Source organism: Malania oleifera, chromosome 8 (genome assembly GCF_029873635.1).
Source record: "Malania oleifera isolate guangnan ecotype guangnan chromosome 8, ASM2987363v1, whole genome shotgun sequence".
In the NCBI taxonomy this organism is placed as follows: Eukaryota; Viridiplantae; Streptophyta; class Magnoliopsida; order Santalales; family Ximeniaceae; genus Malania; species Malania oleifera.
In genome coordinates, this window is record NC_080424.1 from 1,739,615 (window position 1) to 1,800,562 (window position 60,948).

At 35.4% G+C, this 60,948-nt stretch overlaps 1 protein-coding gene across 2 annotated transcripts; it reads right to left on the reverse strand.

Moving 5' to 3' along the window:
- Positions 1–17,134: 17,134 nt before the first annotated feature.
- On the reverse strand, positions 17,135–60,658 carry LOC131162251 (uncharacterized). Of its 2 annotated transcripts, XM_058118549.1 has the most exons (10): positions 60,461–60,658; positions 60,158–60,280; positions 59,442–59,562; positions 44,223–44,351; positions 33,185–33,294; positions 32,906–33,089; positions 30,542–30,742; positions 24,751–24,984; positions 23,935–24,136; positions 17,135–17,486 (listed from the first exon to the last, which is right to left on the reverse strand). In XM_058118549.1, exons 1-10 carry the CDS (start codon positions 60,481–60,483, stop codon positions 17,392–17,394), a joined length of 1,422 nt encoding a protein of 473 aa, XP_057974532.1. In that variant the 5' UTR covers positions 60,484–60,658; the 3' UTR covers positions 17,135–17,391. The 2 variants fall into 2 exon arrangements, with proteins under 2 accessions (XP_057974532.1, XP_057974533.1); XM_058118550.1 differs by lacking the exon at positions 44,223–44,351.
- Positions 60,659–60,948: the final 290 nt, after the last annotated feature.

Genomic DNA, 60,948 nt, shown 5'->3' on the forward strand with positions numbered 1-60,948 from the left:
AGTTTGACGGAAAGAATTATGTTCAATGGTCTAAGGCTGTGAGGGTTTATTTAGCAGGATTAATAAAATTTGACCACTTGCTCTAATATGATTCTTATGATGAGAAGATAAAAGAAATGTGGATTCAGGAAGATGCCTTGATTGTTTCTCTCTTGTGTAATTTGATAGAGCCTCATATTACACTGTTGTGCTTGCATCTAGATACATGCAAAGAGATTTGGGATTATACCAAACTTCTGTACTCTAGTAATATTATATACATGTATGATTTGTTTTGGGAATACTTTCAAATACAATAGGGAGACATGAGCATTGTAGATTATTTTGGAGAGATGAAGCATATTCATGAGGAGCTTAACATCATGCGAACTATAATTATTGATGTTCATGAGATGCAAAAGTAGAGGGAGCATATGGCAGTTCTTTGGATTTTTGCAGGCTTAAAACTTGAGTTTGAGGTAGCTCGGTCCTAAATATTTAGTTGTGTAGAGTTGCCATCATTTGCTGATATTTGTTTTCATGTCTTTTGTGCTTCCTTTAGCACACGTTGTCCTGCTTTGAGAGGACAACCTTTGTCACACATGGTGATTCTAGTTCTCTACTAAACAATTGTAGAAGTTATTGAGTTGGTTCCAACAATCGTGGTGGTAGAGATGGACGAGGTAGAAGCACTCCTTGCAAGTGCACTTATTATGGATGAGGTAATCATATTATTGAGCAGTGTTAGGATATCCATGGTAGACCTTCACATGTTGCTAATGTAGCCACCACCAACTCCACCCCTTTTAGGGGCAGCCAATACAACCACCATCAACTCCACACCTTTGGGACCAAGTGAAGAGCAACATATTGTGTCTATGTTAGAGGAAGATTATTGCAAGTTCTAGCAGTATCAAACGTTATAACAAGCTTGTCTTCCTATTGCATCTCTTGCCCAAATAGGTAATCCCACATCATGTATTTCATCTAGTACTTTTCATCCTAGTCCTTGGGTTATAGACACCACTAATATTGATTATATCACATATATACCTAATTTCTTCTCTGTTCTTCAGTATCTTACAAATTTACCTTTTGTTACTCTTGTTGATGGATCCACCATTATTGTTGATGGAATTAGGATTGTAAAGTCCACTTCTTCTATTTCTCTTCCTTCAGTTTTGTATATTCCTAAGTTTCCTTTCATTCTTATGTTTGTTAGCAAGATTACCAAATTCATGAATTGTCCAATAACATTCTTCCTTGATTCTATGGTTATTTAGGATTTGAAGAAGAGGAAGATGATTGGCGGAGGGCGTGACGTTGGTGAACTTTATCACTTTGAGTTGCTATCTCCTTCTATTGCCTATGTTTACTGCCACACCTCTCCAAATTTATTGTCGCCTTGGTCATCATTCATTAGAAAAGTTGAAATGTCTGGTTCTCAATTTGATTTTTGTGTTTGATCTTGATTGTGGGCCTTGTCAATTAGAAAACATCATCATGTCCCCTTTGCTTCTCGAGTTAAAAAACATGTTGCAAGCCCTTTCATGTTAGTTCATTTATGTTTGGAGTCCTAGTAGAATTGTGTCCAAGTTGGTTTTTCGATACTTTTTAATCTTTGTGGATGATTATTCAAGGATCACTTGACTATATTTAATAAATGATTGTTCTTAGTTATTTCATGTATTTTGTGTCTTTGTTTTAAAATAAAGACTTAATTTTGTTAGCCAGTTCAAATACTTCAAAGTGATAATGCTAAAGAGTATTTCAATACTTAATTCACTACTTATATGACTTAGTTTGGTATTGTTCATCAATCATTCTATGCCCACACTCCTTAACAAAATGGTGTTGTAGAGAGGAAAAATAGACATATCCTTGAAATTACTCACACCTAACTTTATCAGATGCATATGTACCAGAAGTGTTTTGGAGTGGTATTATACTTCTTGCTTTCTATCTTATCAACAAGATGTCATCCTCTGCTCTTAGTGATAAAATTTCCTACTCCATTCTCTTTCCTAATTCACATTTATTATTTTTACCTCCTTGTATAATTGGGTGTGTCTTTTATTCATTAACTAATTTCTGGGGTGGATAAGTTGGATCCTTGTGCTATAAAATGTGTGTTTCTAGGCTACTCATATACTTAAAAGGGATATTATTGTTATATTCCTACAATATATCACTCCTTTATTTTTGCAAATGTTACCTTCTTTGAGTTTATACCTCACTGCACTCAATATGAGTGCTTCTATTCTCATTGAGTCTCTTCCTCTATCTAATCTTCCAAATTCTAGTTTGTTGTCCTTACCAATTGATTGGCGTGCATCTAGTAGGAATTGACCCTACGAATTCGCCAATTATGATAATTGGGCGCTTTAACCATTCAGCCATAGACCACTTGTGTCTCCATATAGATTGAGTCCTTCTTATCATCTCTATTGTCCTAATTTGCAAATGTATTCACAACGGTGACTCCAAGGAAGAGAGTCCCCTTTAGCTTCTACTACCACACCTTTAATTTCCTCGTATCATAATCATATTTCCCACGATGTTGATCCTTCTATTGCTGTCCAGAAAGGAAAGTGCACATGTACATAACATTCCATATCTAAATATGTTCGCTATGACTTCTTATCACCCTGCTATTATTTTTTTGTTATTGCTCTATCATTTGTCACCCTTCCTAAATTCGTTTCAGAAGCCTTAGCCCACTCTAGGTGGAGGAATGCAATCATTGAAGAGATGAATGCTTTACAAGACAATGATATTTTGTACTTGGTATCTCTTCTTCCTAACAACTCTGTGGTTGGTTAATGAATGCTTTACAAGACAATGATATTTTGAACTTGGTATCTCTTCGATCTTCCTAACAAGTTTGTGGTTGGTTGTTGTTGGGTATATATAGTGAAAGTCAACTGTGATGGTTTTATGGCTCGTCTAAAAGCATGTATTTTACGAAGGGGTATGTAATGACCTCCTTATATACTCATATAAGAAAAATAAAATAAAAAAAAATAGTCAACCCGAACCCGTGATACTGTATTCATATACAATCCCAAAAATACAAAACACCCCTAGGATCTTACATCAAAATCCCCTGATCCTAGTCCAAACTTACCCTCCTAGCAGGGTAGTACAATCAATTCAACGACAGTCACGCTCTGCCGGTCTTTCTGGGTTTCCTGAAAATCATTTAATGTTCAGGGGTGAGACACTTCTCAGTAAGGGAAAATAAACTAAATACACCTGTGTGGCAACATGAACATTTAATGCAATTATACATATACAGTAAATTTCATATATCTAAAACATTCATCATAACCTACTAAATAATTATATACTTTCGTATTTTCTAATAAATTCTATAATTCATAAAATGTCTATTATAGCTGATAATACTGAAAACATACCCAAGATGAATAGCTAGCTGGTGTCATGTATTACCCCCCATGACGGGTTGTGCAGCCGAAGGCGGGACCTGACAATGGCTGGCCAACCACTGCCGAGTTAAAAATGTCTGTAAGTACGATGGGCCCGCCACACCCTGGTCCGGACTGCCAGGTGGACCTACAACTCTACAAGGAAAGCTACATCGACTATCTATCTCCCACCCCCCTCGTGGGGTGGTTAGCACTAATCTGAACATAGATATCTGATCTATATAGCTATGGTACCGTGCTCCTAAACTGAACTAAACTAACATCTGCATTCTGATAACATATAGTACATGATAATATGCATTTAACATAAATGGATTGATAGCATTTCTATACTTTCATAAATACGGCCTTGCACCGAACATTTCATAAATACGGCCTCACGCTAAAATCATAAGTAAAACATGGCCTTGCGCTGGCTATCAATCACGGCCTTACGCCGAAAATCTCATACATATAATTCTGAACAAATAATTCATTTATCATGTACTTTAAAATCATAATGTACTGCATTCTTTCATAACTTCTGAAAATAGGCTTTATTCATAAAAATTGTCATATCATAATACTTCCCACGTAAAGTAATATTCATGCCACACATTTTTGTATAAAACCATTCATTATATTCTAAAATCATAATTTCTGGCATCTCATACATATATATGCATTTCAACATAATAGTAGTATTTTCCCAAATATACATTTCCTCCGTAATATACAAATATAATACATGCTTTCCTGAAAATTAATTTGCTGATAAATAATAATAATATTTTGTATGGAAAATAACTGCTTTAGTTTATTCCCTTACCTGGTACTGAAAAGAAACCCTCCAAAAATTCCACTCATACTGCACTCACAGGGTTTCCCATTCAACACCCTAAATTCAACAACTCTCAAAACTAAAATTTAGTATTTTCACGTGAATATCATTTCCTATAACTATGAAAAAACCAAATTTGGCATAAAAAGTCTTACCTTAACTCAGGGGTGAACTTCAACTCAAACCCACCAATGATTCGCTCTGGTTGATATGCAAAGAACTTCTTCAGGAGTGTCGTGGTGGCTTCAGATCACCAAACCGGCATAAATCCAGCCCGATATCGTAGAAAGAAGGTAGGAGGGACATAGAGGAGAGAGAGAGTGTAAGAATTTCTGAGTTTTGTGTGTTTAAACTAAGTTTTAGGCTATTTATACTAGGGGCCTCATCGACGAGGTTAGGAGAAAATTCGTCGACGAACATCCCCCTTCGTCGAAGAAATTCAGAGTTGCCCAAAACAACCTCTCAGTATCTTCTCGTCGACGAGGCACACCTTCGTCGACGAAGGCTGCTGCCTCCTTCTTGTTCGATTCCCATTTTACCTTTTTCTTTATTATTTAAAATACCATTATTCCTCGAGTCATTATAGGGTACATAAGTACATTTGTTCATCTCCTTGGCTATCAGTTATTACTAGCCTCTCCATTAGTTAGATGTGAAAAATTTCTTCTTGCATAGCGAACTTGAGGAGGAGGTCTACGAGCAACCACCTAAGCTTGTTGCTTAAGGGGAGTCAAGCTTAGTATGTCGGCTCAAGAAGACACTAAATGGTTTAAAACACTCTTTTAGAGCGTGGTTTGGTCAATTAAATGTTATGCTTGAGTTTGGTCTTCAACAGTGTGTAGTGGATCACAGTGTTTTATCATCATACTTCACTAGGTAAGATCCTTCTTATTGTGTATATGGATGATATTGTTATTACAGATGATGATATAAATGTATTCAAAGTCTTGCAACAAGTTTTGTGAGTCAATTTATGGATTCTCCGAGGATAAGTCACTAGACGCAGTAACTTGCATCTTGAGATGTCTCAAAGGTGCACCTGAGAGAGGTATTTTGTATCAAGATCAGGGCCAACCTTATATTTAGGGATATATGGTTGCATATTGGGCCAAGTTGTTTTTTGATTGAAGATCCACAACTGAGAATTGTATCTTGATGGTAATTTGGTTTCTTGGAAGAGTAAGAAATAAATTACGGTGGCCAAGTCAAGTGTTGAATCATATAGAGCAATTGCTCAAACTACTTATAAACTTATTTGGTTGAAAATCACGTTGAAAGAATTGGGTTTTCCACATTCTCATTCTATGGAGTTGATGTGTCATAATCAAGATTCTTTTCGTACTGCCTTCAACCTGGTCTTTTATGAGCGAATGGAACACATTGAAGTTGATTCCCATTTGTTCAAAAGAAACTAGTGCAGAAGCTCATTACTACCACTAATGTGAAATCTAATATATAGTTTGCTAATTTTTTTTCTAAAGCTTTTGGGGGGAGTTTCTTGTTAAATTTATTTGTAACAAGATAGGAGCATATGATATTTATGCTCCAACTTGAGGGGGAGTATTAAAGGTTATTTTAGTCTTTTAGAATTATTATTAAATGTTTTAATATGTAGTAAGAGTACTATAATCATTAGAATTTATTTGGTTTGTATTATAAATAAAGTGAAAGGCCTATCTTTAAGTCAGGTTATTCATCTAATCAAAATCTCAACAGTCTTGAAATTCGAAAAATGAGAAGTCAAAAGCATATGTTAAGCCTACAAATAAAAAACACAAAATCTACTCTACTAACTAGCAATTAGAAAAAATTAAGAAAAAACATTAAAAGTTAAAAAAATAATCAAGAGAGGGTGGATTCATTATCTTTTAAAATTTATCCATCAATTTCCAGTGTTAAATGGTGTTTAAGAAAGAGAATAACAACTAGCACTTGCATATACCAAAGGTCCAAAGTCACCTATTCAAGGTGAAGTCAAGGTGCAACATTTTTGGGGGTTGAGTGAAGCTTAGCAAGTAGCTTTGAAGATAGATTTAAGGCTATCTAGACTTGGAGCAAAGAAATGTGTTAGTCTTTACCCTTTTTGCAAAGGCAATACTGCTAATACTGATGTATCTACTTCTAAGTCAAACACAACTAATTAGAGGCTCTACTAAAGAAGGAAACAAGTTAGCTCATATAACCCATGTTGGAGTTTGTAATAATCATTGACCCTCAAGTGCAAGAAGGTTGCCCACTTCTCCAAAGTGATAGTTGAACTTATTGAAGAAGACCATGAGAACTTCTATGATGACTCTAATCAATCAACCTCCATTTTATAGGGAAGAAGATTTGAAACATAAAGAGATTAAAGTGAGAGCTTGTTCATTTAAAGAGCCCATTCTAATCTAAACATCAAGTTTGGGGAAGGTTGGCCAGCTTCGCTACAGCATAAAACACTCCCTACAAATCTCCTAACAAGTATTGCAAATGTTTACAATAGTCATTGATGGTGGGGGTTGTGCAAACATAATTTCTCAAAAGATGATATACAAGTTCAAATTAAAGATTGGACTCCATCTAAGTCCTTATTGAATTACTTGGTTCAAGAAATTTAATTAGGTGATGGCTTCCTAGAGATGTTATGTTTCATTTTCTACCTATAAAATTATAAAGATGAAGTTTGATGTGATACGATGATCTTCACAATATGTTGAACATATTGTTCATCATGATAGTCATAAGAACACCAATGCCTTAAACGAAAGGGTGATGTGGAAATTGTACTCTTGCCAAGTAAGGAGAGATTGCTCCAAAATCTTCCAAAGAGAAAATAATAACTTTCTCACTTTTACCTCAATTCACTAAAGTGAAGAAAATGAAATTGTGTATTTGTTGGTGGCTAAAAAAAAGGATGAAACCTTTGTAATTCCTATATAATAGGGTTGGAAGACTTTTTGGAGGAGTTTCAAGATGTTATGTTTGAAGATCTACCAGGCTACCTCCTTTAAGAGATTGATCTTATTCCAAGTGACACTATTCCTAAAAAAGGTCCCCATCAAATGACTCCTAAATAGCATGAAGAGCTAAACAGATTAGCGATGGACTTTTTGAAGAAAATCTATCTTAGAGAAAGCAAGAGTCCATGTTCATTTCTAACCTTATTAATTCCCAAAAAGGATGAAACATGGTTGGTGTGTGTGTAGATAATTGTGTATTTGTATTGACGTTACGTAGTATCATTAAACATGCAGGGTTGGAAGTTTTTGTTGGAGTTTCGGGATGTTATGTCTAAAGGTTTACATGCTAGCTCTTTTAAGAGATCGATCTATTTCAAGTGATGCTCTTCCTAACAAAGTTCACTATTAAATGACTCTAGAGGAGCATTACGAGTTAAACTAGAAAGTGATGAACTCTTTGAAGAAAGTTGTATCAGTTAAAGTATGAGTCCTTATTCAAATATAACCTTATTAACTCCCAAAAAAAAAGATGAAACGTGGAAGGTGTGTGAGGTCAATCGTGTAAAGACTTGGAGAATTTATGGTAATTAAATAATAAAAGAAAGGAGTAAGTAAAGGAAAATTCTAAGAAGGTCAGGAGGGTCTCGTCGACGAACGGGGAGCGTTCATCGACGAACAGGCTGTTGGGATCGTCGACGTGGACACGTTTCTCATTGGCGAAAATATACTTAGAGGACGATTTTTAAGACCCAAATTTCGTCAATGAGTAGTAGGGTTCGTCGAGGAAACTCCTATAGGACTCGTTGACGAGGTGACATGGCTCGTCGATGAGGCCACATGTCAAGACACCTATAAATATGCAAAAATGGGTTTCAGCGAAGGAAATGTTTCTCTCTCTCTCTCTCTCTCTCTCTAAAAACGGGATTCTCTCACTTTTCTCTAAGTTTTCGGCTCCGTCTCTCCTCGGTTCGATGATTAGAAGCTACCATGGTGATCTTGGGGAGATTCTCTACAATATAACCGGAGTGAAATGTCGATTTGAAAAGTTTGGGAACCATCCCAAAACCAGGGTGAGTGAATTATTTGAGCATTTTCAGTATTACCTAGTTCATTTGAAGTTAGATTTAGTATTATCTGCGAATATACTAGAGTTTTTTTGAATAAAATTTGAGTATTATATTTTCAGAAATAGGGCCCTGCAGATATGGATGGGGAACCCTAGTGAGTATTTTTAGAAGCCCAAGTAAATTATATTTCAGAAATTTACGAGTTTGTAGGTTCGGGATAATATAGTTGATTTACTAGAAATATGCATATGGGTATTATTTTAAGATTTTAGGGAGAATACGCCGTGTGCGTGAGGATTAAGCTGGAGGCGAGCCTTCCAGCCAGTTAGGTAAGGGAAATATGCTATGCTAGGAATTTTAGCAAGTTTACGAAAAAATTATGTATATATATACCAATCTACTGTTTAGTTTTTCCAGAATATGAGTTGTACTATTTGTGTGGCCTGAGTAGATATTTGCCTGATACAGAAACTACATAGTTTTTCAGAATATCATGATTAATAGTATATATATATATAGACAAATATTTACCAGACATATATTTTACAGACCAGTATTTTACAGTAATTACAGAATGCCATGTTTTCCAAAACCATAACACACACACTTTACAGATTATTCAGTCAAATATTACAGTCAGACATATAGTTAGTTTATTCAGATATTACAGTATTTATAGATCAGGTTTATAATGTTATGGTTATTTTGGTAACATGATGAAAACAGTAGGGTAATTATAGTAATAGTATATACAACATCAGATCCCTGATGAATTACTTTAGACAGATTCAGTCAGCAGAGTACGGTACCGTTGCTATTTTCAGACCAGAGTGCAACCACATATCTTAGATAGTATGTGGATTTCGTCAACTGTGGCTTAGAGAGTTTGTAGTCTCCCCAGTACTCTGGGTTGAAGGGACCCAGTTTGACGAGGTAGTTTTCCAGTTCCATGCTTAGGAGAGGACGCAGTTTGGCCAAACTGAGGATTTGTAGAGTTTAGTTGACTTACTTGGTAGGCCAACCAGGACTAAGTCCCACCTTCGGGCCACACAACCCTATCATGAGGGGTTAAATCATGACATACAATTTTCTAGGGAAAAATCTCAGTTATGTATATGTATATAGATTTACAGAATTTTCAGCAAATATAGTATGATATTAGAAGTATGAAAAGTAGAAAACTCAGATGATACATTTATGTTTTAAACTATGATAAATGTAAGTTTTACATTATATTGATTTTCCAGTTTATACAATTTCAGATATTGTCATTATAGTATTTATGCAACTCGGTTGCCACACACTAGTAATAGCATATTTCAACTTATTGAGTGTCGTCTCATCCCAGCAATTTAACATTTTTCAGTCAAACCAGTTAGGTGAGCAAATTAGGCTCGCAGATAGAGAGATCTTTTCTTTTGCCCTGCTTAAAGGGTAAGTGTATTTAGGGAATTATGTTTTTGAGCAAATGGTACTGGGGTGATGTGTAAATATGTATATATGGTTTGGGAACACTAAATTATGGTATTGTAAATATGAGGGTATGACTTTATGTTTTCCGCTGCATAGGTGTGTCCATTTGTGTACAGAGATATCTCAATGCCCATTTGAGGTCTGAGATGTTATAGCAGGTATAACAGGGGTATGAGAGGAATTTATATTTTATAAAAAGAAAATTTTGGTATAATTTTTGGGTCGTTACAAATCGTATACTAGTTGTATAACCATTAAGGATCAATTCCCCATTCCAAAGGTGATATTATGTTTAATATGCTTTTTGATGCTCAAATGTTCTTCAAGATTGATCTTAGAAGCAGGTACCATCAAATTTGGGTCTAAGACCAATGCTAAATGAAACATTGTAGTTGAAAGTAGGAAAAACTCTTATAAATATCTTATTATGTCATTTTGCTTCATGAATGCCTTAAAGTTATTTTATGAGGGTAGTTAATCATGTCCTCCATCCTTCCATTGGCAATTTTGTTGTGTATTTTAATGATATCTTTGCTTATAGTCATGGTAAAAGTGAACATGTGAATTATTTGAGCCTCCAATAATTCACTTGTTGAATTAAGATATCTTGTGGGTTGTTCTAAGTTCTTTTAACTATGAGTGGTGAAAAATTTTATCAAAATTTCAAAAGTGCTATTTCATGACTTTTAGCCTAGTCTTCTTGGACTTTCTCTCGACTCCTATAAGATTGGAGTGGTAAGAAGATTAAAGATCAAAGAATAGTCAACACCAACCACTATATACAAGTTGTGAAGCTTAATTGGCCTCACTCCACTATTGATCATAAGGAATTTTAGTATCATTGCATAAAAAATGACAACTTTAAGGGTTGAAATATTCTACTTGTTTTACATATTTGTCAAAAAATTTCATGAATTTGTGATGACAAAGAAAACATTTTGTAACATTGAATAAATATAGGTTTGAAATTACCCACACACACACATATTATTGATGGTTTAGAAATATATTTCAATGGACATAATAGTTTGGGAAATGGGCCCACCCTTATTGTTCTACAACTAGCTTCTAAGGTGCGTAATTAATAGTTCTATTAATCCATAATTAATAAAGTTAAAAAGTTCATCTTGTAATATTAATTTTTGAACTAAAATTTCTTTATGTATGTCTATGCATACAATAGTAAAGACTAATTAAAAGTACTTACGAAATATGATGAAGTTCACGATGAAATGTAATGAATTGGGAGTAGAATTAATGGAAAATTTATATGATGAATATGTAAAATATTAAAGGCCAATTTCATTCTATTTTGTTATTCTCTTGTTCTACAATTAAAAGAAAATTTGAATCACAACAATTTTTTGTGAGGCAAATTGAATCATAGTTGTCCCATGTGAATTTTTCTTCATTTTTGACTTTAGTTGAAATCTCTCTCTCTCTCTCTCTCTCTCTCTCTCTCTCTCTCTCTCTCTCTCTCTCTCACACACACACACACACACACACACACATTCTCATGTGTTTTTCTTTTATGATTTTCTTTATATTTTAAATCTTTAATGTAACGCCCTGACCCTCTAAGTGGGCCCAGAGTGCTACTAATCCATTCATTTACTTACTAACCGACATTCTAATATCATTTATGCATGGGAAAACATAAATGTAATCTTCCACTAATACCAGAGTTTTCTACATCTAACTACATTCAAAACAAACCATACTTCCACTTGTATCCAGATATACATATATCTCCAAAAACATAATCTACAACTTCCAATATTCACAACCATCCATTTTTCAGAAAATTTAAAATATAAAACATAAAATATATAATATACACATCCCAAAATATTATCAAAATTATACCATTTTCCTCAAAAATGTTATTGTTAATTAAGGTGTAATCCCAAGAGGGGAGGGGGGTGAATTGAGTAATTTTAAAACCTTTAAAGTTAATTACCCTTTAATCCCAATTTCTATGTTTAACAAATTAAATGCAGGAGTTTGAGGCTGATTTAAATTTATTTTATCAATGAATTCTTTTTACCCAATTAAGTGCGTGTGGAGTTATTCAACATACACATGCAAGATAGAAATTGAAATGCGGTGCGAAAATAAAAAGATAAGGGAAGAGAGAAGGCAAACATAGATTTTACAAGGTTCAACCAACCCGTCCTACGTCCTCGCCTTGAGCAACCCACTCAAGGATTCCACTAATTCCCTACTCCTTTAACCGGGACGGAGCTTCCTTTACATCTACTACTTACAAGAGGTACAACTTCCTCCTCACCCTATTCACAACCCGAACCATGATTACAATATAATATCAAATCTGCAAAATAACTCAAGATTCGCTTATAACAAAGCTAGTGAGTACAATCGAAACCTATCATGTATACATATGATGAAACTTGAAGCTCAGTATGTATGAAAACGATACAATCGTTATATGAATGAAATGCTTCAACCAATTTCCCTTTTATCAAATCTCTCAAGTAATGATATAAGTAAAAGTTTTGGAGAAAATTAGGGTTCTAGTTCACTTTGCAAAAATGCACAAATATCAAATGTGAACTTATCAAAAGCTTTGCCTTGAATATTATATCGATAAAAATAAAAAAGCTTTCTTTCAAATATTCAACCACAATATGATTTTTGTAATATGCAAATATATATATATATGATTTCCAAAGATCAAAAACCTAATATAAAGTATTTCAGAAAATATCCCTCAATAATATAAATAGTTATGAACACTAAGGATATTTACTCAAGTGGTTTTGTGATATAAAAAACATAGAGCCTTTAATTGAATACACACTTAAATAAAAAACGTTTAACCAATGGCGAAAACCTTTCTTAAGTAGTGATCTTATCTAAATGATTTATAAGTAAACACACTCAAGATCAATTACTCAGCTTATATTCAATAATAGATTTTGAGATGAAAAACTCTTTGAAATCTAAATATCAACAAACCAATTAGTTTATATGAAGAATTCTATGAGAATAAATATTAACAAGTATATTGGTTTTCCAAACCTCAATATCAAAATGATTGCAAAATAATTACAAGAAAACCTTTTGAGGATCAAAATCGCTTTAGCTTAGATTTGTAGTATAAGATTTGGAATCCCAATCACAACCTCAGTAGTGTGATCTCCCAAGCTATGCTAATATGCTCAATCATATGCCAAAAGTCCGATTTTCTTCTTCTTGTGGTTGTTTCTTATCGTTCTTCTTGTTCTTGTTGATCTTTGTTTAGGCATTAGGGTTTTGATGTTCATTATATAGGTACCTTACCCTTAGAATGAATCTTAACCATTGGATTAAAAAAATAATTCGCAAGTTCTCTCAATAAAAATTAAATTTTTAAACTTTCCCTCAAGTTTAGACAACTGAGGGTTAAGGTTTAGACGACTGAAATTCCGTAGAGTTTCAAAAATTTAACTTGGACACAGGGTCAGGCGACTGAAGTTGGGGTTTAGTCTTTTGAAGTGTCGAATTCAGATGACTGAAGTCTGAGTTCAGTCTTTTGATGTGCTTCTTCCAGGTTCTGTGTTTCACCATAAATTCTTCAGACGACTGAACTTAATCTTCGGTCTTTTGAAGAAATTCTTCAGACGACTGAACTTAACTTCGGTCTTTTGAAGTTACATCTTTAGATGATTGAACGTTGAGTTTGGTTTTCTACACTAACCAATTTCTAAATTTTCCATTTTAATTTGAAAAATTTTCTTTTGCACTTTCTTTTTGCTCTTTTGTAAAATATTTTTCAAGGTTTTAAAAATATCTCTAAATCCATAAATATCCCCTAAAGATGTTCATGAGATGCATGAGTCCTAAAGTCAGTTTAGGGTATATTTTGAGTTTCAAATTAAATCATATGAAATATGTGAATACATTAGTTCTAAATACTCATTTCCATGATGATCTTGAACTTGCCACTTGCATCTTCATTCTTCAACTCTTTTAATTCTATGGATTGTGCCAACATGTATATTCTTTAATCTTCATGGCTTTCATGACTTGCTAGCCTTCCATGTATGCTAAATATTGTTCATGTTCACAATCTCAATGCACAGATCAAATACCAAGTGATTTGTCATTATCAAAACAGGATTAGACTCATAGAGTTAACAATTATAATAGTTCGAGTTCTCTAAGCTCGATCTCGTGGAGGTCCTGAAAAAGATAAGTTCATATACGAGTGAGACACATCTCAGTAAGGGAAGAAATAATATATTAAAACAGTGTGTGGCCAACATGAGGTTTGTATATAACATATTATTCATCATTTGTAAATCATTAACATAATTTCTGAAATTATTTTCTAATCCTTTTCAGACACATGTAAGATATTTTACTCACGAGATTACCTAAGGATATAGGTGATTACCCGCCCATACAAGTAGCACCCCTCTGCTCTGATACGTAGCACTTCTCCACATGGTGCTTTCTTTTCTTCCTTTTGCCAAAACCTTTGAAAGAAGGAAAGCATATACCTTCCTAAAAAACAAGACAAGTTCATTGCTTTCCAAAAACGACAAACAAATTATTTCAAACTTCAATTGAAAATGTACAGTGCAAGAATAAAGATGTGTGACAAGTTGTGACTTTCTAATTTACTAAAAAAGTATGTTTTAAATGGAATTAACATATCAATAAATTAATACAATAAGTTCACAATTCTACTTTTGAAAAACGTCGTAGGAGCTTTTTAAGATTCTTGTCTACGGTCAAGTAATAAAGAATTCTTTGTTAATGAAAATGCTAAAACCTTTATGCTTAACAATGATACTAATATTTGACATACATTAAGCCATTAATAAGCAGGGTCATTGATTGGCATCAAAAGTTCTTTATAAGTCTACTCAAGAAGCATGTTGAGTGACTTGCTAAAATATCGGAAGAATAATATTAAACAATTAGTTGAATAATTTGTAAGTTGTTGTTCAAAGTATAGTAGTGGTGTATTAGTCATATACATGCCCTACTTAATCCCTAAAAATGTGAATAACAATTGCTAGTCTTGGCATTTGAATGTTAGACCTTGAGGATTATGATATTAATCTAGTGACATATTGAAGAAAGACTAACCCTAATGACTTTTATTTTTATATTTTATCTTAAGGATTAAAATTGATGAGTGTCAAAAAGATGAAATAAACACTTTACTCTCGACCCTATATTTAAAATCATAAATCTGAAAAACTTTAGATAGGAATTCATACACTTATAATATAAAAAGAAAGATGAAAGAAATTCTTAATAAGGAATAAGGAAAAAAGAAAGGAAAAGAAAAAAGGTACAAGTTGAGTGGAAGAGAATGAAAGGGGTGCATGTATGGACATGAGGGGTTGGGAATGTTACATCAGGAATTACTCAAAGAGATGAACAAGTGGGTGGCAGTGGAGATGAAGACAATAAAATGGGATATTTCAGGGAATATCCAATTAATTAGTTAGGGCTCCCATCACACACCCTCTGCCCATCCAAGCCCCCTCCTTTCTTTATCTTTTTTTTTTTTTTTTTTTTTTAAGGATATATTGGTTTCCTGGGTTTGCGCGCCAGACTAATCTCACGCTTACGCCAACTATGCCCTCAGCCAACACGTAGGAGGTAAATCGTGGATGTGCCCTACAGGTGGTAGGGTATTCTTACAGCCACTAAATTAAGCTTCAAGCCACATCTTAATTTTTTTTTTATAAAAAAAGAAAAATGAATATGTAAGTTTAATCTCTTAATTATTTAATTAAATAAATTTACATTGTTTGAAATCATGATCTATCTCATCATAAGAATTACTTTTACAACTAAATTAACCCTTGTCTAGTTTAGAATTTGGAATGAATACGAGTGAAATTGAAAATTCTAATTTAGTCACTTTATTTCCCGAAAATAGAAATGGTTCATTGTCATTCGGGTTTGGATTTTTTTAAATAGGTAGCAAAATTATTAGAATGCATACAGTATTTTATAATGAATTCGGTATTTTTATTTTCATTATTTTTGTTATTATCATAAAAGACGATAATGTCATTTTAAGATTAAAAACTTATTTCTCTTCTTAAAATTGACATTCTTTGTCACATTCCCTTAAAACTTTTCATAAGTAACAATATGAGTTTAGTAGTAAAGTTCACTATGAATGATTCTCAATACACAGATACAAGATGTTAATTTGTTCTTGTGCATTTTCGTTTTTCCATTGACACTTCTGCAGTCTCAAAATATCTAGCACTATTAACCTGATGTTTGGATTATCAGATAGGAGGAACAAGTACTTTTTTTTTGTTGTACATGCTTTACGAATTAACTAATTAATGTTTTTCCTCATCCAAAATCCTAGCCATCCTACCGCTAACACGTACACAACTAGAGGTCAAATAGGATCTCATATTTTGTTTATGCCACATTTAATAATTAACCTGAAAAATGCCATATATATAAGTAGAGGTTTAAAGCAATTAATTCTCTCTCGACACAAAATTCCTATGTATGCATATTAGATCTTTGACTCTTAGTAATAATTAAAATTATTATACATTTCATAATTTCACTATTTTTCAAAGTTAGTTCCCTTTTGAATTCCATATTTCACGAAAACAAATATCTGAAATTATAGAAAAAAATACTCTTATGTGATAAGGGGCACAATATCCTCATGACACAAGTCTTTCTTGAAACTAAGATCTTGAAATTTATAGTTAAAAATTATCTTCCATCAAATGAAAGTCTTCTACATGTATATCTAAATGATTACATGTCTACCAAAATAACCAAATTGTCAGCAATAACTGCTCTATTAGTAATGTAAAAATGTAGTTTATCAATCTAAATAAAAATAATATAATTTATTGCTTTTTTGACATCCTACAATAGACACTTGTGATACATAATGAAGCTTCTCTTTTTAAAAAGAAAAGGTCTGTTTTAGGCGTTATCACTGTTCAAGAGACTAGCTGTTTTAATAATGAAGAATTTTAAGCTTCAAACACGGGGGGCTAACATTTTGTATTGATTTTTTTTTTTTCCTTTTAATCTTTGAATGATTTTTTATAAATATGACAAGGTTGATTGCTCAAACATTTATGTATATTTAATTATGTACTGGCATCATTTTAGGACATCTTGACAACCATTAGCACAAAAACCAAAGATAAGTCCTCTGCAATGGGCGTTTATTTTTTGGGCAGTCATCCTGCAACTTTCACAATTTAAATTAATCTCTTTTGAATAGCTTTTGGGTGTTTCATCAACTCCTTTTGTTCAGTCGATTAAGGACCAAACATTCACAACTCTTAAACTCTTTCTAAATCAGAAAATCTTACTTTTCTATTGGACATTGATTTTACCCACAACTAGCACAATTTGTTGACTTCAAAATGAAATAGCTACAAATCATTGAATTCAAAACAATTCTTATTCCAACACTTAACTATTGGTACAGAGAAATAGCTCATCACACTGGGGATGAAGATGAACAGATATTTTAGAAACCTGTTGGAGGCACTAGGGCTTTAAGTGGTACACCTGGGATAACAAGAAACAAGATCTCGAGAAGCAATCTGCTCCCATCGTTGCTCATAAAAATCTTCCAGATAAAAAATAAAACACCCACTAATCCCTTTCTACAGAAAAATGAGAGAAAGAAACAGGACTCAACCCTCCTCCCAGTCAATATCGTCATCCTCGTCTTCTGAAGCATCAGCTGCAGCATTCAAGTCATTAACCTTGTAACTTGCACCTGCATTGCCTGCAATAGTATAGAAAAAAACAGGGTCAATGCCTGATGAACCAATTAAGAAATTGACAATCCAGTGAATCCATAGAACCATCACAGAAAATTTATGGGAAGCACACAAAATATCATGCTATTTTACACCAATATCTCAGGTTTTTTTTTTTGGGCCAGTAGATTACTCTTTTCCAACAAAGACTTAAAACTTCCTATACACCAAAATCAAGTTGTTCAAAGCCTTCAAGCCTAATTGCTTGGGAGCAGGAAATACAAATCCTTTATGTCATGTTTGTTTTGCAGAATGGAATGGGATAGTAATAGAATGGATTGAAAGTTTGAATGGAGAGCATGAAGTTTGGTACATAGGAATGGAATGGAATGAAATTTGAATGCTTTATTTTGATAAATTTTGCGAACAGAGAACTTTACAAGAACAGTATTTTATTGTAAATCCATATCAATAAATTCTTAATATGTGTCATATTGCCAAGAAATGTCTACTTGATTACTAATAAATTAATAATATTGCCAATAGGCTTCATGGGAAGGTGTAATTTATCACATGTGCAGTGGCTAATGCTGAGTCTACCAACTCAGTACCTAAAATACAAGCAAGGCCATCAACAAGCATCACCAAAGCATTGTGAGATAAATGCTATTTAAGTGGAAGTGTTTCCACTTGCCATAAATGAAAAGTGCCATCATCAAATTTTAAACTAATCTACCATTTTCCTAGTGAGGGGATCTGTGACGATGAGATTAACTTTTGAAAGGAATTTTTCATAATATTTGATTTTATATCTCTCTGTGCGTGTCACATTTCCCTTCTATGCTAGATTAGTCTATTCTATTAAAGTGGAAAAGCTAGCTGTTCTGTCTGCTAGGAGCTCTAGTTGTGTGGAGTCCTCAAAATGTTACCATGATATCCTGGACCTCAACCAATTACAATTGGATACCTAAATTAAGCAATGCAACAGAAGATGTGGTGAAAACAGAAAGAAACAATCTTCATATTCTAAAGACAATGCCATTGTCACGTATAATTTTGTAGGTTAGTGATTTGTTAGTTTTATTATGCTGTTTGGGTTGTTCTGAAGATTTCTTTTCCTTTTGGGATAATCCTTCATATTTTACCCCTAGATAGTTCTACTTAAACTTGAAATGGAATAACTAATAGAAGTGAGCATTTATCTAACCCAACCCCACTCCCCCCCAAACCCCAACCTAACTAATTGAATCATATCTCTTCTTACCTAACGATATAATGATCATTCCTCGCCTATTTCTCTTTCAATCCTAATTTGTTGAACCAAGTTGGATCTGGTATTGGATTTTTATTCAAATAGAGTGTTTCGCACCCAAATATTAGAAAATTTGGTATGAAATTCCTATCTGCTAATCCACTAAATATAAAAATCAAAATATTGAACTATTCCAATAGTAACCCAATCCAATTTTAATATTACATAGATAATAATATATAACAATTACACTCCGTTGAATAATTGGGTCAAATGGAAGACCTAACTCCAATGATAGGTCTCTCCCTCTATTTATAATATATGTCTAAGTACTATACCAATAACCATAATACCCTTACTAACTCAGACTTACATAAACACATAATAATAATAATGCTAAATGACTAAATAATCATTAACACTCCCCCCTCAAGCTGGAGCATATATGTCATATGCTCCTAGCTTATTACAAATGAATTTCACAAGAGCACCCCCCCTCAAGCTGGAGCATATATGTCATATGCTCCTAGCTTATTACAAATGAATTTCACAAGAGCACCGCCCAAGGCTTTAGTGAACAAATCAGCAAGCTAAAACTCATACTTCACATGAGTGGTTGTAATGAGTTTCTATACAAGTTTCTCCTGAATAAAGTGGTAATCAACTTCAATGTGCTTTGTCCACTCATGGAAGACCGGGTTGGAGGTAATATGAATAGTAACTCGATTATTCCACATCAACTCCATAGGTTGAGAATGTGGAAAACCTAGTTATTTGAACATGTTCTTCACCAAACAAGTTCACATGTAGAGAGTGTCATATTTTCTATACTTTTACTCAGACCTAACCTACCCACCAGAGTTTGTTTCTTACTTTTCCAAGACAGCAAATTACCACCGACAAAGATACAATACTCAGTACTGGATCTTCAGTCAGAATCCGACCTAGCCTAATCTGCATATGTATATTCCTGAATATGAGTATGACCCTAATCCTAATATACGAGATCTCTCCCTAGTGCACCTATGAGATAATTCAATATGCGAATAATTGCATCCTACTGACTTGTTCTTGGGGAATCGAGAAACTGACTTGCAACACTTGTTGCAAAGGATATGTTTGGTCAAGTGATTGTAAGATAATTCAACTTTCCAAAACGTCTTCAATACCACCCTAGGTTAGGCAACAAAAAACCCATATCTGGCACTTACTATTGGGATCCATGGGCATATCAACAAGTTGGGAACCCAACAGCCCTGTCAAAAAACATACTTCTTCTGTAACAAGACATTTCTTATACGAGATCTCGATACTTTTATACCCAAGAAGTACTTCAATGGTCCCAAGTATTTGGTCTAAAATTTACTTTGTAGGAAAAACTTTAGGTCTTGGATACCTCAACATCGTCACCAGTGATCACATTGTCATCCACATACACAATAAGAAAAATCCTCCCAGATGGAGTATGACGATAAAATACAGAAGTACTATAGCACTAAATCAGCCAAACCATGCTCTGGGGGATTGTTTTAATCCATATAATGATTTCTTAAGCTGACACATTGAACCAAACTCTCCCTGAGCAACAAACCAAAGTGGTTGTTCCATATACCTTCTCATGAAAATCACCATGTAGGAAATAATTCTTCACATCCAATTGATGTAGAGGCCAATGACAAGTAGTGCCTAAAGAGATGAATAAATGTACTTCGAAAAATTTAGCAACTAAAGAGAATGCGTGTGAATAATCCAAACCATACACTTGAGTATATCCCTTAGCAACAAGGTGGGCTATCAAACGAGCCACAGAACCATCAAGATTATGACTTTCACATTGTACACCCAACAACAAACAACCACATACTTATTAGAAGAAAAAGGTACCAAATCCCAAGTATCATTATCATGTAGTGCACACATCTCTTCAACCATTGCAGTTCTCCACCTAAAATGGGATAAGGGTTCAAAAATAGATTTTGGAAGTGCATTTTCCTTTCCGAACAACTATAGGAGGATCGCCAGCATAGGAAATAAGATCATCTGACGAGGGAACTAGAGGCACAGTTGTAGAAGTTGGAGAAGGCTCTCCTCCCTTGAGTTGCCATGTGTATAGTTGCAAATTGGGATGATCCAAGCAACAAGAAGGACTCGAATTGGAAGAAGATGTAGGAGGATTGGCACAGTTGCACGGATATTAGGTTGTGATTTGGAAGGCAAGGCAGAGGAAGGGACTCATCAAGGTCAAGAGAACTAAAGGAATCAGAGTAGTATGGTGTAAACTCAAAAAAGGTGACATTAGCAGAGAAAGAATCGATATAAAGTAAGGCTATAACATTGATATCCCTTTTGAGTTTGGTTTGTAAGAGTAAGCACCAAACTAATCAAAGATACCAAGAAAAATGATATGTTAATAAGAAAATTTTGGATAAATACATTGCAAGACATCAAAGGATGACTGAAAATAGAGACGAAAATCATTATGATTTGCTTGTTTCTGAAAATATTTTATCGCCCAGACTTTGTAGAGAATTGAGAATTCTAATTTGTTTCATAGGAATAGCCCAAAACATAAAACAAGGATCCAACTTATCCTTTCCTAGAGTTAACTGATGGACAAAGGACATACACCCAAATATACAAGGAGGAAGGGAGAACAAAGGGCCTTGAGAAAGATAATTGAATATGGGATTTTACCACCAAGGATAGAGGATGGCATTTTTTTGATTAGGGAGCAAACTATGAGCACAACATCACTCCAAGAAAAATTCAGGGACATTCATTTGATATGATAGGATACGAGTAATTTCAAGAATATGTCTGTTTTTCTGCTTTGCAACTCCATTTTGTTGTGGAATGTGGCACAAGAGGACTTATGGATCATACCATAATTAGTCATATAGGTAGTGAATTGGGTACTGAAATACTCCTTAGCATTATCTCTACGAAGTATCTTGATTGGCATATATAATTAAGTCTTTATTTGAGAACAAAAGGCATAAAAGATATTAAACAATTCAAAACGATCCTTGATTAACTATAATCCAAGTCATCCTGGCATAGTCATCAACAAATGTAACAAAGTATCAAAACCCCAACTTCAACATGACATCACCAAGACCCCAAATAGCGGCATGGACTAGCATGAAAGGACTAAACACCCATTTGTCGACCCAGGAAGCAAAGGGAACACAATGATGTTTTCCCAATTGACAAGATTCACACTCAAGATAAGACATAGAACTCAATGTAGGAACTAGCTATTTCAAGTTGTCCAAGGAGGGATAACCAAGGCGACGATGGATTTGAAGTGATGTAGCTGCAGCTGTGCAGGCCATGGGAGGAGAAAGCGACTCAATGTAGCAAAGCCCGAGTCTCACGTCTTGTGTCAATTGTCTTCCTCGTCTTCAAATTCTGAATAACTATGGAATTAGGAAAGAAAGTGATGGAAAAATTTAGTGACTTTGTAAGTTTACTAATTGACATGAGATTGAAAGGGATTTAGGAATGTATAAACAGAAGAAAGAGATATGAAAGGAGTAGGATTTATTGCTCCTATCCCCTTAACCGCAATAGTGGACTCATCAACAAGAGTAACTTGAGGTAGATACTAGATGACATATAGATTATAGGGTTACCTTTTTGGACAAAAGATGCAATGTGATAAGATGCTTGTTGAGACAATTGATACTGTAGAAACCTTGAATACTCCTCTGATATTGTCACAGTACACGAGTCACTCAAACATGTGACTAACGAGGGAACCATACTTTTGGGATTTGCAAACTCCATCCCAAGACTCAAACTTAGACCAATGATAACAAGATTAATTGCAGGAACAATTGGGACCGCCATGAACAAGGTAGCCCACCATGAACGAATCACAAATAAATCAGTACAAGACTGCCACAGCACCAAGAAACTCAGATACAGCCCCAAGAAACCAACACACAGCACTAGAACATTTGGAGAGGTGAACCACCGAAACTACCACAGACAAATCACCAACAAACTTATATAACACTGCCGCAGCCTCACAAAAACAGCTTATAAACACTACCACTGATCCAAGAGACTCACCGATGACCTTTATTAATGCTGAACAACAACTAACAGATTACCATGAGTGCACAGTCAAAACAAAGATTGGATCTTTGCGCAAAACACATGCCCAACAGCTTGATATTTTGGTGCATGGAAGGAATTAGAACATTGAATAAAAAACACGGCATATCCCACTGTTTCAGACCCTATAAACTCAATAATCATCGACAAACAGCTTCACATAGCCTCAAAAAACCATTCCTTGGATGCAGCACATGAGCAATTAAAAAGGTGAGATCTTTGGACAAAAAACCTCACAAAAAACTCCATTAATATGTTTATAGAGGGCCTCTAGCACTTCTGGATAAACTCTGGCCAAAAAGTGGCTTCACGCGCCAGCATGTGGGGTCAGCCAGGGCAGCCTTTGACCGGTGCGTGAGGGAGCATGGGGCACTGCCTGGAGATGGAATTTCAGAAGGGGGGCAAATCGGCAGTGTCTGTGGGTGGCTATGGTGTTGTTTTTGCAAAATCTACAGTAGATTTTGTGTTCCTGAGCTGGCAGCGTCACGCACAAAATTTCTAGCGACTGGTCTGACTACCAGATAATGCTGGAACATTCTAGGGCCATGGTGTTGCTGGAAATTCTTCTATGATGGTAGACATGCAGCGGATTTAGGGTTTTAGGCTTCAGTTTTGATGGTGGTTGTAACAATTAGGGTTTAGGTCTCACCATCATGTTCTGATACTATGTTGAATAATTGGGTAAAATGGAAGACCTAACTTCAGTGATAGGTCCCTCCCTCTATTTTTAATATATGTCTAAGTATAATACGAATGACCCTAATACCCTTACTAACTCACACTGACTAACATAACTCTTAACACATAATAATAATGCTAAATGACTAAATAACCATTAACACCTACAAAAATGCAATACACAATCATGCCTTCTCTTTTCATTTTTAAATGAATTTTAGTTGAAGTGGTAACTTATTATGCAAATAAAATGTTAATAGATATATTTACGGTGGTGCTACAAAAATGGATCATATTTCAACATTTATGAATTATGATTTTAAGAAATAGACGATAATCCTTGAATAACAATTTATGCTCCATTCAACACTTTCAAAGATTAATTAAAATTTGAAAGCAGCTTAACAAATCGTGAAATGTACCTGCAGGTGGAGCTTCTTCCCATTCAACATCTTCATCTCCCTCATCTTCTTCTCGTTTGGACTTCATGCCAACTTGACGATCAGATGTGCTAGAGATATTGTTTTCAACATGTGCGTTAGGCAATTCCTGCTGCTGCTTGGCAACTAATCCTTCCTGCTGCCTCTGAAGTATAGCAGCATAATATGCTTTAACATATTCATCCTACAACATAATTAAGAAATAACAGCACTCTCAGCAAAATGGAATTTAAGGGTCAAAAGGCACACATATGACAAAGATTCAAACAATAGGAGAAAAAAAAAATTTAGTCTCACTATACAACCCTGTATATACGCTGAAATCAAACTTTTATCTTAGTAGATAAGTTATAGGATTTTAATATACTAAACCAATTGGAGTCCAAATCTGCTAATCTACAAATCAAATTTGGATATGTATTATTATGTACATTGTACAATAATATCTAATAATAACTTTGTACTTGCACAATAATGTTGTTTCTTTTCATTTCTAAGGAATTTTTACTTCAAAGTGAGAAAGAAATTTATGTTGGTACTACAGAGTTTGATGAAATTTCACGATAAAACATAAACACCTTTTACAGTTATGGTTTATGACAATTTATGTTCAATTTTATTGGCTTCATCAAGTAGAAAATTCAGATTGGATAGTTGGACTAGATATCCAAATCCTAACAGATATGAATTTGGATTGAACAATAGAATCATCCATCAAAAAATTGGATTGAGAATTTTGATAAAGAAATCAGATTAGGACCATGATTTGGTCCAAATCTGATACATTTATACCCATACCTGTATATTCTTCTCATCATCTTTTTCAATTGCAGACTTCTTGTCCTCAGGTAATCCAACAGGTGCAGAACTGCCGTCCATCTTTGTCTCCTGTTTCGCCACTCCACGTTGCTCTTTTGTAAGGTTCATCCCTTGCTTGATCATCCAAGGTGGTAAAACTTTCATAGAAGCACTTGCAGCTTCAGATTTAGCATCCTCTTCCTTAACTGCAACACCAGAAAATGCAACTTCAACCTGCCAATAAGCGCGCACATAAATTTCTTTAGCTAAAAGGTTTTGAAATACTCCCAACAGATTGAAGCATTACCCCCTGCCTCACCCCCTCTAACCCCCCCCCCCCCCCCCCCCCCCCCCCCCCCCCCCCCCAACAAAAAAAGAAAAAAGAAAAAGAGAAGAACAGGAAGAGGAAATAAAGAAGATGTAATAAAAGCTTTACTCAAGAACATTATGGCAGAATACCCAAAAAAATGGGGAAAGCAGAAATTAGAAAATTAGATGGTGTTTAAAACTTTCACAATTTTGAAATCAGAACTTGCAACAGGAAGTTTTTGAGAAAAGATCAGCATTCAGCTGACATCACATGTTTAAGCTCCACATTTCAATTTTTGGCATTGTAACTTGGGAAGCAGTTTCTATAGTTACTGCTTTTTACAAAGTTAGCAACCACAAGATCACAGTCAGCTGCAAAGCCTCAGTTACAGGACAAAATGAGCAGGTAGAGTGGAAAGTCCATTTTAATCTAAGCCAGTATATTTGATGAGTGGTTCAAGTTGCAGGATTTTTTGTTTCCAGGAAACATTTGTTGTGACCTCACCAAAATCCACATCCACATGGATAAAAAATTGGTTCAGAATATGCAAGTTCGGAATTTGATCAGAACTGTTTTTTATATCAAACATTAAAGTTAGTCAGAACCAGGACCCGTATCTAGGCAGGGAATGGGTTGGACAGTTTGAACAACCATTTGTATGGTCCATTCTTGATCCAACCGATCCCATTCCCTACACTTGGCAGCCATCTGTTTTTCAAGACAAAAACATATTCAATCAATACAAAGCCTAATCTGTCCTCACCATGAAATTTAAATTATGTAAGATGATACACCCTAAATGTGCCACTACATGTGTAACGAATAGGACCATGGATCACTCTAACATTCATATGGTTGAACCCTACAATCTGAATTAAACAGCCTCTTAGCCATGGTATTTCCTCAAATCCATATCAACCGCATCTGCAATGTTTTAAGTTCATTCTAAAAGTAAACGTCATAGCTCATTTCTCCAACCTTCGCTTCTCCATTTGTTCAATACAAGTTTTAAAATGCAAAGATGTAATGTGAGTCTTTTTAACCACATGAGGTGAGGTGTAAGCCTTCTACGAATTCTATTTTGTATATACAAATGCGATACCCAGCGCACAAGGCTCCCACACCAAGTGGTGGTCTGGGGAGGGCATGGTGTACCCTCCACATTTGGAGATGCTGTTTTTGTAACTTGAATTTGTGACTCAGGTTGAGTGTAATTGCGGGGTCAAAGCTCCCCTTATTTTTTATATATATAAACTACATAAAGAAAAAATATGGGAAATTAGGAAATTACAAGTAAAATTTTTGAAGGATAAAAAAAATTAGAACATAATTTGTAGTTCAAATATAACTTCTAAACTGTGTTCCTGATTCTAAGCATACAAACTTAAATTCATTCAAGTAAACCATGCCACAAGAGGACCAAAATTTCAAAGTTCCAATTATGTTCATGATCGAAGATGCAACTATCAACTGTTTTGAAAAGGTTTAGGTTTAGAGTATTCCTTCAATATTTCATTTTTGCATCTGGTTAAATTTTGCTAGCCCATGTTTACCAACTTTACTTAAAATTCAAAACCCAAAATGTGCGAACTTCAGTGAAAAAAGCGGCAAAGGTGCACCTTGCAAAAGTGTGCAAGCCTTATTCATGGTCTTAAATTTCCACGAAATTGTTGAAATTTCCGATTTCCATCGAAATTTCCAATTTCCATCACCCTCGAAATAGAAATGGCAGTCGATTCCCTTCTTGCATAATTTCCGTCAAAATCTCAACAAATCATCCGAAATTTATCGAAATCTCGAAATTTTAACGAAATTTTTCGAAATTTGAACTATGCAATGAAATTTCCTTGAAATTCAAATGAGGGATTTAGGAGTGAAATGAAATTTCTCTTTTAATTTATTTTTATCAAAACAAATTATTATTACAAGTGGTGCTTTTAAAATTATATGAAAAAAATAAACTTACAACAACATTTTATTTAACCATTAATTTCTAAACTATCATTATTTGTATAATAAATAATATTTAAATGATTTATGAATTTCATTTGTATTAGCTAATTCACTAAGTATGTTTAATGTACATTATCTTACAAATATATTTGACGCACATATTATATTACAACTTCTCCACCTGATACACAATATAGATGTATTTACTTGTAATATATAAGTCCTAAAACTAGCATTATTATGTCTATTAATCATTTCTAAAGCTTCATACAAGAATTCCATGTTTTACTATTGATTTCCATTCTTTTTTAAAATCAAAATCAAAATTTCCGTACTTTTGGAGCTTCGAAATTTGAGTCGCCTTATTGTATTATGTGTTTACCTTTTGAGAGTTTGGCAGTTTAGATTATTCCTTGGGGATTTTTACACATGCCTTGTCTCAAGGCAAGCCTAGATTGCACCTTTTGTTCAAGCAGCTATAATTAATTAATTATACTCAAGTTAGAATTTGATAAGCTAACAAGAAGATTAAAGACACTATTTAGAAAGCCTGCCATGATCTTGTTATAATTCAAGATGTTTAATTGTAGTTTGCCAATGGCAAGTTAAGTAGGGGTATTAGGAGTCTCAATATAAAGATTAGGGGTGTCTGCCGTCTTCTTGATTTTCAAAAAACATCGTCATTGTTGTGATATTGCTTTCAAGGTAGATACTCTTCCCCAATTTATTTCCTCCTTCAATTCTTTTGGATACTGTCATCTTAAAAAAAAAAAAATTTGGATGTTGTGAATTCCAAGGTACTCCTTGTTAGCCCTCCACCTAAGCTGCACAGGAAAGGCCCAAAACCAATCCCAGGGAACAGTGAAGCTTCATAGGGTCTTTCTATCCATGTGCAGGGAATCCGCATCTTCTCAGACATTTCTATTTCCCCGAGCCTCTCTCCAAGACAATGCCTAGATTGTTACGCCTTTCGTGCGGGTCAAAATTTATCCGACAAGGAATTTCACTACCTTAGGACTGTTATAGTTACAGCCGCCGTTCACCAGAGCTTCGGTCGCCGGCTCCCTTGTCATCAGGTCACCAACTTCCTTAACCTTCTGGCACTAGGCAGGCGTCAGCCCCCATACATGGTCAAGATTGGGGTCCTTGGTAGTTTACTTCTGTTTATGTTCTAATAGGCCTAAGCTCAGATTGTTGCGGTGGAATGAGCCTTTTATTGTCCATGGGACTTCAAATCTAGCATCCAAGTGGATTTTTATGTCATTAGATATCCAATTGAGAAGTCTACTCAACAAGGAACTACTTCTAACAGGACATATTCAGATAATTTCGTTAGGGAGAGTGACTTGCCAAATATACCCTTATTCACAATTTGTTATTTCTGGAGTTTTTAGTGTCCACCCATATATATAGATCTAGTGAGTGATAGGATGCTTTTGCCAATTAAGTTAAAGAGCTCCTAAATTGACCAGTGTCGATCATTTTTCTTCTTGCTCTAAAACTAATCAAGTGAGGGGGGATCCACTACTCAGTGTAGAATTCTAGCTAGTGTTGAATAATCACCACTTTGAGCACATTGATCAAGCTGCTCAATATGACAAGGATGTTAAGTGGGGGATTTCTTGACATGAAGGATAGCCATAAGGAAGTTGGACTGCCTTGTGCCTAACCTTGCACCCATCCCAATTCAATTTAAACCAGTTGAGCTAGAGAGTGACAAGAGTTGGCTATATTGCCATATGGTGGTAAGAAAGGCCATTCACATTAACATTATTCTAAGGGAAGCCGGACCTGCTATGGTGGAGAAAAAAGAGCTTGATCATAAAGAAGATGGTTTTGATAAAATTGAGCCATTACAGCCCACAAGCATTGAACACCAAAGTAGACAAGAACAAAAGAGCCTAATGCCTACACTTACATAATTCTTCAGCATTCCACTGAAGATGCATTAACCAAGACCACTTTCCAAATTCAATGAGCTTTTTCATTATGTGAGCATAGTCACTTAGGAATTCGTTCATCAATTAGTGCATGCCTTTGATGATATTTGACAATAGAAGTTAATTTTATTTCTCAAGGTTTTTTGAGATCCAGGGGTACATCCATTTCATACCCATCAAATGCACTATTTGGTTATCGGGCTTTATTTGTAAATAGCGTTACTTCATGTGCACTTGCTGATTTGGTGCTTGGAGGGATTTGATTTCAAGTCCATTGCAATATCTGTGATATTCAAGCGTGTGATGTACTGCTAGCAGACCATTGCAGTTCAAATATCATATGAACTTTTATAGTTCTAGAACTCCGTGAGCATCAAAGTTGGTTTAGTGTATTATGTGCTAGATTCTCAGTCACTTGTGTTATCTCCTATGCCGAAGCCTGCTCTGAATATAGGATTGAATTCTTCCCAATCAGGAAGCCTTATTACTCTTCAGTCTTCATTGATTTCAAGGCTCATGTCAAACTCTTTATCATTGGGAGAATGATTCACATTGCAATTCATGGAGAGAGGCTCCAGATAATTAGCCCTATTTGTTGTTCAAGACACAACAACAACAACAAGCTCCATTTGAAGTTCAAGAAAAAAAAATCTTTATTTTTAATTTTTAAGAGTTTTATTAAGATTTCTTTAAGGAAAGAGTTACCTATCTAATTTTGGAAACGAGATACTATGGTTTTCTGGTTTATATTGAGCGTGACCAAATTCTATTTTGAGCTGTGGGTATTGGAAAGAAAATTCAAAGTTCCTAAAAGCAAACCTAAAGGCACATGCTGCAAGAAAAAGCCTATCAGGTCCTAATGCAAACCAACAGGAAAATCTTGCAGGAAAAAACCCATGTAAAATTCTTATCAGCAAATTTTTTATAAAAAAAAACCACCTAAAGCTTCACTTGAGGCAATTTCCCGTAGAAAAAAATCTTTTCCCTAGCCGCCTTAGTACAAAAATAATATTCGATAAAAATCTAGGCTAAGTTCGCATGTGAAAGCCATTTTGTCTGTCTTCCCACCTGTAGGAAGACAATCCTAGCTATCCTAATTCCTAAAGGAAGCTCTCAAAAAGCAAAATAATGTCAACCTAGAACAAGCACCAATCGTCAGCAATTGCACCCACCAATTAAACAAAAATCATGAATTTTCAAAAGTTCATATGACAACTTTTTGGACCCAAGACCATTTTTTTGCAACAAGCACCACTGAGGATTTGATCCTTCTACAAGAACAATCAAAATAGTAGGGCGAAAAATGCTGTCTGCAAGCTTTTTCACTCAAATCATAACAGTAGAAAAGCTGCGATATCACCAATACTAAATGTGCCCTACTCCTAATATAAGGGAATGCATGCAAAACAAATAAAGCTAATGTGCATTTAAAGATAGGAGGCTAGGAGACTAGGATACCAACTTCCAAGTATATCCTTATATATAAACACCAAAATGGTCAAAAAAATTTCATTTAGTTTAAGCATAAGGTTCTTACTTCTTCCATAGAAGGGAAATAACAGCAAAAAATAAAAAAAAAGAGGGCTACCTTTGTATCTCCAAGAAATGGCATTGGTGTTGCGCCATACCCTCCCTGAGAAGATTTAGAGGAATCATTAGCACCAGAATCACCGTTCACTGCCCGGCCAGCAGCATTCGCCCGAGCTTCCCATGCTTGGAGAGTTCCAAATTCAGGAACAGTCAAATCTTTTACTCTGCTCAGTTGATCCATTAAAGGTTTAAGCTGAGCCTGCATCCGTTTTAGTTGCCACCACATGAAAAAATAGAAGTAACATGAATCATTCAATCAGTTGGAATAAGTAATAACCACCAAATAAAACTATGAATACATTGAGAAAAAGTTTCTAAAAATTGAACTAAGCATGAATAAGTACATACAGCTGCTTATATGAATCTTGATATTGTGTAAATTGCAAGGAGTAGACCCAACCCATGTAGAGCACCAAAACTGCAGTTTCTTTCCATATTAGAAGTCAAAGTTATCCTACTTAAAAACTGAACCCACTACAGTTAGTTAAATGAAGAACCTTAAGCTAGTCCAGACAATTTAAAGACTTTTGGTTTGGGGATGAAAATATGAAGTCATTGGATCCATTGTATCCTTCAAATGCCATGTCCTCAAAGAGATCTCTAAATTTTGAATCTTTCAATCAAGGAATTTAAAAAGTTTAATTACTTCCCCATACATGCAAATAGGATAAGAGGAGACGGGAAAAAAAATAAAAATAAAAATAAAAATAAAAAGAGCTCTTGTCTGGCAGGCATTGATGGAGTCAATAGTTAAAAAGAGCAATGAGAACCGATCCTGGAGTCAGTCTCAGGAACAACTAAGGCTAATGGAGTTCATTTGATTCCTAAGATTGGTGCTCGCTCGATTTCAAACAATGAATTTTGCTCGATTCTTAAGGATGGAGTGAGCTTGATCCCTAAGGATGTGCCAGAGGTGGTGTGTGTTTGATCTGGAGGAAAGGTGCAGGAGGAGATCCTGCCCACAGCTCTACAAGAAGGAATGTCAAACCAACTCCAAGACGCTGCCAAAATCTCAAACCAAAAGCCTCCAAATTTAGGATACGACAGTGTATTTTCCTAAAACTTGCAAAGCAATACCAAAATTCAAAACAAAACCTGAATAATCCCAACTCCTGAAACTTACTTAATCGCATAGACTAGAACACCACCCAGTAGCTAAACCTCCCTAACTCTTTGCAGGTACAAAATGCTCCAGCCAAAACAAAAATTGAAGAAAAACATTTGTAAATCCATCTAGCTGCCGAAACTCAAACGACAAACTAAGACTTTCAATCTGAATTGTTCTTCGGAGATCTCTCTCTATCATAGCATTCAGAGACCCTGGAAATGCAATACAGAGAAACAGAGACAAAAGAAAGGCAAAAGCAAACCATCAAGGTCTCTGAGTGACAGCAGAATGACAGTGAGCACATGTGATAGTAGAGTGAAGGAGTGAACTAGGGCATAAATTTAACGGTGCACATATTTTCAACCATTAGCAGCATAATAAAAGCAAAATAAAAACAATAAATAATAAATAATAAAGCAGAGTGCTTCGCTATGGCCCCTCAACTTGCTAAATTGTTTGGCTACAACATCTTCTTGCTAACTTGGCAGCTAAAATTTCCACCCCCAACCTTCTTCCATTGTGATAATCAAAGTAGAATCCTAGCCTAAGAATCTTATATTTCATAGACAAACAAAGAATAATCATAATGCTACTCTCAAAAAAAAAAATAAATAAATAAATAATAACAAACAAACAAACAACAAGAACAACAACAACACTGAATATCTTAACTCCTCGGGATTTAGAAAAAATAGAAATGGTAGAGCTCTTTGGTGTGCACCAGCTTCACTATTCTTTGGACCTTGCAGATTAAGAATGCTAGAATTTTAAAGGATCACACAACCTGCTAATTGCTTTTATGGGTTAGAGTGATATTCCTCACTTCTTTTTGGGTGCACCTCTCAGTCTTTTCCAGGGTTTATCACTGTCCGATTTCATAAGGGATAGAAATGCAGCACTATTGTAACTAAATACATGTATTTTTTCTGTATTTTTTTTCTGATTTCCGGATCTTTATGAAGGAGTCCTTGTCCTCCAAGACTTGTATTCTTATTTTTGGATATTTACAAACTTTCTTAAAACACACACACACACACCCCACACATGCAGCCACATTGCATGTGGAGTGATAAACAAATGATAAATAACACCCATTAAATGGAATAAAATTATATTTAACCAATAATTTTACCACCGACAATAAATGTGGGCACAATAAACAATTTATTATCATAACAAGTTCCAATATAGACAAAAGAACAGTACCATTACTCAAACAAATTAATTTTTCATTAAACAAAACACCAAAACAACCTCCATCTTTTGAAGGACATCTTTCAATTTTTCACGCCGCCGCTTGCCAGCATTGTCATCTCCATCCCCCATTTCTTGAGCAGCTAAATTGTCACTCTCAGCCACAAGTTCCCCATTGCAACTTTCACAGTGAAAATATTCATCATCGAAAGAAACCAGCCGCAATGCATCCAGAGCATTATATCTGAACATAAAACATAAATCCTCATGTTTTCAACAACATTCTGATTCATCTAAGGATATATAGACCTTAAAAACAACAGCAGTGGTGATAGAAACCTTTTCCCACAATTGGGGCATATGTACTCCTGAACAGTGTTCTTGTTTTCAAGTTCATCTTTTAGTTTTTTCTTCATACGGTGCAGTCTATACCTCACAACATCATATATCTGCGGCATGAATACGCTATAAGCCTCATGTACAACAGGTAGTTGTCAAATCAAGATTCAAACCGTGAATCAAAATTCCAATTTTGGGAATCAAGAATTTAAAAGAATTGTAAGAATTCCACAACAAATTCAAACGACATGAATTTATTGATATACAAACAAGAAGCAAAATAATAAAAATACATGTGATAATAAAAAAAATCATATTTCATATGTATGCTTTCCCTAAACAAATGAAAAGTAAGAAAATGATTTAGAAAATATTAATAAAATAATGAATTTTACTCTGTTTAAGGGAAGGAATCAAGAAAAATAATTATAAAAAAATGAACTTTTGGGGTTCATCATCAATTTAAAAAAACAATATTTCATGCATATTCTTTCTCAGATTAAAAAGAAAAAAAAATAATTAACCTTTAAAAATGAAAATAATTGAACAAACTTCTAAAAAGACTAACTTTTGAATCTTAACAACACAACAAAACATGAGTACCACCTTAGTTGGTGAGTGTTCCGCCCCTTCTTCTTAATGGCAACATAAGACCTAAAGTTCCATTTTCTCCTCTTTTTAAGCACAAAACTAACATAAACAAGGAATGAAGGGAAATCGTGTAAACATAAAAGCAATTAAAAAGAAAATAATGTTGTCTTTGGGGTTCTAAACTAGTTGGGTTTGTCATGATATGATAGGTCCAAAATTGTGTAAATCAATAGATTCAGATCGATTCAATAGATTCATGAGATGAATTGATAGATTCGGCAACAATTCAGTTCTTTTTAGATTCACGAGTAAGATATGAATCGATTTGGTGCGAAATTGATACGAATCGTATGAATTGAATCATGAATCATAAGATTCTAACAACTATGGTTGGAACGTGGTCAACAGCACTTCAAATTAAAGATTAATTTGAATAGGAATGTAAAACAAACAGAATTTTTTTCATTCATCCCATCAAACAAGTTAATGAATAAAAGTCAAGTTTAATAATAACATAATTACATACTTCTAGGTCTACTGAAGTAAGCGTATGATAGATATATAAACCTAATAACAACAACAACCAAGTCTTTAAGTCCCACTAGGTGGGATTACCATTCCACACAATCCAGGGAAATATCCTCCGACAAATGGAGGGCTGTCAAATCTTTACTCACACAATCTAGTGCAATGTACTTTGACAAAAAGAGAACTATCAAAACAAGTTATTGTAGGTCTGCCCCTCCCTTCATCTGCTGCCACTAACATTAACTAGCTCAATCATAGGTGTGTAATTTGGCCTCTGTTGCACAAACCACTGCCCTTCCCTCATCCTCTACAAGAGCCATGCATAACTTAACACGAACATGTTAATCCCTTAATTTATCTTTCAGAGTTATACCACTCATCCACCCTGGCATTTTTACTATTTTTCTGATAAAAAAAAAAAAGAAGCTTTAATGAACCAAGAGAGGAACAGAGATAAAGCAGATAACCATAAGTTCTCACACAAGGGCACAGGAAAAAGGAAAAAATACATCAGCATAATAAAACCAACCAAACTCGAATGATATCCTGAACGTGACAGCCCTTGAACAGCCCGCATTAAGCCCAAAGTGAATCCAAATATCACACCCTGTCCCAAAGAAGCCCTAATGATCATCTTTTCCCAGAAAAAATTCAAGCAATCCTCTGGACAAATTCCCCAAACTACAGCACCTACATCACACCTCCACAGCCTCTTACGAGCCTTACCCTTTCTAAAAACAGTAAAAGAAACAAGCAATAACTCCTCCACCAACTTTGGACAAAGCCACTCTTCACCTAGAACTCCAAAAAGTGAATTCCACAAGACCCAAGCAAAAGAACAGTGATGCTTTAGAAGGCCTCCTACTCTGCAGCGATTGTTGGTGTAAACTCAATAAAGTGCCACCAGCCAAACAAACACCTTTATCTTAGAAGGAACTTTAGCCTCCCATATACCTTGATATAGAGGGGAAATACCACATCAGCCTTGATAAGATGAGAAAATAAGGACAAAAACATCCTATGCCCTTTTTTCATTCTATGACGAACATCCTCAACCACCTCATTAGCTACTTAAATAGCATCCACAAACTAAAGTACTAAACTAATAGGCCCAAACTCTGACACCTTAGTAGACCTATTTATTTTAGGCACTAAAGTGAAAAAGGTATAATTAACACTTATCATTACCATGAAACTCATAAAACAGTAAAACACCCTCAGTAAGTCCTCCTTTACCACATCCCAACACTCATTAAAGAAAAAATGTTAAAACCATTCAGCTCAGGAGCCTTCCCACTAACACCCTATTCCCTAACCTTCTCTTCCTCAAAAGGCCACTCCAACCAAGATAGCCATGTAATCAAAATAGGACTCGACTCCAATCCCAAATCCTCCTCAGTACACGGATTTCTAAAAGACTCAGCCATCAACCTAAAATAAATGACTAATGCCCCATCCTCAACTCCAATTCTCTAACATAGTTGTGTCTCATCCGCCGATTCACCAGCTTATGCAACAACTTAGAATTACAAATCTCCTTCCTAATCCATTTAAATTTAACCTTTTGCAACCAACCCCTAACCTCCTTCAAAAGAACACTCTCCCAACTCATTCTTCAAACCAACTCACCTAACTTCCTCTCCACTAGAAAGCCCCTCCTCAATATCATTCCTACCTAACACACTCAACTCACTCAAAATACTCATTTTTTTTTTTCACTCTTAACATTTCCGAACACCTCTAAATTCCATTCAGCACCTCTTCAGCACCCTCAAGCCTCTTCATCAATCTAAATCCCTCCCAGCCAACAACTTAGACCTACTCCAAGTGTCCTTAATTAAATTACAAAAAGTCAAGAAGATCAATTCACATATTTTCAGAGTTCAGACTGCAAAGGAGTAGGACTCCAACTAACCTTCCTAGACTCCACACACACAGGGAACCGATCAGAAACCAGTCTAGCTAGAATCTCAAGCAAGATCAAGAAAATATTCCTCCCACTCATTGCTAAATTGAAAATGATATAACCAACTTGAAATAAATCCCCCCCCCCCCCCCCCCCAACAAAGAACAAAAAAAAAACGCCAAGTAAAGAAGGCATTCTGTAATGGAATATCTCTTGAACCAGAGTCCCTAAATGAAGCTATTGGAAGACAGCATGCTAGAAGAAAACCTTCTACCCCCCATTTTTATTTGATGGGAATCTAACTACATCAAAGTCATACTAACTACCCACGTAGGATAACACAACCCATACGCAGCCTCAGTTCCTTCCAAAACTGGGACCTAAAGGTAGGTCTAGAACCACTATAAAATGAAGAAACCCACCACTGCCCCTTCATCTCACCACCAACAAGACAGACGAAGAAAAGCAAAGTTGCCACCCAGGTCCCAAATCACTGAATACCTCCAGAAGCGCCATGAGAGAATAGGATAACCCAATCTTTTCCTCTACCATGCCAAACCTCCCTGATAATACCCCCATCTACATATTCTAATTTTAGATTCCTTGAGGAGCAGCACATCCATAGAATATCTCGACACCACTTCCAAACCAAACCCCTTTTTTACAATCACCTAACCCTCTTAACACTCCAGCTTATTAACCTCCTATTTTAACAATCTTACCCACTTCACCAACCCTTTTCCCACCCCCATAATTAATTGAAGATTCTAAAATTTTCAACACTTTCTCAACTCTTTTCTTTCTCTCTTATGTCTTAGGCAAAACAGCCACTCCAAGCTCCATCCCTAAAGGACTCACCAAATTAAATCACATGTGAGGCCAAGGGCTTGCAGATCTTGTTTGCCTCTCTCACCCCTTAAAAACAAATGGTTAGATAACCTCCTCCTTTAGCCCCTTCCCTCTAGCACAGAGAAATATACGATGACTTAGGCACATAGGTGGAGTGGGAAGAATGCTTTGAGAGATTTAGAAACCCCTTGAGCAGTCATATCAGAGATCACTTGAGGTTTACCCAAAACTTTATCAAAACTAACCTTGTGACCAGTGGAAGCAAAATCAGAGTCATATGGAATAATAGGCAAAGATCCTTCCTCAATTTTGGCCTTCAGAGGCTTGCAGCTTCCTTCAAATGGCCCATGCCAACCTGTGCATTCTCGGAGGTCCTCCCAGTGTTGAAATTCCCCCCTTTCACTGAATAAATAAATCACATTCCCTCATGTCCAGAGAGCCCAAGCCTGATGCCTCATTAAACTTAATACTTACATTACTGTCAAATTCATCTCTAAAACCAAGGTTTCAATTAACTGTTCCAGCACAAACCCTCTTTTCAGATTCACACATACTATCATAGTCCTCTTCAACCCCCCTCACAACCTCCCAACCCTTAGCATTCAGCTCAAACAATCCTTCTCTTGTGAACTTGCTCATCTCATTTTCCATATTTCTCCCAATATTCTGGCCATAACTCTTGGAACCTTCACCACTTTAGATACACCCCCTGCACAGTCCCCTTATTGCATTTTTACTCATCATGAAGATGAATAATCTGACAAATATTAAGGCCACTATTATTTCCCACTTCGACTATTTTTGAGTGGAGAATCTCTCCCTTGACTCATGACATCCAAACTCCTTTCCAGCAAATGGAGATTCCAAAGTGAGCTTTAATTTGGCAGCCCAAAAGGAAATTTTCTTTACTCCTGCCCCAGTACCTAATATTGACCCCAAGTTACTAAAGCCAGATTTCCCATTTCCCTATTGTTCACTTACTGCCCATCACATTTTATGCTCACTATTCGTGTTTACACACTGCACATCAATCACTCTTTTTGGTTGGGCGCTCTCTCAAAGAAATTTTTCTTGGTAAAAGAAAATATGAAGTACAAATAATTCGCTCCTCAATTTGAAAATTAATCATAGGCAAAAAGAAAGGAGGAAGATTGCCAGAAATAGTGGAGCTTTCTGGTGCATCAAGCTCTCTCATATGTCAGGCTCTCTCATTTCACCATTTGATAACATCTGAAAATTGTTATTTTATGAAAACCAATCCCTTTGATATTGGTCCTTCCTACTACAGGCAGCTCCATCAACTCCATCGATAACCCTTAGCGTTATCATTTTTTTCAGCAACTTGTACTTTTTGAAAATGTGGTTTCTTCGTTGCACAATATTTTCATCCATATAACAAACCTGGCTAGATAGCCATTCTACAAAACTTTCCTTTTAATTTTAAGGGAATTTTATATTCACAAAACACGCCTGAAGCTCTTCTATTTTATCCATCCAGATTTAACTTAATGCATTACATCTTCTTCTGTCTCTTTCAGTCCGCAGAGCAAATCCAAAGAATCAATCTACAAGTGCTAATAATTTCTTGACCATCAAATTTAGTCCTCTCTCTAATATTCCTCATAAAACAACTAAATTTACATTTAATATATTATGTCTCATTTCTAATTATTTAAAACCTCTAGATTTTAAAGCTACTATCAATAATTCTGATTTGAATTTTGCTCCATCTCTAGCTTCGTCAACCAATACATCATACAATATCAAGTGCAAACAACATATACCATGAAACTTCATTTTGGATGTCCCTAATGAGCTTACCCGTCACTAATGCAACAAGATTAGGACTCAAAGCAGACCTTTGATGTGCATGTATTATGATTGGAAATTCACATTATTCTGGACATGGGCAGGTAAAGACGTTAGTTCAGGAAGCTAGGATTAGATTAACAACTTGGAATATAGGGACACTTACGGGTAAAAGCATGGAAATTGTGGATACAATAATCAGAAGAAGAATCAATATAATTTGCCTTCAAGAAACTAAGTGGGTGGGAGAGAAAGCTAGAGAAATTGATAAATCAAGATTTAAATTTTGGTATACTGGAAAAGAAAAACATAAGAATGGAGTAGGCATTATTATGAACAAAAACTTACAAGATCGCGTTGTGGACGTAACTAGAGTAGGGGATAGAATTATAAAATCCAAGATGGTATTAGGACAAGAGATAATAAATATCATTAGTGCTTACGCTCCTCTAGTCGACTTAAAAGAAAATATTAAGAGACAATTTGGGGAAGATATGGATAGTATTATACAAGGCATACTAGGGACTGAGAAAATATTTATAGGAGCAGATCTGAATGGACACGTTGGAAAAGATAATAAAAATTATGAGAGGATACATAGAGGATATGGATATGTAGACAAAAATGAGTTTGGGGAGATGATCTTAGACTTCGCTATGTCATACGATTTTAGTATAATGAATACTTGTTTTAAGAAGAGAGAAGAACTCTTAATAACCTTTAAAAGTGAACAAAATAGAAATCAAATAGATTTTTTTTTTTTTAGATTGTTTATCATACAAGGATTGTAAAGTTATTCCAGGTAAAAGTCTAACCACACAACATAGAGTCTTAGTGTTAGATATATGTATTAAAAAATGGAAGAAAAATGATAAAATAAACCAGTGTAAGAGAACTAGATGGTGGAACCTAAAAGGAGAAAATATAATAAAATTCAAAGATGAAATGATCAAAGATGGGGATTGGACCATAAAGGATGGGATAGATACAAATACTCTTTGGAATAGATTAGCTAGCTCTATTAAATAGATAGCAAAAGAGATTTTAAGTGAATCAAGGGGAAGATTCTCAAATAGCAAAGAGAGTTGGTGGTGGGATAAAGATGTACAAAAAAATCATAAAAACAAAAAGAATTTGGTATAAAACATGGCAAAAATGTAGAAACAGAGATAACTTTGAAAAATATAAGGAGGCAAGAAAAGATGCAAAAAAAGTCATTAGTGAAGCTAAATATAGATCATTTAATAGTTTGTATGATAGATTAGGTACAAAAGATGGGGAAAAAGATATATTTATAACTTGCTAAAGCTAGAGAAAGGAAGAGCAAGGACTTAGGAAATGTAAAATGTATAACAAAATGAGGATGATATTGTCTTGGTTAAAGACGAAGGCATTAAAGAAAGATGGCGAAGTTACTTTAGTAAGTTGTTTAACGAAAACCAAATAGAAGGCTTAAACTTAGAATTGTCAAATGAGGAAAAGACTAAAAATATAAGATTTATTCGAAAAATTAGAGTTAACGAAGTTAAGTTTGCACTAAAAAAGATGAAAAATGGGAAAGCTATAGGTCCAAATAACATCCCAATTGAAGTTTGGAAATGCTTAGGTGATAACGGAATTATATGGTTAACTAATTTATTTAATACAATTAAAAAAACTAAGAAAATGTCAGATGAATGGAGGAAAAAACACTTTAATACCTATATACAAAAATAAAGGAGATATTCAAAATAATAATAACTGTCGTGGAATTAAACTTATGAGTCATACGATGAAACTATGGGAAAGGGTAGTTGAGTAAAGATTAAGGTTAGAAACGAAGATCTCAGAAAATCAATTTGGTTTTATGCCTAGGATATCTACCGCAGAAGCTATTTATCTTTTAAGAAAATTAATGGAAAAGCTAAGGGAAAAGAAGAGGGAGTTGCATATGATATTTACTGACCTTGAGAAAGCGTATGATAGGATATCTATGAAAGTTCTATGGTGGGTTTTAGAAAAAAAGGGTGTATGTAGTAGGTATACCGATGCCATTAAGGATATGTACGATGGAGTAATGATTAGTGTAAGAACTATAAATGGAGAAACCAAAGAATTTCCAATCACCATAGGTGTACATCAAGGATTTTCTTTGAGTCCTTAACTTTTTACTTATTGATGGACCAATTGACTAAGAGTATTCAAAAGGAGGTTCCATGATGTATGTTGTTTGCAGATGATATTGTATTAATTGACGAAACTAGGAACGGAGTAGAGGCTGAATTAGAATTATGGAGAAAAACTTTGGAATCTATAGGCTTTAGGATAAATAGAAATAAGACAAAATATATGAAATGTAATTTTAGTAATGATAGGAGGAATATTGGAGACAAAGTCAAACTTGATGATGAAGAAATAAATAGCACTTGTAGATTTCGATACCTTGGGTCTATTATGCAAGCTGAAGGAGAAATTGAAGATGATGTAATGCATAGAATTAAAGCAAGTTGGGTAAAATGGAGAAGTGCTTCAAGTGTGCTATGTAATTGTATCATATCCTTAAAATTGAAAGGGAAGTTTTATAGGACAGCTACAAGACCAGCTATGCTATATGGATCGGAATGTTGGGCGACAAAGAAACATATTATCCAAAAAATAAAAGTTGTCGAGATGAGAATGCTTAGATGGATGAGTGGTATAATATTGAAAGATAAATTAAGGAATGAACATAATCGTGGTAAGTTAGGTGTAACTCATATTGAAGATAAGATAAGGAGGGGACGACTCAGATGGTATGGACACTTGCAACGTAGGTCACATAGTGCACCTATGAGGAAGAATGACTTAGTTATTGTAGGGAGCAGTAGAAGGGGTAGGGGTAGACCTAAAATAACTTGGGAGGAGATAGTGAGTAAGGATTTAATATCCTTGAATCTATCAAAAGAAATAATCCATGATCGCATAAATTAGCGAAAAAGAATTCATATAGCCGACCCCACTTAGTGGGACTAAGGTTTGGTTTTGTTGTTGTTGTTGTATACTCTCTTGCCTTCTACAACCCACTATAAAACTTCCCTAGGTTCCTTATCATTGGCTTTCCCTAAGTCAATAAAAACTATAAGCAAGTCCCTCTTTTTTCACTCAACCTTTTAATTTATCTTTTTAATATATATATCTTTGTTACTTGGTAGTTGATCTCCTAGACATAAAACCAAACTGATCTTTTTGAAACCATTTTTAATGTTCTTACCTTTTCCCAAAGTTTCATGGTTTTACTCATAAATTTAATTCCAATAAATTATTACAACTATGAATAACTTTTGTATTTTTTTATATAGGTATTGAAGTGTTTTTCCAGCGGAGTTGAGGGTTGTATGCTGTGCTTGGGGCATTAGGATGGAATTCAAAGGAAGAAGACCTTGTGGTCTTTAGTTTGAGATAATATTCAATATTTGGCTTCATTACAGTTTGTTGCTGCTAGTTGTTTTAAGGATTTGTCTTTTGAGAATGTTCAGCAGGACTGGTTTTCTGTTTTGCATTAATTTTTAGATTTACTAATTTTACTCTTTTGTTCTTTATGGAAGAATTTTTTATTCTCCAGTCTGGTACATTCTTTCTCTATAATACTTTTCTTTTTTCACCAACAAAAAAAGTGTTTTTTTTCTAGATTCACCTGCCATTTTTTTAGTTCTAGTAATTGTGTTAAATGAACAACATAACCATGTAATTCCATCACACACCAAGGCATTTCCAACCTACTGCTTTTCCTTTTCCTTCTTTTCCTTTTATGGATAGAAAAAAAAATCCTTTAACAAAACAGAAAGGAGAAGTACAAAGAAGAAAGGGAAGACGAGAAAAAAAAAAATGCAATCAGCTCAATAAAGGCTTCCATTTTTCATCTTTTTAATGCATGCTTAACTTCATTGACTCTAATTTGCAAATAAATCACAATTTTTTAGCCTTTTCCTCATTTGTCAATTCAAAGTTTAGATCTTCTACTTGGTTTTCATTAAATAGATTAAAATAAGTTTTTGTCATCTTTGAATGCTTTCACTTGGTTGGTTGCGCTTAATAAAATAAATACTAATAACCTGCTGCCAATCAGGAAATCTTTCAAGGCTCTCTCTCCTGATGTATCCGTGCTCTGCTATAGGAACTCAAAGGCAGCTTCTCATCTTCTTTTGCACTATGAATTAGCTTGGAGGATTTGGACTAAGCTTTTTGGTATTACAGGAGAGAGCTGGTCAAGTTCTTCTTCGCGGGGACAATCGCTAGCCATTTCTTTTGCAGTCTTTGAAAGAAGGAAGGTTAGGGCAGTTTCATGGAAGTTTGGCATATTTGCAGTTTTACGAGGGATATTATTGAAGCACAATGAAAGGATATTCTCTGGGAAGAAATCAAATTGGGTGCCCGTTTGGGATAAAAGCCAATACTTGACCTCACTGTAGTCTGCTGGTTTTGGATTTTTCGGAGGGGTTAGTTTCCAGGAGTTACAAAGAGATTGGAGGAACCTGCTGGCTTGTTGATCTTTTGTCTTCTGTCGTTTTTAAGTTGCTGGTATTTTCTAGTTTTTTCCAGTTCTCTTCAGAAGAGCCTCACTCTATTATTTTCCTATTAATGAAATTTTATTTTCCTATAAATTTAAAAAAAAAAAAAGAAGTTTGCTTTCTTTCTGTTGTATCTTCTTGACTAAAATACTATCATCGTCATTTTTTGTACATTTGACACCATCTAAGCCTTTGCTCTTTTTTTCTCGAACTCAAACAAGTTTAAATATGTATCTTTCCCCCCTTCTTTTGTATCTAGCCTAGCATACAAGTTATTATACGCTCTATGTTTGGCTTCACTAACAATCCTTTTTTTGCATCTTCCACGTTTTGACATATCATTATTAGGCCAAAAGACACTCACATCCTCGGAGGTTTGGCAAAAAAGACAGAGACCTCCCCTGAGTTTCTAAAATGCTACAGACCTCCCTTGAGGTTTGCCAAAAAGACAAAAAAAAACCTTCCCTCAAAAAACTTGTCTTTTTCTTTTTGGGGAGATCAATGTCTTTTGCCTTCTTTTTTCATATTATTATTATTAAAGATTTAGAAAGCTCAAAAGAATTAATCAAATGGAAAAAATTAAATCAAAAAAAATACAGAAGAGAGTTTGAAGGAGACAGGAGATTGTTGGATTTGCAATCAAAAATTGATTTGACCTAAGAAATTTTTTCCTCTGAACTTGACAACTTGAAGGCAAATTCACAAGAATGCAAATAAAAACACATCCATGGTCAACTGCGGAACCCAAAGAAGAGTAGACAAAACTGTCCAGAACATTTTAATAGCCAATGGCTAAGAGAAAACCACCAGGAATCTAAAAAACAGTAACCTGTGCATAATCCAAACAACAGTATGAATGTGTGTGCAGCTTGATCTTTTCTTCCCCCTCCTTTGGGGCCTGTTGACCATCACCTGTAGCAGCTACTGCAGCACTGAATATCTTTGCACCCTTAGCTGTCTGTCACCAAAATCAAACATCACACATATGTCATATAAACAAATTTTTTTTTTTTAAAAAAGAAGTTCTACAGTTAATAATCATCAAATAAAACTAGCAAATCTGGGAAGTTCACATAAATCATTCTCCTCATTTCTTTCAACATAAATTTCATATCTCTGAAAGAAATGATTATACAAATAAAAAAATATTTAGGTCAGCCTTTTTGTTTCTGAATAGAAGATGTCCTCCCAACGAAAAAGGAAAAACTACAAAAGAGCCATCCTCCAATCCTCTTACAATTTATTCGAAGAAATATCCCTAAAAACACCAGAAGCTCTACAAAACCACTCCATCCCAAACCCAACGCAAATAACAACTAACAAGATGCAATTTTTTTAATTAGAAAAAAAGAAGAAATATGACTAAAGAAAAAAAGAATGTACAAGAAAGAGCGTGAGAGATCCTCCTAGGAAGAAAAAAAGAACAAAGAAGAAGAAAAAATAACATACAGCCTTCCAGTCATATTGTAAATTGGAAAAACACACCCCCTAAAAGAACCCTGTCACAAACACCTAGAGAAAAAAGAGCACCCTTCCATCCATCCAACTGCTTAGACACCTTCTCAATCACAAGAGCCCAGAAACCAAGATATCTAGCATTACCCCCCAAAGGAACATCTGAATAAGTCAAAAGCAACTATAAAATACTACACCCAGCTAAAAATGCAAATTCCAAAAAGATCTAGTTTCACTCAAATCCAAAACCCTCTCAAAGAGTTGTTAGACAGTTAGCACATCTGTATCTGGAAGGCTAAAGTCCCCTTAAAAATTAAGGCTTTTTATTGGTTGGTTGTTCTTAATAGAGTTGACACTAACAATCTATTGCAGGTTAGGAGGCCTTTTAAGGATTTATCTCCAGATGCTTGTTCTCTTTGCTTTGAAAGTTCAGAATGTGCTCTTTTAGTAAGAGATGAATTTCATTAATAGATTAAGAATATAAAACCAGGAGATAAATCATCTCTTTATTAAAGTCTGGAACAATCCAGATAAATAAAAAATAATAATAAAATAAAAAAATAAAAACAAACACACACAGAAAAAAATTAGCAAACTAAAAAAAAAAAGCAAGTAAAACCAGCACAAACTAACAATCCAGCACCATAGCACCAGTCAGGCTGCATATAAGAAAAGCTCACCCCCCCCCCCCCTCAAAAGTCGCTCTGTCCCACACACCAATGAAAAGCCAAATAATGTATCTTTTCCCAAATGAACAAATGCGATGACTTCTTCCCTAAAAAAATATGCGCATTATGCTACAAAGAAGGCACATTTCCAGAGAGCTGCCTTTTCCCTTTTCCTGCCAAAAGCAACAAAAGAAACTGCCAAAAAGTCCTCCACCGCCTCTGATCTCACACAACATTCGCCTAAAAAACCAAATAACTTGTTCCATATCCTCCAAGCATAATCACAATGTATAAAAAATGTGATCCAGATTCTGAACAATTAGAACAAAGAACAAAGACGTCTGGAGATAGAGCCTTCAAAGGTCTCCTGACCTGTAATAAGTTATTGTAATTGATTCTATCATGCACAACCAACCAGATAAAAGCAACAACAACAACAACAACAACAAAACCAAGCCTTAGTCCCACTAAGTGGGGTCGGCTATATGAATCCTTTTCCGCCAATTTATGCGATCATGGACCATTTCTTTTGATAGATTCAAAGACATTAAATCCTTACTTACTATCTCCTCCCAAGTTATTTTAGGTCTACCCCTACCCCTTTTACTGCCCCCCTCAGTAACTAAGTCACTCTTCCTCACAGGTGCACTATAAGGCCTACGTTGCAAGTGTCCATACCATCTGAGTCGTCCTTCCCTTATCTTATCTTCTATAGGAGCTACACCTAACTTACCACGAATATGTTCATTCCTTAATTTATCTTTTAATGTTATACCACTCATCCATCTAAGCATCCTCATCTCGGCAACTTTTACTTTTTGGATATTATGTTTCTTTGTCGCCCAACATTCTGATCCATATAGCATAACTGGTCTTATAGCTGTCCTATAAAACTTCCCTTTCAATTTTAAGGGTATTCTACGATCACATAGAACACTTGAAGAACTTCTCCATTTTACCCAACCTGCTTTAACTCTATGCATTACATCATCTTCAATTTCTCCTTCAGCTTGCATAATAGATCCAAGGTATCGAAATCTACAAGTGCTATTTATTTCTTCATCATCAAGTTTAACTTTGTCTCCAATATTCCTCCTATCATTACTAAAATTACATTTCATATATTCCGTTTTATTTCTACTTATCTTAAAGCCTCTAGATTCCAAAGCTTCTCTCCATAATTCTAACTCAGCCTCTACTCCATCCCTAGTTTCGTCAATTAATACAATATCATCTGCAAACAACATACACCATGGAACCTCCTTTTGAATACTCTTAGTCAATTGGTCCATCACTAAAGCAAAAAGATAAGGACTCAAAGCAGATCCTTGATGTACACCTATGGTAATTGGAAATTCTCTAGTTTCTCCATCTATAGTCTTCACACTAGTCATTACTCCATCGTACATATCCTTAATGACATCAGTATACCTACAACATACACCCTTTTTTTCTAAAACCCACCATAGAACTTCCTTAGGTATCCTATCATATGCTTTCTCAAGGTCAATAAATATCATATGCAAGTCCCTCTTCTTTTCCCTAAACTTTTCCATTAATCTTCTTAAAAGATAAATAGCTTCTGTGGTAGATCTCCCAGGCATAAAACCAAATTGATTTTCTGAGATCTTCATTTCTAACCTTAATCTTTGTTCAACTACTCTTTCCCATAGTTTCATCGTATGACTCATAAGTTTAATTCCACGATAGTTATTACAATTTTGAATATCTCCTTTATTTTTGTATATAGGTATTAAAGTGCTTTTCCTCCATTCATCTGGCATTTTCTTAGTTTTTACAATTGTATTAAATAAATTAGTTAACCATATAATTCCATTATCACCCAAGCATTTCCAAACTTCAATTGGGATGTTATCTGGTCCCATAGCTTTCCCATTTTTCATCTTTTTTAGTGCAAACTTAACTTCCTTAACTCTAATTTTCGAATAAATCTTATATTTTTAGTCTTTTCCTCATTTGACAATTCTAAATTTAAGCCTTCTATTTGGTTTTCGTTAAACAACTTACTAAAGTAACTTCGCCATCTTTCTTTAATATCTTCGTCCTTAACCAAGACAATATCATCCTCACTTTTTATACATTTTACATTTCCTAAGTCCTTGTTCTTCCTTTCTCTAGCTTTAGCAAGTTTAAATATATCTCTTTCACCTTCTTTTGTACCTAATCTATCATACAAACTATTAAATGATCTATATTTAGCTTCACTAACGGCCCTTTTTGCATCTTTTCTTGCCTCCTTATATTTTTCAAAGTTATCACTGTTTCTACATTTTTGCCACATTTTATACCAAATTCTTTTTGTCTTCATGATTTTTTGTACATCTTTATCCCACCACCAACTTTCTTTGCTATTTGAGAATCTTCCCCTTGATTCGCCCAAAATCTCTTTTGCTATCTTTTTAATAGAGCTAGCTAATCTATTCCAAAGAGTGTTTGAATCCATCCCATCCTCTAAGGTCCAATCCCCATCTTTGATCATTTTATCTTTAAATTTTATTATATTTTCTCCTTTTAGGTTCCACCATCTAGTTCTCCTACACTGGTTTATTTTCTCCTTTTTCTTCCATTTTTTAATGCATATATCTAACACTAAGACTCTATGTTGTGTGGTTAGACTTTCACCTAGAATAACTTTACAATCCTTGCATGATACACGATCTACCCTCCTAGTTAAAAAAAAATATATTTGACTTCTATTTTGTCCACTTTTAAAGGTTATTAAGTGTTCTTCTCTCTTCTTAAAGCAAGTATTCATTATACTAAAATCATATGACATAGCAAAGTCTAAAATCATCTCCCCAGACTCATTTTTGTCTCTATATCCATATCCTCTATGTATCTTTTCATAATTTTTATTATCTCTTCCAACGTGTCCATTCAAATCTCCTCCTATAAATATTTTCTCAGTCCCTAGTATGCCTTGTATAATACTATCCATATCTTCCCAAAATTGTCTCTTAAGATTTTCTGCTAAGCCAACTTGAGGAGCATAATCACTAATGATATTTATTATCTCTTGTCCTAATACCATTTTGATTTTTATAATTCTATCCCTTACTCTAATTATATCCACAACGCTATCTTTTAAGTTTTTGTCTATAATAATGCCTACTCCATTCTTATGTTTTTCTTTTCCAGTGTACCAAAATTTAAAACCTGATTTATCGATTTCTCTAACTTTCTCCCCCACCCACTTAGTTTCTTGAAGGCAAATTATATTAATTCTTCTTCTAATCATTGTATCCACAATTTCCATGCTTTTACCCGTAAGTGTCCCTATATTCCAAGTTGCTAATCTAATCCTAGTTTCCTGAACTAATGTCTTTACCTGCCCACATCCAAAATGATGCAAGAACCCTTGCATATTTGACACTGTACCCGGGCGCCGACACGGCGTGTCGCTTCGGCGCGACGACCTAGCCCACCCTCGCCCACTTTTCGCTACAGTCGGGTGGTTCAAGTACAACGCGTTGCTCGTAGGGGACGCCCCAGAAAATATTCAGTAAGGATTCATATCATAGTGATCTGACAAATTTTACGCTGGCTGTCAACTACCTAACGCAACCCTCCTCCTTAACCCGGGCTTGGGACCGGCTGTGTGTGAAAAAATTAGGACATTTAAGTGCATCACAGGCGGAGTTAACCAACCAGATAAAAGCGTTGATTTTAAAAGGGACTTTGGCCTTCCAAATGGATCTATAGAGAGGAAAAAATGAATTACATCTAGTCAAAAAATCATGAAAACATTTGCACGAATAAACCCCCGAAGGATCCAAAGACCAAGATGGACTATCCTCCTCCTAAGTAAACCGATAGTTATTCAGCAAGACTAATAAAGAGGATAGCTCTAACGACACCCTATTGTTCAACAAACTACAAAAGTGAAAATCCCATGAAGGCAAAGGACCACCCAGATCAACAACAAAAGATGAAATGAGACCATCCTGACCTGAACTCAAGCAAAAGCGGCGAGAAAAAGAGGTGAACAAAACTACATTTCCTAACCAAGGACCTTTCCAAAAGAGGAAATTACTACCTCATCCCACTAGGAATTTAATCTAGGGAATGAAAAGGGGACAACCCTGAGAGAGATCTTTCCATGGACTCTCTAAAGAACATCTTAATCTCAAATTAATTTCCGCACATTCTTGTTAAATCCATACTTTTAACAATTTTATGCCACAAGGAAGAATTCTCTAGCAAAAACTGCCAGATCCATTTAGCCAAAAGAGCTATGTTTCTAGACACCAAGTTTCCAATACCCGAACCACCCTCCCATTTAGGGCTAGCCACCACTTCCCAACTTACCAAACGATCCCTCAAGCCCACTACCCCTGACCACAAGAAGTTTCTCATTATCTTCTCAATCTTGCTAACTACCCCCACCATAATCTTAAAAAAGGAAAGTATAAAGAGATACAAGAAAGACAAGCCTGGATGAGCATAATTCTGCAACCGAGAGAACAAAGAGCAACTCATCATCTATTTAATCTCTTAGAAACCCTTTCCACAACCGGATCTTAAAAACTGACAGACCCAAAATATTCAAAAAAAGAGGGTCTCTGATCCTCTAAAAAGAAGATAGTATCATCAGCAAACTGAAGGTGCGAAACCCTAACCCCCTCTCCCCACTTCCAACCTTGTCACTAAACCTTTATCCACAGCCCTATCCACCATCCTACTATAAATATAAAGCACTAAAACAAACAAAAACAGGGATAAAGGGTCACCTCGCCTAATCCCTCCCATAGCCTTAAACCAAGACTTAGACTCACCATTCACTAAAACTAAGTAGCTTACATTATGCAAACTAAGTAGCTTACATTATGCAAACATCCTGTAATCCAACACCACCATCTCTCACCAAATCCCTTTCTCACGAAAAATCTTATCCATAAAATTCCGATTCACTTTATCATAAGCTCTCTCAAAATCCTACTTAAAAATGAGTCCCTTATTCCTCCTCCTCCAAAAATCGGCAACCAAAATGGAATCCACAATTTGCGTACCCCCACAAACGCACTTTGAGCCTAAGAGATGGTCCTATCTAGCACCGAACTCAACATGTTGGCTGAGACTTCAGCAATGATTTTATAAATGCTAGAAACTAGGCTAATAGATCTATAGTCCCACATCTTGATGGATTTATTCTTCTTTGGAACCAAAGTTTTGAAAGTGGAATTGATACTCTTGCTTAAAATCCCATTCCCATAAAATTCATTAAAAACGTTAAGCAAGTCATCCTAAACAACCTCCCAACAATTTTATAAGAAAGACCAATAAAATCTGTCAGACCCTAGAGCTTTATCACTCTCCATCCAAAAAATCGTGACCCTCACTTCCTCTTCCTCAAAAGATCACTCCAACCATGCCACCTCATCGCCAAACAAAGGGTCCCAATCTAAACCTTCAACCATTGGTCTACCATGTCCTCCTCATAATATAAATTAGAACAAAACTCAATGATTTCATAAGCAATTTGACTCTAATAGGAAATAATATCCCCCCTACCCACGTCCAACTCCCTAGTCAAATTCTTCCTCATTTTCGTATTCGCTATGGAAAAAATCAAGAATTGCAGCCAATATCTTTGATCCATTTAAACTTCGTCTTCTGTCTCCAACTTCTCATTTCCTTGAAAATCACCACCTCCAATTCATTCTTCAAAGATACCCTTTCATCTCTTCCTTCCCCTGAGAGATTACTATCATCATCCTTCCTATCTAACTCAGCCAACTCTCCTAGAATACTAGCCTTTCTAAATCTTAAATCTCCAAGCACCTCCCTACCCCATTCTTTCAACTTCTCTTTTAACCTCTCTGTTAAAGGCTTGATACACATTGTTGACCCACAACCTAATAGCTTAAGCTTTTAGGTAAAGTGGTAATCTAACATGGTATCAGAGCAAGTTACTAGGAGAACCTGGGTTCTAGTCTTGTTGCCCGCATTTATTGTGATGTTTAAATTATTGTACTCTCTGTGATGGGTGTAATTTATTGTTTGTTTATCTCTCCATGTGCTGTCGGGCTGCACGTTCAGGGGACTGTTAAAGGCTTGATATACATTGTTGGCCCACAACCTAAAAGCTTAAGCCTTCCCACCCCCTCTCCACATCCTTATTTCAAAACTCTTCACTAAGGGCTTGAAGGAATCATGATCCAACCACATATTTTCAAACACGAATGGAGTAGGACCCCAAGAGACATTCGTCAATTTCAACATAATAGTGAAGTGGTCAGAAGTAGGCCTAGGTACTATAGATTTAGAGAGATTAGGGAACTACTCCTTTCTTTCCATGCAAAATAGGAATTTGTTGAGCCCGCTTGCCACCGCTATAGCAACTCCCGCTGACCACATAAAGTTAGCATCATCCAAGGGAAATATATTAAACCACAATCCCTACTAAGTGAATCAAAACTCTGTATAGTAGCAGTAACCTTATCATCCCGCTTCTTCTCTTAGGGAAGCCTCACAGCATTAAAATCACCTCCCACAATACAATTAGGAGCACAAAATCCAAACACATAATAAAGATCATCCCAAAAAAAGCTCCTACAGGTTGGTCTAGAAGGGCAATACATCGACGAAAGCTACCATTGGCCCTAACCTTTCACTACTACCAAGACAAAGAGATAGAAAAAGCTTACTAGACTATCCAATTTAACAATGGAACATCCCACATCACCAAAATAACACTCTGACCCCCGAGAAGGTACAAAAACCCAAATCCATATTACGTTGTTCCAAATCCCTTTAATAACCCTGCATCAACATTCTCAAGCTTAGTCTCCTAAACCAAAACAATATCAAGAGATTATCTTAGTAAAACCTCCATATTAACCACCTCTTTCTAAAGTCCCCTAGACTTCTAACATTCCAGCCAACAATTTTCATAATTTCACTCATTTCCCTCCCTTCCCAACTCCCTTCCCTTCCCCATAATTGATGGAAGACACCAAGTCTTTAAATTCTTTCTGAACCTTCCTTTTTTTTTTTTTTCACTCATATGTTGAGACTCCGTAGAAATTTCACCTTGGCCCCAATTAGACTCACTAATTTTAGGCCTAGTCCTCAAGGAGTTTATTTGGATCTATTATCTCTCTCTCACTACCCCCCAAGCCAACCCCAAAAGCGTTACTCCCAGTAGAACCCTCCCTATGGAATAAAGTGCCAAAAGAAAAAACATATTGAACAGGAAGGAAAAGAATACCTTCTCTAGATCGGGACAAATTCAAACTGACCATAGGAATAGATGCTTCTTCATTGATATCTAACACCCCCCCCCCCCAAAAAAAACTTACAAAAAGAATATTAAAAGAATCCACTGTATCAAAATTAGGCTTAGGGATAGGGAACAAAGACCCCTTATCAATCAATTCTTTCATCTGGTTTACGTCATGTTAATATCATTTGTACCCCCTTGCACAGTGTCAAAAAATAACTAAGCACACTCTTCCCCATACATCTGCAAACTTTGCGTGTGGTCATTGTTGTGCCCTAAGCCTTCCACTCTCTCACCATCAAAAAGTCCCTCAATAAGTTGTGCCAAGACGTCCTCTTCATACAAGTCTAAATTAGCTCTCAACTAATCCACTAGCAATTCCTTCTCAAAATCACAAAAGATGTTTGAGTCATCTTCCATATCAAAGACCTCCTCTTCACCAACGCTAATCAAATTATCTTCAGCTCTCTGCCCACCAACCCCTTTGCTTCTTCATTCCCTTCCCCAAAGTTCAACGTAAAAACTCCTAAATCCTCCCCCCCCCCCCCTTTTTTGGGCTGAGCTAAGAGATGACCATAGGTTAGAAACATTGCGCCTTTAAATCATCTTCCTTTAATTTTTCTTAAGAGCTTTTCCCGGCCTCCCATATTAAATCCCTCACCAATTCCAATCCACTGAACTTACCCATGTAGCCACTAGAAAAGAAACCTGAATCAATTAATCCCCTTTTCTTAGCGCCAAAAGGTCTCAGATCCACCTCCTATCTGAGGCCATAATATTTTTACACTCTTGAACCCATTTGCTGACAACCCTTTCAGCCCATTATAAGTAGATCCAATACTTCGATCCCCATTACCAACGATTGGAAAGGAATTACTTCCAAATCGTGCAGAAGTCCTCCTTTCCTTAACCGAAAAATCTCTAACAACTTCAATGAATAAGTGGTTATCCAAGAGCCTCTAAAAAACATTCAGCTTATACACCTTCTGATCACGACAGACGATATTTGTGGAGACACAATCAACTCATACTACAATATCCTTCAAGATCGATAGACAACTTCATTTAGGCTTCCAAAAACTTAATCCATTCTTCACTCTAATTCTCTTTGGGGATACGAAAAGCTTGTCTTTGACCTCCAAGAGAAAGCTTATTGATACAAATAAACCTGCCTTTCTCATTCCTTCTCAAATCTATTTGAACCTGCTTCCTTCTCTTCCAAAGTGAGGAACCCCCCAATACCCAGTTGCTGCCCCTCAAGGGCCTAAACAAAAAAACCCCGATCTCAAAATCCTTAAAAACTCCCTTTCAATAAGATAAATGAGAAGAATCTCCCCGAAAATTCAGAAAGTCCGAATGTTGTACTATCCAAGCGATTTGGAAAGTTCAGAATGTGTTACTCACCCATTCCTTCATTGCTCCTTTTCATGGAGGGTGTGGAATAATCTTTTGGGCTTATTTGGGGAGAGTTGGGTAGTTGATTGTGTCTGGAGTCAATGGAGGATTTTTTTTACTACATCATTTTCAAGTTTTGGGAGGGGCAAAGATGGTTTGGCCTCGTGAAGGAGTGCAATTTTTGTAGTTTTTTAAGAGATTTGGTTGGAGCGGAATGCTCAAACTTTTATGGGAAAGAGGATTTCTTCGATTATGCTTTGGGATAGGATTCAATATCTAGCTTCCTTGTGGGCTTTTGTAGGGTGTTTCAAAGGGGTTCTCTTTCTGATTTACAGTATGAGAGGCTGCTTGTATCTTTTAAGAAGGATTTTTTAAAGCTCCTAGTTGCACTTCTTGTTCTCCTTAATAAAATCTCTTCTCTTAAATCAGAAAAAGATAATTAGCAGTATAGCAAAAAGGACTCCTTATGATCTTCTAAGTAAAAATTTGTGTAAATAGCAACCTCATGATGTGACACCCCCACAGTCCACTCTTATCCCTCTCACAAAACATCTACCCACCAGCCTATCTAACAATTTACTAAAGATACCGACCATAAGAACAAACAACAATGGAGAAAGTGGATCCCTTTGTCTAACGCCCCTCAAAGCCCTAAACCGTGACTTAGGTTCTCCATTAATGATGACCAAAAAAGAATCATTAGACAAGAAGCCCTTCATCCAAGCCTGTCACCCCTATCCAAAACCCTTCTTAGACAACCTCCTCTAGAAAATTCCAACCAACTTGATCATAAGCCTCTTCAAAAACCAGTTTAAACACAATCTCCCTCTCTCTCCTCCTACTCAATTCTTTATCCCAAAAGACTATGATTCATTCCTTGCCATAGACTCGAAAAGGCAACACACCAAGCACATTTTGACAACATATAAAATCCCCCAAAAATCACATTCATAACTCACCCCACATTTACCAAGCTCACCTACATAGCCATGAATATGGAAACAGCTAAAACAAAAGCTATCTAGCCTACTACAATGAAGATGCCACTATGCCAGCAATCACTCACCACATTTGAAGCAAACCACATAGCACAAAAAGAGTGAATCGAGTGCATTCTTAGCTCTCACTTCTTACCTACAACAAGCCATTAGTATTAATTTTCATTAACCAAAGTCCAGGTAAATGCCTTAATTTTAGAGGGAATCCTCTAAAATTAAAGCATTTAGTTGGACTTTTCTCAACATTAATAACTTTCTCTAGCAAGCTGCAAGAAAAAGAAATGTAAGAAGAATATTTCAATAAATAAAACAATAAGGATTTGACAGAGAAATTTACCAGAACTATCCTTTTCAAACTCCAAATTTTTGTCTAAATGAAGAACAAGAGAATTAGAAGTTATCATCACATTAATAGCCCATCAACTTTCCTCTCATTGACATTTGGAACAAAAATGAAATTTTCATAAAAAAGAATTCCGCTCTGTGGAGTAAAAAGGTGAATTCTATGAAGATATGGAAATACATAGAGATGAGGAATGATGAAGAAGGAATATCCCAACTCAAGTAGCCCCTTAGAAACAAATAAAAGAGCTATCTCCAATTATGTACCAAGTCATTTGAAAGAAAAAAGATGATAAACCTTGTAGATAAACTTCTAAGAACTAGCACTAGTATAAATAGCATAGTACATACAATTTCGTGCCAAGGATTTTGTTTCTAGTGAAATTCTTCACAAACGTTTTCCCACTAAACAAATATTTTTTGATACTAAATTCCCAAGACCCAAAACCCCCTCGAAATGGGTCAAGAAACCACCTCTAGCCTACCAAAGTTTTAGGTTTTGTTTTCAACTAAAATTTTGAGGGGCTTCAAAAGCAAAAAAAAAAAAAATCGATGTGGATGTCAAATTCAATTTCAATTCCAATTTTAATAAAAAAAAATTATGGAAATTAGTAGTAAAGTGTGGAATTTTTATGGAACTTCAAAGCTGTTAATAGACATAAACCTGGATGATTTAGAACTAAAACATTGTAAATAAAATACATCAATGACAAGTATGTAGCATATTAAAGTGCAATATTCATAATACAATAAGCACATTACACATATTCAATTAATATAATAAAAAGGGCCTCCCCAGGACACAAGGCTCCCCACTCCGTGAGGGTGTGAAGAGGGTTGTCACAATGTATTTAGCCTTACCCTTGCTTTGTACAGAGAGGTTGTTCCCTTGGACTCGAATCCATAACCAATTGGTTACAAAGGAGCAACCTTCCAGTTGATCCAAGGCCCACCCTCGTATTCAATAGTCTATATTTTCATTGATATCCTTCTGAAAATCTGAAAGCTATCATTGATATCCTTCTAACAGTCTATATCTTCAATAAAATAGAAGATTTCATAAGAAAAACTTCAATATTGAGTTTTGAATCTCAATTCCAATTTCAATGAAATTTTAGTCAAATTTTAGAAAAGTTTTGCCGAAATTTTGAGATTTTGACAAATTTTGAATGATTAGTTGAAACTCCCCAATGGTAATCTTTAAGAGAGAGATTGATTGCCATTTTGTATTTCAAGAGGAGTAGAGAGGGGAATTTCAATGGAAATTTTAGACCATGCAGCCTGAAAACTAGACACTCACAATGGGATCCTAGGACTACCCCAAAAAGAAATATCAAGACAAACACCAAACCAAAACAGAATGCATGTTACAGAGCAATATTCTTTAATCGCTTTTTGCTCTAGAATAGTCCCCATTATGCCACTTTTAGCCATATTAATCTTCAAATCAGAAACACTCAAAAATTTTCAATAAAGCAATCACTTGCCAAAAATGAATCACATCATCCTCCTCCAAGAAAAACATGATATCATAATCCAAAAACTAAAAACTGAGAACCTCCTTGTCTCTCCCACAATCTTGATCTCTTAATGGAACCAAACATTTGAGTCTACAAAACACATCGACCACCAAAGGGAATGAGAATAAAAAAAGAGGATCACCTGTGAAGTCCTCTAGAAACTATAAACCAAGTTTTAGCTAGTTATTTAAAATGAAAGATACAAGTAGAAGAAATTTGGTCCTTAATCAATTTCCTACAAACCACCTCAAAGCCCTTTCTTTATAGAACTCTATCTTAAAATCCCAACCCACTCTAAAATGGAGCTTTTCAAAATCTAATTCAAGAAAAATGCATTCCTTGAATCCGTATTCTGCATCATCCACCACCTCATTATGCATCAACGCAGCATCAAGATTCAATCTCATATGAATAAAAGCACTTGGCACCATGGGCACATTATCCCCCAAAACCTCTTCAAGTCCCCTCAAAAGTAGCTTAGTCAAAATTTTAAGAAGGCTAGTAACCAAGCAAAGTAGCCTATAGTCATTCACCATATGAGAACAATTGTTTTTAGGAACAAAAGCAATCAAAGTATAATTCCCACTGCTTCCCCACTATTCCATTCCCATGAAATTGATTCAAAAATCTGCATAACATTTTTCATAGATGGGATCCCGGGGGGAGGGGGGGAGGGATCTATACTTGCTACATTTATGTTTCTTCATACACCATGCCAATTTGACCTCCTTCAAATGGACCCTATAATCATTGTGCTCTCTTCTCATCTATAGGACCTCAGTCCAACCCTTGAGTCATTGACCTAAGATTTGTTCCTCTGTATACAACTCCTTACAAAACCTTGTAATATTCTTCCCATGCATCTCTAGTCTATACTAATAACTCCTAAACCTAACTCCAACTCCCTACAATACTTTTCATTTGTACCGTTACCAACCAAAAGAAACAAACAAGTGCAAAAATCACCAATCTTGACCTACTTAATCCCAAATTTCTTTCCCAGACTTAATTATGTACTCCTTGATAAGGATATCCTCCAAAGCATTCTTCAACGTAAGCCCCTTCATTTCATCCTCATCACTCAAAGAACCACTCTCCTTTACCTAGCCAATATTTGCAATCTCTTTGTAGGATTCCATTCTCCTTTAGAATCACAAAAAATCTCTTTGTTCAAAGATTTCAAGTTCTTTCAACCTATTCTTCACAACACTCAACTTCTTCACAAGCTTGAAACCTTCTCAACCCTGCTCCTCACCCTCCCACCATTTCTCCAAATTACCCTAAAAGAATGATTCATGAGCCACATATCCTCAATGAGAAAAGAAAAGTTCCCCTACTAAATCAAATGTGATTCTAAAATGCACAGAACAATGATTTTAAAAAAAAAAAATGTACGAGGCAAATTCAATCGAACGAAAATAGGAAATAACCTACATCACCAAAAAATGAGCCTCACACCTTCCAACTTCCAAGTGAACCGTCCATTATCTCTAAGCCCAAAATCTACAACAGCAATTTAGTTTCTTTTTTAACATGGAACATATATCTTGGAAGTCATAGGCATTTCAAATCATATGAAGGATTAAAAAAGTCTGAGGCACAGTTGGGTAGTCAGTGAATGGGCAGACAGCGCATATTTCAATTTTTTTCCTGGAGTAGGCACTGCAAGGATATTGGTACTACTTTGCAAAAACTTTATAAGAGAATAAAAAAAAAATTCTCCATATTTTCTTCCTGGTATACTAGAAATATGTACTCCTTAACCAAGCATTCCACGCATCCTTTTCATGCTAGTGAAATAAGGTTTAACATGTGTATTGTTAATACAATGTTATGGGAGAGAAGCTAACCCCTAAGACAGCTCTTGGGGCTCTAGGCACCCATAGGTTTAGAACAAGCACTAGTATGTTAAGGCCTTAATTGCAGTACACAAACAGTCCCCCTCCCCATCATTAAAGAGCATAGGGAGTGCTCTTAAAACAAAAGAAGACATGAAGAAAGAAAAATGGAGAAGGATGGAAAGACTAACAAAATAACTAGTTAAAGACAAACATTTCCTCTTCTCTTGCCTGCAGAGACAACAGCAGCAGCCTCGGCCTCTGCTCTTTTTCTACTTCTTCATTTCTTCTTCTTGCATGCAGGTTGTTTGTACCATCCTATTAGTGTCTAGTCTTTCAGCAAGACAAGGGACCCAATAATAAACCCAATTTCTACATGATCTTTGATTTTGATGCTTCAGATACAATGATCTCGTGCATAAAATGAAAAATACTTAATTCCCAAAAGCATCCAACAGTTAAAAGTAAATTCACATAAAGACAAGAATAGAACAGGGTAACTCATAGAATAAAAACATGAATATCTAACGACCACAATAGCTACTCAAAAGCAACAAAGCGGAATGTGTGAACTACAGAAAAGACTAACCTCTCTTCTATGATCCCGTGTGACTAGTTTTTCTTCTTCAAAAAAACGTAAAGTCCGACGAAGTTGCTTTGAGTGCAGCTTCAAGTCCTTTGCTAAATCTTCTTCTCTAACCCATTGACGTCTAGAATAGAAGAAAATAAAATGTTATAACCAACAATATCAGTTGCAATAAAAGAGACTGCCTTGGGAAAACACACATACACATTCATAAACACCAACTCAATTAAAACATATAGCAAGAACGGTTCTATAGTACTACTTTGAAGTTGGGACGGTCTTGTCATGTTTCCTTCATCCTAGATATCATCTTAGACCTTGGAAAGGAGACGGTTCTGGTATTTTTCTTGCAAATTTATATTGTTGCAGTTGTTGAAATCCTCTGCCTTCTTCTTCTTCTACTACTTCAATTATTTTGGAGAAAGCAATTTGGAAGGCTAAGTTCCCCCTAAAATTAAAGCATTGGATGGATTATGGTTTTTTTTTTTTTAATTTTTGCTAGACCAATTGGACTATGGTATTTAATACTAATGATTTGTTGCAAGTAAGAAGGCATAACAAGAAGGATGTTTTGGGGGGTCTCTTTGATCGATGCGCCAAGGATGGAACGGCAGTTCTTTGTAATCTTTAAACACATCATCACTCCATAGTTCAAACAAAAAAAATAATAAGCAAATTAACTTGTATTTACATATAGATAAATTTAAAAGGTAACAAACCTTGTGAGAGCATCAAGCACCACCACAGCAATTCCTCGGTTATCACTCCTCCCAGTTTTTGGCTGATTCTCCCCTTTCGTTGTAATGTCGTCGTAGAATGCCCTCGCCGCAAGCTTCACCAGCCTGCTCAAATTCGAAGGAAAAACACTCAAAAAATAATCAAATCAAATAAAAACCAAAACCAGGTCGAACCACACGAACACTAACTTTTCGGAAAGAAATGGTAAAACTGAAACCCATTTATCTAATGGAAAACAGGGGGAAGATAGAACAGATCGACTGGATTCAACAAAAAGAAATTGCCTGTTAAATGGTTCGATGCTCATAGTTATTGAATTAATCCGCAAAGAATTAAATTATGGAACGAAAAGAAGAGAGAAGGGCCGGCTGTTGCTAGAGAGAGGCTGAACACTGCATCTTCGTCGTCCCCGGACACTGTTGAAGTCCCCACCAAATTGCCGCGAGAGAGATGGTCGTCAATTACTTGTGGAGGGGTCCTGGAAAAGCCAGATAAAATAATTTTAAAATTATTTATTTAATTTTTTACGTTAATTGGAATGTAATTTGTTTTTACATTATTATAATTTTAAATAATAATCTATACAGTAAATTTAAAAAATAAGGCAATTTTCAATCTCGCCTTTTTCACCGGTCTTAAGAAAAAAAATTTCAAACTTTAACTTTAAATTATGTGAATTTTCATAAAATTATTGTATTCTTATATTTATATTTTAGGCAGGTATACATGGTTCAAAACTTGAGGTTGGCTTCATGACTTTTTTTCCGTTTTA

What these genes read in the sequence shown, in the direction of transcription:
- LOC131162251 (XM_058118549.1), bottom strand. Translation starts at nt 60,483, where the DNA reads ATGAGCATCGAACCATTTAACAG. An exon ending in AGCATCGAACCATTTAACAG is followed by an intron (nt 60,281 to 60,460) that starts GCAATTTCTTTT and finishes GAATTTGAGCAG; the next exon opens with GCTGGTGAAGCTTGCGGCGA. An exon ending in GTGCTTGATGCTCTCACAAG is followed by an intron (nt 59,563 to 60,157) that starts GTTTGTTACCTT and finishes CTTCTATTCTAG; the next exon opens with ACGTCAATGGGTTAGAGAAG.